Below are 72,089 nucleotides of genomic sequence, written 5' to 3'. Positions count from 1 at the left end.
ATCTTGGTGCTTGTCTTCATGTTCTTTGTCCTCTTGGTCTTATTATTTAGGGTCATATTTCTGGTCTTCTTTGGTGTGGTCTTCAGGGTCGTCGTCATGGAGATCAATAAGGATTACCAAAGACAATTTCAAAAAGCTTGATCTTGGAAATGTAGCAGAAGGTACAAGAAGGCTGAGAAACTGGAGAGAACCAGCTGACAGTACTGGAACCCGTAGTGGCAGCAGAAGGAACAATAGCCAATGGCACTACTGAGGAACAGCTGACTGTGCTGGACCCCGGTTACTATGCAAGGAGGTACCTGTGCTAGAAACCACTACCAAGGACCAGCTGACGTTGCTGGACCTCGGATACCGAGATGGAGGTACCTAGGCCAAAGGCTCTGGAGAGAACCAGCAGACAGTGCTGGAACCCGGATGGGTAGCAGAAGGAACAAGAGCCAATGGCACTACCGAGGACCAACTGACGGTGCTGGACCACGGTTACTAAGCAGAAGGTACATGTGCTAAAAAGCACTACCAAGGACCAGCTGACGGTGCTGGACTTCGGATACCGAGATGGAGGCACCTAGGCCAAAGGCTCTGGCGAGAACCAGCTGACAGTGCTGGCACCCGGATGGGTAGCAGAAGGAACAAGAGCCAATGGCACTACCGAGGACCAACTGACAGTGATGGACCACGGTTACTAAGCAGAAGGTACATGTGCTAAAAAGCACTACCAAGGACCAGCTGACGGTGCTGGACTTCGGATACCGAGATAGAGGCACCTAGGCCAAAGGCTCTGGCGAGAACCAGCTGACAGTGCTGGCACCCGGATGGGTAGCAGAAGGAACAAGAGCCAATGGCACTACCGAGGACCAACTGACAGTGATGGACCACGGTTACGAAGCAGAAGGTACCTGTGCTAAAAAGCACTACCAAGGACCAGCTGACGGTGCTGGACTTCGGATACCGAGATGGAGGCACCTAGGCCAAAGGCTCTGGCGAGAACCAGCAGACAGTGCTGGAACCCGGGTGGGTAGCAGAAGGAACAAGAGCCAATGGCACTACCAAGGACCAACTGACGGTGCTGGACCTCGGATACCGAGATGGAGGCAGCTAGGCCAAAGGCTCTGGCGAGAACCAGCAGACAGTGCTGGAACCCGGGTGGGTAGCAGAAGGTACCCATCCAAAGCAAAGTAGCCAGGCCGCAAGCCGGCCACAGTTACCGAAACCCACAGTCCTACAGGGGGTCCATGTCCCATTGGCACTACGGATCCAGCCTTCAGTGCCAGTTCCCGCAGCCCACATAGGAGTCACCTAAACTGCAGGCACTGTAGAGTCGGCTAACCCGGCCGCAAGACGACAGGACAACGGATTGGTGGCATAGTGACCTTGACACTACCCGGAAACAGCTGGCGTGCTGGAACCAGGCTGGGCAACAGGGAGTACCCGTGCCAAAGACACTGACGAGCACCAACTGGCGTTGTTGGAGCCCAGGGACAATCATTGTGCAGGCCGAGGCCTACTAGGAGCCAGGTGTAAATCTGAGGTATTTTGACTTTGGAGGGAGCAGGACACTTTGCCCTCCACACAGCAGGGGATCAGCTGACGTTACTGACCCCCACTTTCACATGAAGTGTTTTTTTTTTTCTGTGTGGACAGCAGTTCCAAACAACAACTGACGATGTTGGAGCCCAGGGACAATCATGGTGCAGGCCGAGGCCTACTTGGTGGCAGTTTTAGATTGTTTGTAGGCTACAACAGACTGTCAACGTGCTCCAATTAGGCATCTGTCTCCACTCTGTTTCCAGGATTTCACGTGACCACCAACACCGCCAGTTTATGCGTACAGCAGCCGTCTGCCCAAACCACACGTGTTACTGGGGTTCTGTAATGTCAGCAGATCCCCTGATATGTGTGTCTGCCACTGTCTCCTGCTCTGTCCACATTCCCACCACTTGCAGAGGGAAGGTGGACAGCGCAGGAGACAGTGGCGGACACACATTGGGGGATCTGCTGACATTGCAGAACCCCAGTAACACAGGAACACGTGTGGAATGCGCAGACGGCAACTGTGAGCAGGAACTGGCGGTGCTGGAGGTCAGGGGAAATACTAGAGACAGAGTGGAGACAGAGGCCAAATCAGAGAATGTTTAAATCTGAAGTAGTTACAATTTGGAGGCAGCAGCACTTTGCCCTCCACACAGCAGGTGATCAGCTGACGTTACCGAACCCCACTTTCACATGAACAAGTGTTTTTTGTTTTTTTTTTCTGTGTGGACAGCACTTCCGAACAACAACTGACGATGTTGGAGCCCAGGGATAGTCATTTTGTAGGCTGAGGCCTACTTGGAGGCAGTTTAAGATAAGACGTTGTTTGAATTTGGAGGCAGCAGGAGAGTTTGCCTTCCACACAGCAGGGGATCAGCTGACCTTACCGACCCCCACTTTCACATGAACGATTGTTTTTTTTCTGTGTGGACAGCACTTCTGAGCAACAACTGGCGGAGTCGGAGCCCAGGGAAAATCAGGTAGTAGGCCGAGGACTACTTGGTCGCAGTTTTCGATTGTTTGTTTCTAGACTACTACTGTCAACGTACTCCAATTAGGCCTCTGTCTTCACTCTGTTTCGAGTATTTCCTCTGGCTTCCAACCACGCCAGTTGCTGCTCTGAAATGCCGTCTGCACAACCCACACTTGTTCCTGTGTTACTGGGGTTCTGTAACAGCAGCTACTCCCTAGAGGTGAGTCAGGCAATGTCTCCTGCTCTGTCCACTTTTCCACTACAAGTAGTGGGAATGTAGACAAAGCAGGAGACATTGCCGTGCTCACCTCTGGAGATGAGCAGATGTTACAGGACCCAGGTAACACAGGAACAAGTGTGGATTGTGCAGACGGCACTTGAGAGCAGAAACAGGCGGTGTTGTAGGCCGGAGGAAATACTCAAAATAGAGTGGAGACAGAGGGCAAATCAGAGAACATATTAAATCAGAGGTAGTCAGAAGTTGTAGGCAGCAGGAGAGTTTGCCGTACACACAGCAGGGGATCAGCTGACGTTACCGAACCCCACTTACACATGAGCGAGTGTTTTGTCTGTGCGGACAGCACTTCTGAGCACCAACTGGCGGTGTCGGAGCCCAGGGAAAATCAGGTAGTAGGCCGAGGCCTACTTGGAGCCAGGTGTAAATCTGAGGTTGTTTGACTGTGGAGGGAGCAGGACACTTTGCCATACACACAGCAGGGGATCAGCTGACGTTACCAAACCCCACTTACACATGAGCGAGTGTTTTGTCTGTGTGGACAGCACTTCTGAGCAACAACGGGCGTTGCTGTAGCCCAGGAAATAAAGTTCAGGTCATAGAAACATGAACACAACAGGAGACCTGGATCCTGTTGCCAGCCAATTATTTATTCTGGAAGAGGACTGGCCAATTCAGGTGAGATCCAGGCCTTGTTCATTTTCAGAAAAGTAAGCCGGTCAACATTATCGGCGGATAGTCGCGTGCGGCGGTCTGTTACCACACCACCTGCAGCACTAAAGACACGTTCCGATAATACACTGGCAGCAGGGCAAGCCAGCACCTCCAATGCATACTGGCTAAGCTCTGGCCATGTATCCAGCTTAGAGACCCAATACTTGAATGGGGAAGAGCCGTCTGGGAGTACACTAACAGGGCAAGACAAGTAGTCTGTCACCATCTGACGGAAACGTTGCCTCCTGCTGACTGGAGCCGTCTGTGATGGTGTAGCCGTTTGTGGCTGTCCCACAAAACTTTTCCACATTTGGGCCATACTGGCCTTGCCTTGTCCTGCGGCACTGCCTCTGCTACCTCTTTGTGCAGAGCTTCCATCACTGCCTCTACCCACATGGCTGCTTTGAAAAGCACTACCAGCAACAATTGTGGGGGGAATGGAGAACATGATGGCCTGCACAAGTGTTTCTTGGTACTCCCGCATTTTTCACTCCCGGTTCAACTGTGGTATGAGGCTTTGTAAGTTGTCCCGGTAGCCAGGATCTAGGAGGGTGTACACCCAATAATCAGCCGTGTGGAGAATGTTGGCGATGCGGCGGTCATTTAACAAGCACTGCAGCATGAAATCAATCATGTGCTGCAGACTGCCAACAGGACCGGAAACGCTGTCCCCAGCTTGAGGCAGCATCTCAGCCTCCTCAGCATCACCCCACCCTCGCTGTACACACTGACTACTAGAGCCTTGTGTACCTCCCTCCTCTGGAGAGATGTGTTCATCCTCCTCCATTGACTCCTCGTCATCCTCCTCACTAAGTGTCCCCTGCCTGGGCCTTTGTGTGGAGGCACGTTGCGCAGACTTGCCAGAAGCCGATGGCATTTCTGACTCCTCATCCTCGACCTCTTCAAAAACCTCCTCACTTAGTGCTTGTAAGGTTTTTTGAAGCAAACAGATAAGGGGGACAGTCATGCTGACTAGTGCATCATCTGCACTGGCCATCCGCGTGGAGTCATCGAACGCACGCAAAACTTGGCAGATGTCCCTCATAGTGGCCCAATCAGTGGTGATGAAGTGTGTCCGGCGCACAGTGCGACTTGTTTGCGCCTGATGCAGCTGGTACTCCATTACTGCTGCCTGCTGCTCACACAACCGCTCCAACATATGTAACGTTGAATTCCACCTGGTGGGGAGGTCACATATGAGGCGATGTTCTGGCAGGCGGAATCGGCGTTGCAGAGATGCAATGCGTGATCTTGCCATGCTGGAACGCCGCAGGTGAGCACACTCTAGGCGAACCTTGTGCAGCAGTACATCAAGATCCGGATAGTCCCTCAGAAAGCTCTGCACGACCAAATTGAGCACGTGTGCCAGACATGGTATGTGAGTGAGGTTGCCTAGGCCCAGAGCTGCCACTAGATTTCGGCCATTGTCACTCACTACCAAACCTGGCTGGAGATTCGCTGGCACAAACCACACATCGCTCTCCTGCTTGATGGCATTCCAGAGCTCCTGTGCTGTGTGGCTCCGATTCCCCAAAGAAATTAATTTAAGGACGGCCTGTTGATGTTTGGCCACACCTGTGCTCATATCTGGCCTAACAGGCTCACGCAGTGCTGATTCCGAGGAACTAGAGTAGGAGGAGGACTCAATATGCACAGACTGCATTCCTGCAATCCTTGAAGTTGGCAGAATACGTACAGAGCCACTCTCCAGATCTGTACCCGGCTCCACAACATTGACCCAATGGGCAGTGAGGGAAAGGTATCGTCCCTGTCCATGGCTTCTGGTCCACGCATCGGTGGTCAGGTGGACCTTGCTACTGACGGCGTTTAGTAGCGCATTTTTTATTTTTACCTCCACATGCTTTTGCAGGGCAGGGACGGCTTGCCGGCTGAAATAAAAGCGGCTGGGCACATTGTATTGTGGAACTGCCAATGACAAAGTTCCGGAAGGTGTCATTCTCCACCAGCCTGAATGACAGCATCTCAAGGGCCAGTAGTTTGGCAATGCCAGCATTCAGAGCCAGTGCTCGGGGATGGTTTGCCGAGTATGGCCGCTTTTTCTCCCATGCCTGTGCTACCGATTGCTGGTGAGTGGCCTGATGACTGAGAACGTGGTTCAGTGGGTGGAATTTCACTGGGTCTCTGGACAACAGTGGCAGAGGTTCTTCCATGGCGTTCCAGTGAGGAAGCCGAACCAGCTGTGTGAGAGCTGGAGGTAGAGGCCCCAACACGAGCTGAAGAGGTGGTAGGTGCTGCTGAAGGTTGGCCTACATCTTCAGTGTGTCTGTGTAACTCCACCTCGTGCTTGGTACGCACATGTTTCCACATATTTGTGGTATTGAGGTTTCTGACACTTTTCCCTCGTTTAACTTTCTGATGACACAGCTTCCATTTGATAAAGCAAACGTCATCTGCAACTGTGTCAAAAAAAGACCACGCACTGCAAGTCCTGGGAGCGCCCGTTTTCTGTTTTGGAAGAGGATTGCTCCTCACGGGTGCCAAAGTGGAGGCTACAGGCAACCAAGTCTGCCCCCGCCCTCTCCCTCCTCTTTTGGCCGTTCGGGGAATCTTTTCCTCAGAGCTGCTCCCACCACCTTCCTGTGGCTGACGCCATGATGGGTCAAGGACCGCATCATCTCCACTCCCCTCTTCAAGCATCGGCTGGTCCTGGGTTGTCTCGCCAGCACCGTACGCACCAGAAATTGGCAGCTGAGTCTCATCATCAGATGAGCACTGAGGTGTGCTGACAATAGGCACTGGCCCAGCCGCCTCTTCAGATTCAGAGGGACAAAGCAGTTGCGCATCACTGCATACTCCCTCTTCTTCACGCTCTAGAATGCTGCTTGGCTGGCCACCTCTTTCCAAGCCAACAGAAGTAAAGATTGAGATGGCTCCTGTCCAGGGCTCTCAGACTGCCTGGGCAATTTGGCAGGTGGTGAAGAGACAGATGGTTGCTCTTCAGTGCTCTGGCCCTGGGAGGATGCGGAAGTCATTGAAGTGGATGCGTTAGCTGCCATCCATCTGACAATGGCTTCAATTTGTTCGTCACGCAGCAGTGGGGTACGGCGAGGTCCTACAAAGCTGCGCATGAAGGACACTTGCTTGGTAAAAGTGGGGGATGCCAGGTCACTGGTGGCCGCAGCAGACACCGAATCCCTATGTCCTCTCCCTGCTGAATCCCCCCGTCCTCTCCCTGCTGAAACTCCACGGCCACGACCACGTGCCTTACTCCCTGCCTTCTTCATCTTGGTAGACTGATAAAGATAGGCAGAAAAGTAAAAAAGGGGTGGCTTAGTGTTCCTATTCCTGAACACCTGCTAACCAGTATAAGAAACACTAGTTTGGCTAAGAGTATGTGTACTACACTTTAATATGATCTAATGTGACCTACACAACTGTAAAGTGGAGTATTTGGTGAACTTTATTTCCTTTTTTTTTAGGGGGGGGGAGAAAAGGATGTGACCAAAGTTTGAAAGCTATAGTATCACAAACTTTTTGGAGTGATTACAATGCAGGAAGCTAACCTACAATGCAATTGATGAGTCTCCAAAAAATAGGGTGATACTAGTCTTGCTGGCCCTGAAGGGCACAAGCCAGCAAAAAGGCTCATCTATCTAATCCTATATAGTGTTTGCAACCAACCAATGACAATGGAAGCGGATGGAAGCACACTAATATAGGAGCAAAAATCTGGCTAAATTTGCTGCAAAAAAAGGACTATGTATGAGGCAGTGACGCACACTGAGCGGACTACAACGAGCGATGGCTGTAGAACACACTGCAACGTGAGCTGCACTCACACACAGAGAGACCTATCAGACAGCCAAAAACAGTGCAGAGAAATGGGCTATAGCACTGAAAGGCTCCGCTGTCCACTCCTTTAGTGTTTGCAACCAACGTATATGGATACGTATGGAAGCACACTATACAGGAGAAAAAAAAAAGCAGCAATAAAAGAAAAATGTGTATGAGGCAGAGACACACGCTGGGCGGCCTACAAGCAGACGTGCCTGCAGGACACACTACACAGCATGGGTCTGCACTCACACAGCCCTTGCAGACAGCTATTAAAACAGCGCTGCTGGGCTACAAAAATACTACAGTGGTGGATTATGTAGCCTGGGTAGAGCAATAGATATGTTTGATGATCGCTATTTCTAACTGTCCCTCACAGTCTTCAACAGCAGCCTGTCCCTAACTGAATTCACAGCAGAGTGACCAGAAATTGCGGCTGCTGCTGTTTTTATAGTGCATCATGACATCATTTCAGCAGCCAATCACAGCCATGCCAGTAGTTAACATGCCTACATGCCTAACAGGATGTGCCCACACTTCTGAGGATCCCCATTGGCTGAATCAAATCGAGCAGGCTCCTAGCATTATGGGAACTTCCGATTCCGGTATTCGATATGAAAAAAGTATCGGAACTAAGTATCCGAATTCCGATACAGCTAATATCGGCCGATACCCGATACTTGCGGTATCTGAATGCTCAACACTAGTTATAGGACAATAGCACACGAAGGGTATATGATAATAAGACATGGAGTTTAGGATAATTACTTTGACGCTTAGGAGCAGGATAATAACATTTTATTGAATTATCTCTTAGTTTTCATGTATTTTCAGGCCTCTCCTGCTCTTTTTAGAACTTCGACTCTGCTCTAGATTCCACCATGGAGAGTTCATCTTTTTAACAACCCCGACCCGCATGATCGACCCTGGCTTTAGGCACTGCGAGATTCTAATTGCTACAAAATACAGCGACTGCAAATTGTCCTAATAAAATTATCATTGCAGTTTATTTTTTTGTAAAAAATGTGAATCTTTTGAGATAAACCCTCAACTCTGATTTATTGTGTGTGTGTCAAGCCACACATAGCCAATATAGGGTGACAGTGGGTTGGAAGGAGGCGGGACTGACAGAGGGGATTTCGGGTGACTGTTGACAGAGTAATGGAGGATTTAGTGCTTGGGCAGAGGAGCCAGGCACAGGTAATCGCCGCACAGTGGGGTGCGTCCTCGCCCTCTCACCAAGCGCACTCCCCTGTGTCCCAACATGGCTTCGCAGCCCTCAGCCTGTCACAGCCCTATCATGGCTGGCTCAGGATGACCGTGCAGGAGTCGGGAGCAGGTAATCACCCCACAGAGGGCTACGGAGGGGGCAGCGGGAGCTCTGAGAGAGGAGGCAGCAGCTTTGGACAGGATGGGAGGGGAGCGCAGACCACTCCTCCGCTTCCTACCCATCCTCACTGAGTGCACTCTCCCGTGTCCCGACATGACTCCGCTGCCCTCAGCCTGTCACAGCCCTGTCATGGCCGGCGGGCAATCTGGGCTCACAATACACGAGTGTGGAGTCTCAAAATAAATAAGTGGTCTCACATTGCAAGGGAAGAGGTGCTCACAATACCCAGGTGGTTTCACAGTGCAAGGAGAGCGGTGCTCACACTGTAAGGGGAGGGGGCCTCACAATTCACAGGGGGGGCTCTCACAATACAGGGGGGATCTCACACTGCAAGGTAAAGGGTGCTCATAATACACGGGGTCTCACAATTCACAAGGTTTCTCACACTGCATGCGGGTCACACTGCATCGGGGGTGTCACTGCACAGGGGGCTGACAATGCACAGGAGGGGATGATAATACAGGATATAATCTATAGTAATTAGTAAACACACTGAAGGAGCACACAGGGGTGTAGACCCCAATAAGTGTCCACAATCACAGCAGTCTCACTATCCGTTATTATGCAGGTGAGTGACGGTGGTAAAATGTAACTTATAATAAAACTGAGTAAACATGTATGATACAAGCATGTACAGCTAACATACAATCACACACTTACAGCTAACTCACACTCACTCATACAGCTACTCGTACGGCTTCTTTTACATTTGCAAGGGTTTTTTGCGGCTCGTTTTTGCAGGCCATATCGCCGCAATTTTCACAGTCTGCCGCAATAACGGACCGCAAAAAACTTGTGGATCGCTGTTTTTCAGGTTTCCAATACGATGGAAGAAGTATTGGAAAAAGAAAAACGTTCCACAAAACAGTTTGTTTTTGCGGCCCCATTGATTTTCAATGGGGGCCGTGTCCGTAAGCTGTGACAAAGATCGAGCAGGCTCAATCTTTTTTCACAGCCGCAAATAAGGCCCTCACGGCCATATGGCACATGGTTTTCCAACTAATTTTTGCCGGCCAATTTTGCAGCCCCATAGAAATCTTTTGGGGCAGCAAAACCTGGTAAATATAAAAGAAGCCCAACACACACACTCACACACACGTACAGCTAACACACACTCACACACGTACAGGCTAACATGCACACACGTTCAGCTAACACACTCATGTAATTGTCCAATTACGTTTGAAATGTTTTTATGTGCAATATAGTAACATAGTTATTAAGGTTGAAGGAAGACTTTAAGTCCATCTAGTTCAACCTATATCCTATCCTAACTTGCCCTAACATGTTGATCAAGAGGAAGGCAAAAAAAAAATCCATGTGGCAAACACTAAGCTTCACGTTGGGGAAAAAAAAATCCTTCCCGACTCCACATACGGCAATCAGACTAGCTCCCTGGATCAACGCAATATTAAGGGAATTAGTGTATATACCCTGTAATATTATACATTTCAAGAAAGGCATCCAGTCCCTTCTTAAATTTTAGTAGGGAATCACTCATTACAACATCATATGGCAGAGAGTTCCATAGTCTCACTGCTCTTACAGTAAAGAATCCGCGTCTGTGAGTATGCTTAAACCTTTTTTCCTCCAGACGTAGAGGATGCCCCCTTGTCCCCGTCACAGGTCTAAGAGTAAAAAGATCATTAGAAAGGTCTTTGTACTGTCGCCGCATATATTTATACATTGTAATAAGATCACCCCTAAGCCTTCGATTTTTCCAAACTAAATAACCTCAAATGTAATAACCTGTCTTGGTATTGCAGACCCCCTAGTTCCCTAATAACCTTGGTTGCTCTTCTCTGCACCCGCTACAGGTCAGCTATGTCTTTCTTATACACCGGAGACCAGAACTGTACACAGTATTCTAAGTGTGGTCGCACTAGTGACTTGTATAGAGGTAAAATTATGTTCTCCTCATGAGCATCTATGCCTCTTTTAATGCATCCCATTATTGTATTTGCCTTTGCAGCAGCTGCCTGACACAGGCCACTAAATGTGAGTTTGTCCTCCACCTATACACCCAGGTCTTTTTCAGTGACAGTTTTGCCCAGTGTTTTTACAATTAAGCACATAATTATTTGTTCTACCAAAGTGCATGACCTTACATTTATCCCCATTAAAGCTCATTTGCCATTTATCAGCCCAAGCTTCTAGTTTACATAAATCCTCCTGTAATATTGAATTGTCGTCTGTATTGATTACTCTGCAGAGTTTAGTGTCAAAAGCTTACCAGAATAGTCTGACAGGAACTGTCCCTTGTAAACCCATGGTGATATTGGGTTATTCTTTAGATACTCCAGTATAGTATCTCTTAGAAAACCCTCCAGGATTTTACCTACATTATAATTAGTTATAACTAACCACAGTAAGTTACTATGCCTGGGCAAGACCGGGCTCTTCAGCTAGTGGTTTATATGTAAGAGGTGGGAGGAGGGCAGTTAAACCAAATGTCACTGTGTCCTCTGAAGTGTATACTAAGCATACACAAGCTCCCGACAAATTGTGTCATGTACAGATGTCCAATACAGAGGCGCTTTTATTTTAAGGCTACATTCACACGTCGCGTTTTTTTCGCGGCGGTTTTAAACGTGCGATTTTGCCGTGAAAACGCAAAAAATAAGCATCCCATGCATTGCTATGGGATTCTGCAATACTGTGCTAATGCTGCGTTTTTTTCCGAGGCGGAATCGCTTCGCGGTAAAAAAAACACAGCATGCTCATTAATTTAGCTGAATCGCGGCAATCCCGCACCCATAGGAATGCATTGTTCTGCTTACTTTCCGCATGTGGCTCTGCACACCATGCGAAAAGTAAGCAGAACATTTGTGGATGGTACCCACGATCCGGAGGAGGGGACTCTCTCCTTGGGGCTGTGGGTACCATATCCCTGTAAAAAAATAGAATTAAAAAATGTTGTTGTTCTCACCTTCCAGCATCCCGCGCAGCCTTCCCGCCTTTATCCATGCTCCCGATCCCAGTAATCCTTTGAGAGAATGACCGCGATGACGTCGCGATCTCCCGGGAGCACAACGTCTCGCGGTGATTCGCGCAAAGGATTACTGGGACCGGGAGTGTGGAGAGAGGCGGAAAGGCTGTGCGGGATGCCGGAAGGTAAGAATAACTATTTTTTATTTATTTTTTACATCCTATCTTTTAGTACTGATGCTGCATAGGCAGCATCAGTAGTAAAAAGTTGGTCACACTCGTCAAACACTGTTCTCCAAGCGATGCTACAGATCGCTTGGAAAACGCTAGCTTTCTGCAAGCTAATTACGCTTGCAAAACGCTAGTTTTTCCGCGGGAAAATCGCAGGAATTTAAATGCGATTTTTTTATTTTTTTTTTTTTCCCGCGGAATGGAATCCGGAATTCTCGCGGTAATTTTTGCGAGAGTTCCACTACGTGTGCGCACAGCCTAAATGTTGCACAACAAGAGACCTTTTTAACAACTCTGCACCTCTTCTGGTCTCCTCAGGTGTCCGTGCTTCTATATGCAGGTTCCTCAAACCCACATTAAGGCTATGTGCACATGTAGATTTTGGTCCTGCGGATTTTTCCACGCGGATTTATAAAAATCTGCAGGTAAAATCTCATGTCAAAAGACCTGCGGTTTAGCACTGCGGTTTAACACCTCTACAATGGAGAAGGTGTGAAACCGCAGCGGAATCCACACAAAGAATTGACATGCTGCGGATTTGAACCCGCAGCAAACCTATGTGGAAAAATCCACAGCATGTGCACAGCGTTTTTCAGTTTACCATTGAAAACAATGGTACTGTACAACACACCTAAATCTGCTGCGGACCCGCAGCTCCTGAAACGCTGTGGATCCGTAGCAGAATCTGCACCGTGTGCACATAACCTTAAAGGACTTATCAATCATTCCTAGCATAGGATCTTGACTATAGAAGCCACTTCCTTGGTTTCTGTGATGATCATTCTCACATTATTATTTGACATCAACATTCTCTCTCCACTCACTTTCTTCAGACCATTGTCACCACCACACTCACAATATTTCAGAACTTCAGAAAAGCATAAAAACACATGAGCAACCATATCTTACTCCATAGTCTGTGATCATAATCAGAATAATTTTATTTCTATAAGGCCAACATATTACAGAACTTACAGCATTTTACATTTTAGAGGGGACTTGTACAGACCATAGACATTATAGCATAACAATAAACACACAGATCAAAACAGATACCAAGAGGAATTGGGGCTCTGCTCACAATCTTACAATCTATGAGGTAAATGGGGATACACGAAAGGTAGATGGTAACAATTGCTTTCATTGTTCGGACCAGCCAAAGTTTTAAGAATCGGGTGTTCAAGTAATGCTGCATGATCCGTTTATCAGCCTAAGTATGTAACAGTATGGACACCGAGGGCTATTAAATGCATAAAGCATGTGAGAATATGATGCGAGGAGCCTGGTTATGGTAAAAATTTTGAATGAGCAATGCAGGCATAGTTAGGTTAACGCGTTGAGATGGTAGGCCAGTCTGAACAAATCTGTTTTTAGGGCACGCTTAAAACTGTGGGGATTAATCATATTAAGCTGGGTAGTGCATTCCAAAGAATTAGCTCAGCATGTGAAATGTCTTGGAGACAGGAGTGGGAGGTTCTGATTATTGAGGATGTTAACCTCAGGTCATTAGCAGAACGGAGGGCACGGGTTGGGTGGTAGACTGAGACGAGGGATTAGATATAGGGTGGTGCTGAGCCTGGAGTGCTTTGTGGGTGAGGGTAATAAGATTGTATTTGATTCTGGAGTGGATGGGTAACCAGTAGAGTTGAGCGATACCAGCCGATACTTGAAAATATCGGATCGGAATGGATCGGCCGATCTTAAAAAAAAGTATCGGTATCGCCGATTCCGATACCGGGAACCAATGCAAGTCAATGGGGCCAAAATATCGGAATTAAAAAAAACCCTTTCTTTCCTTGTAGGTTAATTCTACATGAAGAAAAACAACTAAGAATAATGTAGAATGTATTGTGGGAGGTGGAGGAGACATTAAAGCCATAGAGGTTTAGCCCAATCAAATGGAATAGCAGGAATTAAACTTTTTTTTTTAAAGATGTTAGGAGTTACAAAGATATTGACTATGTTAGCCTCATTTATATTTTGCCAGACATGTATGTCTTCTTCTTCTACTTCCTTTTTTTACATTCTTCTTCTTCTTCTTCTTCTACTTCCTTTTTTTACCTTCTTCTTCTTCTTCTTCTACTTCCTTTTTTTACATTCTTCTTCTTATTCCTTTTTTTACATTCTTCTTCTTCTTCTTCTTCTTCTTCTACTTCCTTTTTTTACATTCTTCTTCTTCTTCTTCTTCTTCTTCTTCTTCTTCTTCTTCTTCTTCTTCTTCTTCTTCTTCTTCTTCTTCTTCTTCTTCTTCTTCTTCTTCTTCTTCTTCTTCTTCTTCTTCTTCTTCTTCTTCTTCTTCTTCTTCTTCTTCTTCTTCTTCTTCTTCTTCTTCTTCTTCTTCCTTTTCTTACATTCTTCATATTCTTCTTATTCAACAATTATTATTCTACATATTCAGCTTCTTCATCTTCTTCCTATTCTTCTTCATCATATTCTTGTTTGTGTCAGGCATTCCTGTAGTTGTTATCTAGAAAAGTTAGAAGTTTACACCTTCCGTTCTGCCTGTCACAAAAGATTTACAACAGGATTTGTCCGCGTTCAGTTTGGCCTGCAGAAGCAGGCCTTTTCCAGGGGCACCACGAGGAGGAACGGACTCACCCCCATACACTGCTTAGTCTTCTTCTGCTTATAAATAAGATAATATCATTTGCTCAGAGTATTAGTCTTATGCTTAATGTTCTTCTGCTTTGTTTTTTTTATGCTTCTTTGTCTTCTCTCTCTTGTTGTTCTGCATCTTGGTGGTTGTCTTCCTGTTCTTTGTCCTCTTGAACCAGCTGACGGTACTGGCACCCGGAGGGGCAGCAGAAGGAACAAGAGCCAATGGCACTACCGAGGACCAGCTGACGGTGCTGGAACCCGGTTACTAAGCAGGAGGTACCTGTGCTACAAAGCACTACCAAGGACCAGCAGACGTTGCCGGAACTCGGATACCGAGATGGAGGCACCTAGGCCAAAGGCTCTGACGAGAACCAGCTGACGGTGCTGGAACCCGGAGGGGTAGCATAAGCTGCAAGAGCAAATGGAAATAGCGAGGACCAGCTGACAGTGCTGGCACCCGGAGGGGCAGCAGAAGGAATAAGAGCCAATGGCACAACCGAGGACCAGCTGACGGTGCTGGAACCCGGTTACTAAGCAGGAGGTACCTGTGCTACAAAGCACTACCAAGGACCAGCAGACGTTGCTGGAACTCGGATACCGAGATGGAGGCACCTAGGCCAAAGGCTCTGATGAGAACCAGCTGACGGTGCTGGAACCCGGAGGGGTATCAGAAGTTACCCCTGAAAAGCAAAGTTGGCATGCCGCAAGCTGGCCGCAGTTACCGAATCACACAGTCCTACAGGGGGTGCTTGTCCTACTGGCACTATGGAACAAACCTTTCTTACCAGAACCCGCAGTCCACATAGGAAGCACCTAAACTGCTGGCACCCTAGCCTCGGCTAACCCAACCGCAACACGACATGGCAACTTGGGGTGGCAAACTGACATTGACACTTCCCGGAAACAGCAGGCAGGGCTGGAACCAAGCTGGGCAGGAGGGAGTACCCGTGCCAAAGTCAGTTATGAGCAGCAACTGGCGATGTTGGAGCCCAGGACAAGCACTTAGCAGGCTGAGGCCTGATGTGCTGTCAATTGGGAGGCAGCAGGACAGATTGCCATCGAAACAGCAGGGGAACAGCTGACGTTACTGAACCCCACAAACACAGGAGCTAGTGTTTTACTCTGTGAAGACGGCACTTCCGAGCAACAACTGGCTGTGTTGAAGCCCAGGGACAAGCACGGAGCAGGCTTAGGCTGCATTGAAGAAATTTTAAGATCGGTTGTAGACTACTAATTTGAACCAAGCTCCACTTAGGCCTGTGGATTCACTGATTTTCGTATTTCCCCTGTCCTCCAACCCCGCCAGTTACAGCTCCGAAGTGGCGTCTGCACAATCCACACTTGTTCCTGTGTTACAGGTGTTCAGTCCGGTCAGTTAATCCCCTGATGTGTGTCCGGCAATGTCGCCTGCTCTGTCCACATTCCGATAATGGGAATGTGGACAGAGCAGGCGACATTGCCGGACACACATCAGGGGATTAACTGATCGGACTGAACACCTGTAACACAGGAACAAGTGTGGATTGTGCAGACGCCACTTCGGAGCTGTAACTGGCAGGGTTGGAGGACAGGGGAAATACGAGAGACAGTGGAGCCACAGGCCTAATTGGAGCACGGTTAAAAATCAGTAGTGGTACGACTGTGTAGGCAGCAGGAGACTTTGCCATCCACACAGCAGGGGATCAGCTGACATTACTGAACCCCACTGAGACACGGGAGCAAGTATCTCTTTCCGTGTGGACGGCACTTCCGAACTACAACTGGCTGTGTTGAAGCCCAGGAAATAGGAGGGTGTAGGCAGAGGCCTACTGTATTTTGAATGAGTTTACAGCAGGAGAGACTGCCATCCACAAAGCAGGGGATCAGCTGACGTTACTGAACCCCACTGAGACACGGGAGCAAGTATCTCTTTCCGTGTGGACGGCACTTCCGAACTACAACTGGCTGTGTTGAAGCCCAGGAAATAGGAGGGTGTAGGCAGAGGCCTACTGTATTTTGAATGAGTTTACAGCAGGAGAGACTGCCATCCACACAGCAGGGGATCAGCTGACGTTACTGAACCCCACTGAGACACGGGAGCAAGTATCTCTTTCCGTGTGGACGGCACTTCCGAACTACAACTGGCTGTGTTGAAGCCCAGGAAATAGGAGGGTGTAGGCAGAGGCCTACTGAATTTTGAATGAGGTGACAGCAGGAGAGACTGCCATCCACACAGCAGGGGATCAGCTGACGTTACTGAACCCCACTGAGACACGGGAGCAAGTGTCTCTTTCCGTGTGGACGGCACTTCCGAACTACAACTGGCTGTGTTGAAGCCCAGGAAATAGGAGGGTGTAGGCAGAGGCCTACTGTATTTTGAATGAGTTTACAGCAGGAGAGACTGCCATCCACACAGCAGGGGATCAGCTGACGTTACTGAACCCCACTGAGACACGGGAGCAAGTGTCTCTTTCCGTGTGGACGGCACTTCCGAACTACAACTGGCTGTGTTGAAGCCCAGGAAATAGGAGGGTGTAGGCAGAGGCCTACTGTATTTTGAATGAGTTTACAGCAGGAGAGACTGCCATCCACACAGCAGGGGATCAGCTGACGTTACTGAACCCCACTGAGACACGGGAGCAAGTATCTCTTTCCGTGTGGACGGCACTTCCGAACTACAACTGGCTGTGTTGAAGCCCAGGAAATAGGAGGGTGTAGGCAGAGGCCTACTGAATTTTGAATGAGGTGACAGCAGGAGAGACTGCCATCCACACAGCAGGGGATCAGCTGACGTTACTGAACCCCACTGAGACACGGGAGCAAGTGTCTCTTTCCGTGTGGACGGCACTTCCGAACTACAACTGGCTGTGTTGAAGCCCAGGAAATAGGAGGGTGTAGGCAGAGGCCTACTGTATTTTGAATGAGTTTACAGCAGGAGAGACTGCCATCCACACAGCAGGGGATCAGCTGACGTTACTGAACCCCACTGAGACACGGGAGCAAGTGTCTCTTTCCGTGTGGACGGCACTTCCGAACTACAACTGGCTGTGTTGAAGCCCAGGAAATAGGAGGGTGTAGGCAGAGGCCTACTGTATTTTGAATGAGTTTACAGCAGGAGAGACTGCCATCCACACAGCAGGGGATCAGCTGACGTTACTGAACCCCACTGAGACACGGGAGCAAGTATCTCTTTCCGTGTGGACGGCACTTCCGAACTACAACTGGCTGTGTTGAAGCCCAGGAAATAGGAGGGTGTAGGCAGAGGCCTACTGAATTTTGAATGAGGTGACAGCAGGAGAGACTGCCATCCACACAGCAGGGGATCAGCTGACGTTACTGAACCCCACTGAGACACGGGAGCAAGTATCTCTTTCCGTGTGGACGGCACTTCCGAACTACAACTGGCTGTGTTGAAGCCCAGGAAATAGGAGGGTGTAGGCAGAGGCCTACTGAATTTTGAATGAGGTGACAGCAGGAGAGACTGCCATCCACACAGCAGGGGATCAGCTGACGTTACTGAACCCCACTGAGACACGGGAGCAAGTATCTCTTTCCGTGTGGACGGCACTTCCGAACTACAACTGGCTGTGTTGAAGCCCAGGAAATAGGAGGGTGTAGGCAGAGGCCTACTGTATTTTGAATGAGTTTACAGCAGGAGAGACTGCCATCCACACAGCAGGGGATCAGCTGACGTTACTGAACCCCACTGAGACACGGGAGCAAGTATCTCTTTCCGTGTGGACGGCACTTCCGAACTACAACTGGCTGTGTTGAAGCCCAGGAAATAGGAGGGTGTAGGCAGAGGCCTACTGAATTTTGAATGAGGTGACAGCAGGAGAGACTGCCATCCACACAGCAGGGGATCAGCTGACGTTACTGAACCCCACTGAGACACGGGAGCAAGTATCTCTTTCCGTGTGGACGGCACTTCCGAACTACAACTGGCTGTGTTGAAGCCCAGGAAATAGGAGGGTGTAGGCAGAGGCCTACTGTATTTTGAATGAGTTTACAGCAGGAGAGACTGCCATCCACACAGCAGGGGATCAGCTGACGTTACTGAACCCCACTGAGACACGGGAGCAAGTGTCTCTTTCCGTGTGGACGGCACTTCCGAACTACAACTGGCTGTGTTGAAGCCCAGGAAATAGGAGGGTGTAGGCAGAGGCCTACTGTATTTTGAATGAGTTTACAGCAGGAGAGACTGCCATCCACACAGCAGGGGATCAGCTGACGTTACTGAACCCCACTGAGACACGGGAGCAAGTGTCTCTTTCCGTGTGGACGGCACTTCCGAACTACAACTGGCTGTGTTGAAGCCCAGGAAATAGGAGGGTGTAGGCAGAGGCCTACTGTATTTTGAATGAGTTTACAGCAGGAGAGACTGCCATCCACACAGCAGGGGATCAGCTGACGTTACTGAACCCCACTGAGACACTGGAGCAAGTATCTCTTTCCGTGTGGACGGCACTTCCGAACTACAACTGGCTGTGTTGAAGCCCAGGAAATAGGAGGGTGTAGGCAGAGGCCTACTGTCTTTGTAATGCGGAGACAGCAGGAGAGACTGCCATCTCCACAGCAGGGGAACAGCTGGCAGTGCTGAACCCCACTAACACTTGAACGAATGTGTTTGGCTCTGTGGAGACGACACTTCTGAACACCAACTGACGCTGTTGGAGCCCAGGATTAGGCGAGGAGCAGGCTGGGGCCTACTGGATTTTGGCAGGTGAATGCAGCAGGAGACTTGCCATCTCCACAGCAGGGGAACAGCTGGCAGTGCTGAACCCCACTAACACTTGAACGAATGTGTTTGGCTCTGTGGAGTCGACACTTCTGAACACCAACTGACGCTGTTGGAGCCCAGGATTAGGCGAGGAGCAGGCTGGGGCCTGTTGTTTTTGGCAGGTGAAGGCAGCAGGAGACTTGCCATCTCCACAGCAGGGGAACAGCTGGCAGTGCTGAAACCCACTAACACTCGAACGAATGTGTTTGGCTCTGTGGAGACGACACTTCTGAACACCAACTGACGCTGTTGGAGCCCAGGATTAGGCGAGGAGCAGGCTGGGGCCTACTGGATTTTGGCAGGTGAAGGCAGCAGGAGACTTGCCATCTCCACAGCAGGGGAACAGCTGGCAGTGCTGAACCCCACTAACACTTGAACGAATGTGTTTGGTTCTGTGGAGACGACACTTCTGAACACCAACTGACGCTGTTGGAGCCCAGGATTAGGCGAGGAGCAGGCTGGGGCCTACTGGATTTTGGCAGGTGAAGGCAGCAGGAGACTTGCCATCTCCACAGCAGGGGAACAGCTGGCAGTGCTGAACCCCACTAACACTTGAACGAATGTGTTTGGCTCTGTGGAGACGACACTTCTGAACACCAACTGACGCTGTTGGAGCCCAGGATTAGGCGAGGAGCAGGCTGGGGCCTACTGGATTTTGGCAGGTGAAGGCAGCAGGAGACTTGCCATCTCCACAGCAGGGGAACAGCTGGCAGTGCTGAACCCCACTAACACTTGAACGAATGTGTTTGGTTCTGTGGAGACGACACTTCTGAACACCAACTGACGCTGTTGGAGCCCAGGATTAGGCGAGGAGCAGGCTGGGGCCTACTGGATTTTGGCAGGTGAATGCAGCAGGAGACTTGCCATCTCCACAGCAGGGGAACAGCTGGCAGTGCTGAACCCCACTAACACTTGAACGAATGTGTTTGGTTCTGTGGAGACGACACTTCTGAACACCAACTGATGCTGTTGGAGCCCAGGATTAGGCGAGGAGCAGGCTGGGGCCTACTGGATTTTGGCAGGTGAAGGCAGCAGGAGACTTGCCATCTCCACAGCAGGGGAACAGCTGGCAGTGCTGAACCCCACTAACACTTGAACGAATGTGTTTGGCTCTGTGGAGACGACACTTCTGAACACCAACTGACGCTGTTGGAGCCCAGGATTAGGCGAGGAGCAGGCTGGGGCCTACTGGATTTTGGCAGGTGAATGCAGCAGGAGACTTGCCATCTCCACAGCAGGGGAACAGCTGGCAGTGCTGAACCCCACTAACACTTGAACGAATGTGTTTGGTTCTGTGGAGACGACACTTCTGAACACCAACTGACGCTGTTGGAGCCCAGGATTAGGCGAGGAGCAGGCTGGGGCCTACTGGATTTTGGCAGGTGAAGGCAGCAGGAGACTTGCCATCTCCACAGCAGGGGAACAGCTGGCAGTGCTGAACCCCACTAACACTTGAACGAATGTGTTTGGCTCTGTGGAGACGACACTTCTGAACACCAACTGACGCTGTTGGAGCCCAGGATTAGGCGAGGAGCAGGCTGGGGCCTACTGGATTTTGGCAGGTGAAGGCAGCAGGAGACTTGCCATCTCCACAGCAGGGGAACAGCTGGCAGTGCTGAACCCCACTAACACTTGAACGAATGTGTTTGGCTCTGTGGAGACGACACTTCTGAACACCAACTGACGCTGTTGGTGCCCAGGATTACGCATGCCGCATGCAGAGGCCAATGGGCAGCGGTTTTTATGGAGGTTGTGGACTACTACTGATTCTAACCATGCTCCACTTAGGCCTCTGGCTCCACTGTCTCTACTATTTACCCTGGCCTCCAACCCCGCCAGCTACATCTCTGAAGTGGCGTCAGCACAATCTACACTTGTTCCTGTGTTACTGGTGCTCAGTCCCATCAGTTGATCCCCTGATGTTTGTCCGGCAAGTTCGCCAGCTCTGTCCTCATTCCCACTACTGGTTATGGGAATGTGGACAGAGCAGGAGACCTTGCCGGACACACATCAGGGGATAAACTGATGGGACTGAGCCACAGGAACACAGGAACAAGTGTAGATTGTGCTGACGCCACTTCAGAGATGTAGATGGCGGGGTTGGAGGTCAGGGGAAATAGTAGAGACAGTGGAGCCAGAGACCTAAGTTGGGCACGGTTAAAAATCAGTAGTGGTTTGAATGTTGATGGAGCTGGTGACTCTGCCGTCCACACAGCAGGGGATCAGCTGGCATTACTGAACCCCAGTAACACAGGAGCTAGTGTGTTTCTCTGTGCAGACGACACATCTGAGCGACAACTGGCTGTGTTGAAGCACAGGGATTATAGTTCAGGTGGTAGAAAAATGAACACACCAGCAGACCTGGATACAGTTGCCAACCACTAATTTAGTCTGTAAGAGGAATGGCAAAGTCTTTGGAGATCCAGGCCTTGTTCATTTTCAGAAAAGTCAGCCGGTCAACATTATCGGAAGATAGTCGCGTGCGACGGTCTGTTAGTACACCACCTGCGGCACTAAAGACACGTTCCGATAATACACTGGCAGCAGGGCAAGCCAGCACCTCCAATGCATACTGGCTAAGCTCTGGCCATGTATCCAGCTTAGAGACCCAAAACTTGAAGGGGGAAGAGCCATCTGGGAGTACAGCGACAGGGCAAGACATGTAGTCTGACACCATCTGACGGAAGCGTTGCCTCCTGCTGACTCGAGGCGTCGCTGATGGTGTAGACAATTGTGGTGGACACACAAAACTTTGCCACATTTGGGCCATAGTGGTCTTGCCTTGTGCTGCGGCACTGCCTCTGCTCCCTCTTTGTGCAGAGTTTCCTCCACTGCCTCGACGCACAGAGCTGCTTTGTAAAGCACTTGCAACAATGCTGTCGGGTGGAATGGAAAACATTATGGACTGCACCAGTGACTCTTCGTACTCCCGCATTTTACGCTCCCGGTTCAACGTTGGTATGAGCCTTTGTACGCTGTCCCGGTAGCGAGGATCTAGGAGGGTGTACACCCAATAATCAGCCGAGACGAGAATGTGGGCGATGCGGCGGTCGTTTCTCAGGCACTGCAGCATGAAATCAACCATGTGCTGCAGACTCCCAACTGCCAAAGAACCGCTGTCCCCTGTTTGAGGCGTGACCTCGACCTGCTCTGCATCACCCCACCCTCGCTGTACATACTGAGTAGAGGTTTGTGTACCTCCCTCCTCTGGAGAGATGTCTTCCTCCTCCATCGACTCCTCCTCATCCTCCTCACAAAGTGTCCCCTGCCTAGGCCTTTGTGAGGAAACACGTAGCGCAGACTGTCCAGAAGCAGATGGCATTTGGGACTCCTCATCCTCCACCTCTTCTGAAACCTCATCCCTTAGTGCTTGCAGTGTTTGTTGAAGCAGGCAGATAAGGGGGACAGTCATGCTGACTAGTGCATCATCTGCACTCGCCATCCGCGTGGATTCATCGAAGGCACGCAAAACGAGGCAGATGTCCTTCATAGAGGCCCACTCAATGGTGCTGAAGTGTGAACGGCGCACAGTGCGACTTGTTTGCGCCTGATGCAGCTGGTACTCCATGACTGCTGCCTGCTGCTCACACAACCGCTCCAACATATGTAACGTTGAATTCCACGGGGTGGTTAGGTCACATATGATGCGATGTTCTGGAAGGCCAAATCGTCGCTGCAGAGCAGCGAGGCGCGATCTTGCCGTGCTGGAACGTCGCAAGTGAGCGCACTCTATGCGGACCTTGTGCAACAGTGCATCAAGATCCGGATAGTCCCTCAGAAAGCTCTGCACGACCAAGTTAAGAACATGTGCCAGACATGGGATGTGTGTGAGGTTGCCTAGGCCAAGAGCTGCCACCAGATTTCGGCCATTGTCACACACTACCAAGCCCGGCTGGAGATTCGCTGGCCCAAACCACACATCGCTCTCCAGCTTGATAGCATTCCAGAGCTCCTGCGCTGTGTGGCTTCGATTCCCCAAAGAAATTAATTTGAGTACAGCCTGTTGACGTTTGGCCACGGCTGTGCTCATATCGGTCGTAACAGGCTCCTGCTCTGCTGTTTCTGAGGAACTTGAGTAGGAGGAGGAGTCTATGTGTACAGACTGGAGTCCTGCAATCCGTGGCGTTGGAAGAACACGTACAGCGCCACTCTCCAGATCCGTACCCGGCTCCACAACATTGACCCAGTGGGCAGTGAGGGAAAGGTATCGTCCCTGTCCATGGTTACTGGTCCACGCATCGGTGGTCAGGTGGACCTTGCTACTAACGGCGTTTAGTAGCGCATGTTTTATTTTGCCCTCAACATGTTTCTGCAGGGCAGGGACGGCTCGCCTGCTGAAATAAAAGCGGCTGGGCACGTTGTATTGGGGGACTGCCAATGCCATTAAGTCCCGGAAGGTGTCAGTGTCCACCAGCCTGAATGACAGCATTTCAACTGCCAGAAGTTTGGCAATGCCAGCATTCAGAGACTGTGCTCGGGGATGGTTTGCCGAGTAAGGGCGCCTTTTATCCCATGCCTGTGCTACCGATGGCTGTGATGGATGGGAACGTGCTGTTATGGGTGGAATCTGACAGGGTCTCCGGACAACAGTGGCAGAGGTTCTTCCTTGGCGATCCTGTGAGGAAGCCGAACCAGCAGTGTGTGAGCTGGAGGAAGAGGGCCCAACACGAACTGAAGAGGTGGTAGGTGGTGCTGTACGTTGGCCTACGTCTTGAGGGTGTCTATGCAACTCCAACTCGTGCTTGGTGCGCACATGTTTCCACATATTTGTGGTATTGAGGTTGCTGACATTTCTCCCTCTTTTGACTCTCTGATGACACAGCTTGCATTTGACAAAGCAAATGTCATCTGCAACTGTGTCAAAAAAGGACCACGCACTGCAACTCTTGTGAGCGCCCGGTTTGCCTTTGGAAGGAGGAATGCTCCTAACGGGTGCCGAAGTGGAGGGTACAGGCAACCAAGTCTTCCCCCTCCCTCTGCCTCCTGTTTTGGCCGGTAGGGGAATCTCTTCCTCCGAGCTGCTCCCACCACCTTCCTGTTGCTCACGCCATGATGGGTCAAGGACCTCATCATCTTCCCTCCCCTCTTCAAACAGCTGCTTCTCCGGGGTTGTCTCGCCAGCACCGTACGCACCAGAAAGTGGCAACTGAGTCTCGTCATCATCTGATGCGTACTGAGGTGTGCTGACCATAGGCACTGGCCCACTCGCCTCTTCAGATTCAGAGGGACAAAGAAGTTGCGCATCACTGCATACTCCCTCTTCTTCACATTCAGGAATGCTGCTTGGCTGGCCCCCTCTTTCCAAGCCAACAGATTCCGAGAACAGAAGTAGAGATTGTGATGGCTCCTGTCCATGTCTCTCTGACTGCCTGGGCACTTTGGCAGGTGGTGAAGAGACAGATGGTTGCTCTTCGGTGCTCTGACCCTGAGAGGATGCGGAAGTAATTGAAGTCGATGCGTTAGCTGCCATCCATCCGACAACGGCTTCAATTTGTTCCTCCCGCAGCAGTGGGGTACGTTGAGGTCCTACAAAGCTGCGCATAAAGGACTGTTGCCTGCTAAAACTGGGGGATGCTGATCCACTGGTGCCCGCAGCAGGCCCAGAATCCCCACGTCCTCTACCTGTAGAATCCCCACGTCCTCTCCCTGCAGAATCCCCACGTCCTCTCCCTGCTGAAACTCCACGCCCACGCCCCCGCGCCTTACTCCCTGCCTTCTTCATCTTGCAAGACTGCTTAAGATAGGCAAAAAAGGACAAAGGGGGGCCTTAGTGTGCTTATTCCTGAACAGCTGGTTACAGGTACAAGAAACACTAATTTTATGAAGTGTGTGTGTGTGGACTAGACTTTAATAGGAGCTGATGTGGCCTACACAAGTTCAAAATGTAGTGTTTGGTGAACTTTTTATGTGGTTTCTTTGTTTGAAACAAGCTCAAAGTATGAGAACAAAGAATTGAAACTGATAGTATCACCAACTTTTTGGAGCTATTACAATGCAGGCAGGTAACCTACAATGCAAAAGATGAGGCTCCAAAAAAATTGGGTAATACTAATCTGGCTGCGCCGGCAGGGCACAAGCCAGAAAAAAAGGCTCCTCTATCTACTCCTATATAGTGTTTGCAACCAACCAATGTTGATGGATACGGATGGATGCACACTAATAGGAGAAGAAAAAATGAGCTGCACTCAGAGACAAATATGTGTGAGGCAGTGACGCACGTTGAGCGTCCTACAACCAGACGTAGCTGCAGGACACTCTACTCAGCGTGAGCTGCACTCACACACAGTCAGAGACCTCTCAGACAGCCGTCAACAGTGCAGCTAAGTGGGCACTGGCACTGACAGGCTGCAGAAAGGCTCCGCTGTGTACTCCTATATAGTGTTTGCAACCACCGTAGATGGAGACGGATGGATGCACACTAATAGAAGAAAAAATGAGCTGCACTCAAATAAAAATGTGTGAGGCAGTGACGCACGCTGAGCGTCCTACAGCCAGACGTAGCTGCAGGACACACTACTCAGCGTGAGCTGCACTCACACACAGTCAGAGACCTCTCAGACAGCCGTGAACAGTGCAGCAAAGTGGACACTAGCACTGAAAGGCTGCAGAAAGGCTCCGCTGTCTACTACTAGTGTTTGCAACCAACGTATATGGATACGGATGGAAGCACACTAGATTGAAATTATTTAAAAAATGCAGCTCAAAAAATAAAAGATGTATGAGGCAGCAGTGATCACACTGGGTGGCCTACAGCCTGACGTGGCTGCAGGACCCACTCCACAGCGTGAGCTGCACTCGCACAGCCCTTGCAGACAGCTGTGAAAACAGCGCTGCTAGGGAAAAGCAAGCTACAGTGGTGGTTTATGTAGCCTGGATAAAGCACAATATTGTTTTTAGAATCGCTATTTCTAACTGTCCCTCACAGTCTTCTACAGCAGCCTGTCCCTAACTGAATTCACAGCAGAGTGACCAGAAATGGCGGCTGCGGTGGCTTTTATAGTGCATCATGACATCATTTCGGCAGCCAATCACAGCCATGCCAATAGTTAACATGCCTACATGCCTAACAGGATGTGCCCACACTTCGGAGGATTCCCATTGGCTTAATCAAAGCAAGCAGGCTCATAGCATGATGGGAACTTCCTATTCCGATTCCGATCCCGGAATCCGATATGAAAAAAGTATCGGAATTAAGTATCGGAATTCCGATACCGCTGATATCGGCCGATACCCGATACTTGCGGTATCGGAATGCTCAACACTAGTAACCAGTAGAGTTGAGCGATACCGTCCGATACTTCAAAGTATCGTATCGGATGGTATCGGCCGATCTTTAAAAAAAGTATCGGTATCGCCGATTCCGATACCGGAAGTCCCATTCAAGTCTATGGGACTTCCGGTATCGGAATAAGAAAAACCCTTTCCTGCCCTTGTACAGCCTCTCTGGGGTCTGTACGGGCCTTTCGGGGGGCTGTGCCGGCCTGCCAGGGGGTCTGTGCAGGCTCCGGTGGTCTGTGCCGGCCTGCCGGTGGTCTGTGCCGGCCTGCCGGGGGGCTGTGCCGGCCTGCCGGGGGGCTGTGCCGGCCTGCCGGGGGGCTGTGCAGGCTCCGGGGGGCTGTGCCGGCCTGCCGGGGGGCTGTGCCGGCCTGCCGGTGGGCTGTGCAGGCTCCGGGGGTCTGTGCAGGCATCGTCCGATGGGACTACAAGTCCCATCGGGCGATGCCTGCTACCATGACAGTGATTGACACATTAGCCAATGATGGGACAGTAGTAGTCCCATCATCCGGCTAATGTGTTAAATGTAAAAAAAAATAAAAAAAAAATAAAAAAATTACATGCTACATACATACAACATGCATACTACATACATGCTACATTCATACTACATACTACATACATGCTACATTCATACTACATGCAACATACATACTACATATATACTACATGCATGCTACATACATACTGCATGCTACATACATACCACATATATACTACATACATACTACATGCATGCTACATGCATGCTACATACATAACACATATATACTACATGCATGCTACATACATACTACATGCTACATACTACATATATACTACATGCATGCTACATACTACATACATACTACATATATACTGCATGCTACATACATACTGCATGCATGCTACATGCATGCTACATACATACTACATACATACTACATGCTACATACATACTACATATATACTACATACATACTACATACATACTACATGCATGCTACATGCATGCTACATACATACCACATACATAACACATATATACTACATGCATGCTACATACATACTACATGCTACATACATACCATATACATACTACATGCATGCTACATACATACTACATGCATGCTACATACATGCTACATACATACTACATATATACTACATGCATGCTACATACATACTACATGCTACATACATACTACATATATACTACATGCATGCTACATACATACTACATATATACTACATGCATGCTACATACATACTACATGCATGCTACATACATACTACATGCTACATGCATGCTACATACATACTACATACATACTACATGCTACATACATACCACATATATACTACATACATACAATACATTCATACAATACATACATAGACATACAGTACATATAACATAGAGTAACATACTTACCAATACTTGTCACATTGTTCCCCGAAGCCATTGTCTTTCCGGAATAAATATTAACATAACAAACCACAAAAATACTCACCCACGATCCGAAGCAGTCCACGAGTGTGTCCCACGACGATCTTGGGTAGAGAACTGCAGCATCAGATGATGCTGCCGTTCTCTACGGGCTGCAGGAATCCAATGACGGAAGGTAGGTATCCTTCCGCACTGTATTCCTCCGCCACTTAAAAAAAAAAAAAAGTCCCTAGTCTCACTTTATGCCATTGCTGTGTGGGAAATTCCCACGCAGCAATGGCATAAAGTGAGACTAGGGACTTTTTTTTTTTTTAAGTGGCGGAGGAATACAGTGCGGAAGGATACCTACCTTCCGTCATTGGATTCCTGCAGCCCGTAGAGAACGGCAGCATCATCTGATGCTGCAGTTCTCTACCCAAGATCGTCGTGGGACACACTCGTGGACTGCTTCGGATCGTGGGTGAGTATTTTTGTGGTTTGTTATGTTAATATTTATTCCGGAAAGACAATGGCTTCGGGGAACAATGTGACAAGTATTGGTAAGTATGTTACTCTATGTTATATGTACTGTATGTCTATGTATGTATTGTATGAATGTATTGTATGTATGTAGTATATATGTGGTATGTATGTAGCATGTAGTATGTATGTAGTATGTATGTAGCATGCAGTATGTATGTAGCATGCATGTAGTATATATGTAGTATGTATGTAGCATGTAGTATGTATGTAGCATGCATGTAGTATATATGTAGTATGTATGTAGCATGCATGTAGCATGCATGTAGTATGTATGTAGCATGCATGTAGCATGCATGTAGTATGTATGTAGTATGTATGTAGTATGTATGTAGCATGCAGTATGTATGTAGCATGTATGTAGTATGTATGTAGTATATATGTAGTATGTATGTAGCATGTAGTATGTATGTAGCATGCATGTAGTATATATGTAGTATGTATGTAGCATGCATGTAGTATGTATGTAGTATGTATGTAGCATGCAGTATGTATGTAGCATGTATGTAGTATGTATGTAGTATATATGTAGTATGTATGTAGCATGCATGTGGTATGTATGTAGCATGCATGTGGTATGTATGTAGCATGCATGTAGTATGTATGTAGCATGTATGTAGTATGTATGTAGCATGTAGTATGTATGTAGCATGCATGTAGTATGTATGTAGTATTTTTTTTTTTTTTTTTTTTTTTTTTAACATTTAACACATTAGCCGGATGATGGGACTACTACTGTCCCATCATTGGCTAATGTGTCAATAACTGTCATGGTAGCAGGCATCGCCCGATGGGACTTGTAGTCCCATCGGACGATGCTTGCACAGACCCCCGGACATCAGCACAGCCCCCCGGCAGGCCGGCACAGCCCCCCGGCAGGCCGGTACAGACCCCCACAGGGTGCACAGACCACCGGCAGGCCGGTACAGACCCCGGGCAGTCCACACAGCCCCCCGGCAGGCCGGCACAGCCCCCCGGCAGGCCGGCAGAGACCCCCGGAAGGCCCGAAATGACGGCGCATCATGATGCGCACACACCGCGCATCATGATGACGTCAGGCCGTCAATCAACTGAACTTCCGATTCCGATGCCGAATTCCGATATTGAAAAAATATCGGAAGTCGGTATCGGAATTCCGATACAGCAAGTATCGGCCGATACCCGATACTTGCGGTATCGGAATGCTCAACACTAGTAACCAGTTTAATGACTAGCACAAGGTAGAGGCATCAGTATAACAATGAGAAGAGAAGGGACCTAGGACTGATCCTTGAGGAACTTCAACAGTAAGGGGAAGATGAGGCGGAGGAGCCAGCAAAAGATACAGTGAAGGAGCTGTCAGAGAGGTAGGAGGAGAGCCAGGAGAGAGCCGTGTCCTTTAGGCCATTGGAGCGGAGCATAGTGAGGAGGAGCTGATGATCCACAGTGTCACTGTGATGCGCCTAGGCCTGTGCTACCACCAATCTTCTGCATTCAGGTCATATTTTAAGGAATTCACTTAACCCAGTAAATTAGAAGAATAGTATAAATGTGATTTTACTCTATTATATTATATTGCTGCATTGAAACCAGTTGGAAATCTATATGGGAAGCACTAATTTTCAAAATTATAGTATAATAGCTGAAGAGCCCAGCGCTGCCCGGGCATAGTAACTAACTGTGGTTAGTTATAACAAATTATAATTATTCTCCATCCCATAGTCCCATGCCCATATACCCATCATACATATCCACGATCCCATGGGCCCGTGCCCATATACCCATCATACATATCCTCCATCCCATAGTCGAGTGCCTATATACCCATCACACATCCTCCATCCCATAGTCCCATGCCCATATACCCATCATACATATTCTCCATCCCATAGTCCCATGCCCATATACCCATCATACATATTCACCTTCCGATAGTCGAGTGCCCATATACCCATCACACATCCTTCATCTCATAGTCCAATGCCCATATACCCATCACACATATCCTCCATCCCATAGTCCCGTGCCCATATACCCATCATACATATTTGCCATCCCATAGTCGAGTGCCCATATACCCATCACACATCCTTCATCTCATAGTCCCATGCCCATATACCCATCATATATATCCTCCATCCCATAGTCCCGTGCCCTTACACCCATCATACATATCCTCCATCCCATAGTCCAGTGCCCATATACCCATCACACATCCTCCATCCAATGGTCAACCATTATGACATCATAATGAGCGGCGGGGCTTGCAACCTTTGACATCAGCGTCGCCATGGCAACCATTGTGACATCATAATGAGGGGCGGGGCTTGATACGCACACACTGTTTCCCGTTATGTAGATAGGGGCATTATGACCTCATAATGAGGGGCGGGGCTTGACCCGCACACACTTTTTCCCCAGTATGTAGACAGGGGCAAAATTGTCTGGTGAATTGGAACGCGTGGGGTTAAAATTTCGCCTCACAACATAGCTTAGGACGCTCTCGGGGTCCAGACGTGCGACTGTGCCAAATTTTGAGGGCTGTAGCTGCAACAGTGCGGATGCCTATCCTGGACACATACATACATATACACTTTGAGTTTATGTATTAGATTTATGCAAAGTGCATCATATAGATTTATTTACTTCTGTATACCATGTTACAACAGCTCTCTTCCCATATCTTTGCAGTAATATTTTTATTATCATGTGAGATCTGCCTCTTTTTAGCTTGTTTTGCATACCCTTTGAAAATATAATTATTTCTATAATAAAAATTGTAATTTATTATACCCATTGACTACGATATTGTTTTCCAGGATGTCCCTCCTGACAGGACCACCAGGAGGTTGTCCTTCGTATCCTTGATGGGGACAGGAACACAGAAAAGGTAAAATAGCCCCTCCCCCGCTACCACCCTTCAGTGCTTTTCCTGTTCCTATCAGGGACAGACGCAGAGGAGCACAGGGCACAAAGATCAAAAGTACCTGCGGGCTGGAGTTTCCCAGGCATGGTCGGATCCTGGTTGAGCTGGGGCTCCTGGGAAATTCCCCTTCCATGGGGGTTCAGAGTGGAGATCCCTCAGCCTATGTGCCCACGTAGTTTTTAGGTGCTGAGGATTTCTCCCCACGGATTTTGTAAAATCCGCAGGTAAATTTCAGGTCAAAAGACCTGCGGTTTACCTGTGGATTAAGCTGCAGTTTATGATCTCTACAATGGAGGAGATGGGAAGCCGCAGCGGAATCCGCAGAAAAGAAGTGACATGTCATTTCGTTCTGCAGATTTGAAACCGCAGCAAAATCGCGTGGAAAATTCCACAGCATGTGCATAGCAGTTTCCATTTTACATAGAGTAAAAAGGTACTGTACAACGCAGCAGATTCTGCTGCAGACCCGCAGGGCCAGAAACGCTGCGGATCCACAGCAAAATCTGCAACGTGTGCATATAGCCTTAGCGTTCTGGTTGAGCTGATGCTCCCGACAATTACCATATCCCCTCAGTGGGCTCTAGGAAGGGGCTGCTGTTCTGGTGGTAGTCAGCCGGTGTCCTGGGCCCAAACTTTCTGCACGCCGCATCATCGAGGGGCGCGTTGGTGACGACTGCTGGCAGGGGGCAGGTCCTCAGGTGCCGGGGCTTGCGATCTTTTCCGGGGACTACAGGCAGCGGTGCAAGAGTACGGAAGCAACGAGCCCCACTGCGGACAAAGCTCCCATCGCTGGTGTCGAGGGGGCGTGGCTCCCATCAGGGCTCCATGGCGGCTGGCATGTGTTCCATGTGGAGCATGTGCAGTACAGCCGGAGACTGGGGACGCCGAAATCAACTGTAGCTGAGCTCTGAAGATGAATCGGATGTCTTGAAGCTAGGTAAGGCGGACTTCTTAAAGACAGTTAAGAGCACAGTGAAAGATGGAGAGTTTTATCCGTCCTGACGTCCAAACCTTGGAATCACACCTGGACCCCGTAAGTAAACTGTAGTAGGGGTCTTCTAAATGTCGCTAGATACATAGCTACAGGCCCTTCTTTAGATTTATTTCAGGAGGCGCATAAACACTCAGCTGCAGCGACTAAACGGAAGGGTAAAAAGTGCCCTCTCTGCTCACCCACACTCCCAGAAGTGCATACCAAGAAACTATGTGAAAGTGCATATCTAAACTACTGAAGGAGGAACAGACCCCCCCCCCCCCCCCTTCTGGACAATATTCGATCCATGATTAGGGAAGAGGTACAAGCAACCGTTTCAACACTGATTCCAGCACAGTCCCCCCATCCCAAAAGATGGTATCGGCCTGCTCTATTTCTGACTCGGATGAGAGAGAATGTTCCTCAGCAGCAATCTCGGAAGGGAGGAAGGATCATGTCTGTTGAGAATATGGACATGATCGTGCAGGCTGTCCAGGAGTATCATGAAAGTAGAGGACTCCACGGAAACGTTAACAATCCAGGATCAGATGTTCGGATGCCTGAGAGCTCACAGAAATAGTCTTTCCAGTGAACCGACACATAATGGCAATGTTTCTGGAAGAATGGGATGATGTCGGAAAAAAAGCTCATACTCCCAAGGGACTTTAAGTACCGCCTTCCCTTCGACCCAGAGGAGACTAAAGTATGGGAATCGATGCCACAAATTGACATCCAAATGGCTACAGTTTTGAAAAAGAAGGAAATCCCTTTCGAAGATTCGTCTGGTGTTAAAACCCTATGGACAAGAGATCTGAGCACCTCCTCAAGAAAGCCTTGGAATCATCAGTGGCTATCATGAAGGCGAACATAGTAGCTACCTCAGTGGCCACGTCAATGAGCCTATGGGTGGAGGAATTGGAAAACCAAATTAAAAACAAAACACACAGATGAGATCCTCAGATTACTACCACTATTAAAGACAGCGACCGATTTTATGGCAGACGCCTCAGCGGAATCAGTCCTCTTCGATGCAAGAAATAGCGCACTATCCAATGCAGCAAGGTGAGCTCTGTGGCCTAGGTCATAGACGGGAGACACCCAGTCTAAGAACAAGCTCTGTTCAATACCCTTCTTGGGCCTACACGTGTTTGGTCCAGTGCTGGATGAGCTACTTGAGAAAGCATCAGGCAAAAGCCAAAAAGAATGCCGTCCTTTCTGAGGACTCGCTCCCACCCCAGGCAGGAATATAAAGGGAAACGAAAGTCCGGAAGGTGGAGTTACCCCAAAGGTGGGAAAGGAAGAAGTTCCTTCCAGGATCGGGGGGCCAAAATCCAGCAGGCAATGACTCCAGAGGACTTGGGGGAGACTCCAAGGGTTGGCAAGAGATCACCCAGAATCCATAGATCCTGAGTACAGTGGCACAGGGATACAAGATACAATTCAACCAGTTGCCCCCCAAAAGATTTTGCCTCACCTGGGCCCAGTCCTCAGCAATATATCAGACTCCTGGAAGACATCCAGGACCTTTTAGGAATGAAGGCCATTAGGGACGTTCCTATCTTCCAGAGATTTCAGGGGCATAATTCAACGCTCTTCTCCATAAAAAGAAAAAACAGGAGAATTTCAGACAATAATCAACCTCAAACCATTGAACCGTTGGGTATCATGCAAACAGTTCAAGATGGAGTCGCTCAAATATGCAAAACATATGAGTTACTCTGCATTGTGCAAAACAAGGCATAAGTGAATGCAATATAATGTGACAATAAAATGCAGCTAAATACTGCTGTGCAAAACAATGCTGTCAAGCAAAAAGCTAGTTAATACAGCCCAATCAATAGCATGTGCTAGAGGTTCACACGCTGGAGCTACTCATATATGCAAAGCTGCTATGACAGCATGCCCAATTAACATAACCATGAACTCACAGCATGTGACAACCTGTCACACCCATCATTACGTAACCGGTTAAGCACACTATACATGGATGACATGAACTATCGGGTAATTATACCTGGTACTGGCATGTGGAGTCCCCCGGGCGTCCCTCTACCCCGACGCGCGTTTCACTACTGCTTCTTCGGGAGGTGCGGTCGGGCAGGGGGCATGCTGGTTTAGATAGTAAACATCCCCACCATGATTGGATGAGATTATATGCCACAGCGCATGCTCACATTATGCGGCCACAATGAAGGTTGTCTGTCCCGCACTATAACTGCGCATGGTCCGTGTGTAGTGACGTGACTGCAAGAAGATAGCTATCAATGAAGATTACTATGGCGCATGCGTGAGCTCATCAGATCTGCTCAGGAAAAAGGGGAAAGTATCGAGGCGGTCATGTGTCCAGGGATGCCGTGTCATCCATTAGGATGACATATACACCCAAAAGAACACTGAAGAACGCCTTCCACTTCTCCAGCTAGGTCTCGAACTGCTCATGCGCACCACTTCAATTGATAATACTAATGAAAAGGAATAACTATAAATTACCAGTGAGACTTAACATGTGCGAATATTAATGTAACTACTAAAATTGCCAAAGTGCAAATTACATGTGATATAGATAAGAATATAGTTTACAATATATAAATATATTAATGTATACATTATAGCCCTATCAAGATATAACAGTGGTTAATAAAATATATATGACAGAACCTACATACAATATGTGCAACATATATATTAGCAAAATAATCTTTCTTATTACATACAATATAAAATATAAAGTTCCTAGTGACAAACGAGCACAAACTATTCAATGCATTATTATAAGTACATAAACGGTATATGCATGTGGCTAAAACAATGACATTATTGGCATTATCCGGCAAAAAACAAGATTTTTTTTTTTTTCTTTTTTTCTTCTAGTTCAATGAATAATCATGAATTCTTGTCTTTGGAAAAATTGCATTTGAAATGAAGATATCTATTTCAAGAAGGGTATGTCACACCACCAAAAAACTATTTCCACTAAAACTTGCATATAAAATAAAAGAAAAGTTTAAATCAACATAATTAACAAAAGAAAGCAAAGTAAGAAAAAACCCTACCCACCAAAAATTCCAATGGTAAGTCATGTCCAAAAGTTACAAGAAAGCACCAAACCCAAAACTCTCATTGAGCCCCTGTGGGGCCAACATGCCCAACCTGTATATCCACTGACATTCTTTTTTGGCAAGTCTTTTACAGACATCAACATCCCTACGGCCCAAATCAATAGATTAACCCCTTTCCTACATTAGACGTACTATTCCGTCCATGTGACCAGGGACCTAAGTCCCAAGGATGGAATAGTATGTCTAGCGCGATCAGGTGCGCTCACGGGAGGAGCGCAGCAGATCGCGGCCGGGTGTCATCTGATTATCACAGCTGACACCCGACACTGTGTCCCGACACGTTAACCCCTGGCCCACTGTGATCAAACACGATCGCAGTGTACCGAGAGTTAAGGGAAGCATCGGCAGGGAGGGGGCTCCCTCCGTGCTTCCCTGAACCCCCCCCGCAGCAGCGCGATGTGCAGCGCTGCTGTGGGGGTCTCCTTCCCTCCAGGTCCCTGGATCCAAAATGGCAGCGGGGGCCTGCAGGGAGCCGGCTTCCTCATGCCTGGGACAATGTAATAAAGTTAAAAAAAAAAGTGTAAAACATTTTTTAAAAAAATCGCTAAATAAATTGAAAAAAAAATATTCCCTAATTCATTTTTTGAAAATAAAAACAAAAACAAGTACACATAATTGGTATCACCGCGTCTGTAACAACCCACCCTATAAAACTGTCCCACTAGTTAATCCCTTCATTGAACCCCGTAAAAAATAAAAAAACAAAGCAAAAAATAATGCTTTATTATCATACCACCGAGCAAAAAGTGCAATAACGCGCGATCAAAAAGACCTATACATAACCATGGTACCGCTGAAAACATCATCTTGTCCCGCAAAAAACAAGCTGCAACACAGCATCATCAGCAAAAAAATAAAGTTATAGCTCGCAGAATAAAGTGATGCAAAAATAATTATTTTTTATATAAAACTGTTTTCATTGCATAAAAGCGCCAAAACATAAAAAGACATAAATGAGGTATTGCAGTAACCATACTGACCTGAAGAATAAAACCGCTTTATCAATTTTACCACACGCGGAATGGTGTAAACACACCCCCCAAAAGAAAATCATGAAACGCTGGTTTTTGTTCATTCTGCGTCCCAAAAATCAGAATAAAAAGCGATCAAAAAATGTCACAAGCCCGAAAATAGTACCAATAATAACGTCAACTCGTCCCGCAAAAAATAAAACCTCACATGACTCGGTGGGTCAAAATATGGAAAAATTTTAGCTCTCAATATGTGGTGATGCATAAACTATTTTTACAATAAAAAGCGTCTTTTAGCGTGTGACAGCTGCCAAACCTAAAAACCCGCCATAAATAGTAAATCAAACCCCCCTTTATCACCCCCTTAGTTAGGGAAAAATAATAAAATAAAACATTTATTTCCATTTTCCCGTTAGGGTTGGAGTTAGAATTAGGGGGTTTCCACTGTTTTGGCACATCAGGGGCTTTCCAAACGCGACATGGCGTCCGATCTCAATTCCAGCCATAAGTCAAATGGTGCTGCTTCCCTTCCGAGCTCTGCCATGCGCCCAAATAGTGGTTTACACCCATATATGGGGTATTGGCGTACTCAGGACAAATTGCACAATAACTTTTGGGTCCTGTTACTCTTGGGAAAATAAAAATTGGGGGTGAAAAGATAATTTTTGTGGAAAAAATATGATTTTTTTTAATTGCATGGCTGTACGTTATAAACTTCTGTGAAGCCCTTGGGGGTTCAAAGTGCTCACCACATATCTAGATAAGTTCCTTGGGGGGTCTAGTTTCCAAAATGAGGTTACCGGTGGGGGTTTCCACTGTTTAGGCACATCAGGAGCTCTCCAAACTTGATATGGCATCCGATCTGAATTCCAGACAATTTTGCAGTGAAAAAGTCAAATGGCGCTCCTTCCCTTCCAAGCTCTGCCATGCACCCAAACAGTAGTTCCCCCCCCCCCACATATCAGGTATCGGCGTACTCAGGACAAATTGCACAATAACTTTTCCAGTCCAATTTCTCCTGTTACCCTTGGTAAAATAAAAAAATTGAACCTGAAGTAATTTTTTTTGTGAAAAAAAGTTAAATGTTCATTTTTTTTTAAACATTCAAAAAATTCCTGTGACGCACCTGAAGGTTTAATAAATTTCTTGAATGTGGTTTTGAGCAGCTTGAGGGGTGCAGTTTTTAGAATGTTGTCACTTTTTGGTATTTTCTATCACACAGACCCCTCAAAGTGACTTCAAATGTGATGTGGTCCCTAAAAATAAAATGGTGTTGTAAAAATGAGAAATTGCTGGTCAACTTTTAACCCTTATAACTTCCTAACAAAAAAAAATGTGGTTCCCAAATTGTGGTGATGTAAAGTAAACATGTGGGAATTGTTACTTTTTAAGTTTTTTGAGTGCCATATCTCTGATTGAAGAGCATAAAAATTCAAAGTTGGAAAATTGCGAAATTTTCAAAATTTTCACCAAATTTTCGCTTTTTTCACAAATAAATGCAAGTTATATGAATGCATTTTTACCACAAACATGAAGTACAATATGTCTCGAGAAAACTGTGTCACAATCTCCAGGATCCATGGAAGCGTTTCAGAGTTATTACCTCATAAAGGGATAAAGGGACAGTGGTCAGAATTGTAAAAATTGGCCCAGGAATTAACATGCAAACCACCCTTGGGAGTAAAGGGGTTAAATACGCTTAAAAAGGAGTAGTCTCGGGTTACTCTGATGAAATCTTTTAAAGTATTTTGGGAGGGTCTTTAAGGAAGCAATGTCATCAATATTTCTGGCTTTCTACAGTTAGTTCCATATATATTTGGACAGAGACAACATTTTTCTAATTTTGGTTCTAGACATTACCACAATGAATTTTAAACAAAACAATTCAGATGGAGTTGAAGTTCAGACTTTCATCTTTCATTTGAGGGTATCCACATTAAAATTGGATGAAGGGTTTAGGAGTTTCAGCTCCTTAACATGTGCCACCCTGTTTTTAAAGGAACCAAAAGTAATTGGACAGATTAAATAATTGTAAATAAAATGTTCATTTCTAGAACTTGGTTGAAAACCCTTTGTTGGCAATGACTGCCTGAAGTCTTGAACTCATGGACATCACCAGATGCTGTGCTTCCTCTTTTTTTGATGCTTTGCCAGGCCTTCACTGCGGTGGTTTTCAGTTGCTATTTGTTTGTGGGCCTTTCTGTCTGAAGTTTAGTCTTTAACAAGTGAAATGCATGTTGGCCATTCAAGAATATTTCACTTCTTTGCTTTAATAAACTCCTGGGTTGCTTTGGCTTTATGTTTTGGGTCAATGCCCATCTGTAGTATGAAACAACGACCAATCAGTTTGGCTGCATTTGGCTGGATCTGAGCACACAGTATGGCTTTGAATACATCAGAATTCTTTCGGCTGCTTCTGTCCTGTGTCACATCATCAATAAACACTAGTGACCCAGTGCCACTGGCAGCCATGCATGCCCAAGCCATCACACTGCCTCCGCTGTTGTGAGTTCATTTTCCCCTTCACTACTGAGGCCCGAGGAACTCCCTCTTCTGGTGAAGAAAGGTAGTGAGCCTGATTGTCAAACACCTGGGGCTGATGATGATGACTGGCTGAGTGGAGTTAATGACTGGATATAAGGCTGCCGACGCCCTTTTGGCCTGCGGGTGATTTCTCTGTGGACTTCTAGGAAACCAGTCTGATCCCTGCTCATCTAAAGCTAAGATTTCTGCTTTGCCTTTTTGCATTAGTGTTTTGTTTTCCTTGCTTTTCTGGATTCTGCCATTCCCTGCTGGGGTGAGCTGAATCTCCTTTTGCCTGTTGCTCTGTCTTCAGAATATTCCTGAGTACTGACATGGCTTTTTTGAAGCCTTGCGTCTTCAGGGCCTTTTTTTACTGTCAGTTGGTTGGCTCTTATTTTCATAGGGTTTTTCACGGATTGCAGACAGCAGCCTTCCTGTCCTTTCCTATCTAAGCTAGCGTGGGCCCCATCTTTGCTCAGTCTATCTTTCTGTCTGTGTTTTGTTCTTTCTTCTTGCTTCACCGTCATTATATGAGGGGGGCTGCCTTTTGCTTTGGGGTCTGCTCTGGGGCAGTTTAGATTTCCCTTTCTGCCTTTAGGCTATGTAGTCCTCCGGCTGTGATCGAGGGGCCTAGGGCATCGTAGGAGCCCCCCACGGCTACTGCTAGTTGTGTTGATAGGTTCAGGGGTCTGCAATCCGATAGCTGCCAACTTCTCTGGTTTTCTGGACTTAGCTAGCATTTCTATTTTTGCCTCCTACGGTGACTCAATCATAACACTCCGCCGTGTTTTGCAGATGATGTGGTATGCTTTGGATCATGAGCTGTACCACACCTTCGTCATACTTTTCTCTTTCCATCATTCTGGTAGAGGTTGATCTTGGTTTCATCTGTCCAAAGAATGTTCTTCCAGAACTGTGCTAGCTTTTTTTTAGGTGTTTTTAGCAAAGTCCAGTGTAGCCTTTTTATTCTTGATGCTTATGAGTGGCTTGCACCGTGCAGTGAGCCCTCTGTATTTACTTTCATGCAGTCTTCTCTTTATTGTCGATTTGGATATTGATGCACCTACCTCCTGGAGAGTGGTGTTCACTTAGTTGGCTGATGTAAAGGGGTATCTCTTCACCATGGAGACTATTCTGCGATCATCCACCACTGTTGTCTTCCATGGGCGCCGAGGTCTTTTTGCATTGATGAGTTCACCAGCGCTTTCTTTCTCAGGATGTATCAAACTGTAGATTTCGCCACTCCTAATGTTGTAGCAATTTCTCAGATGGGTTTTTTCTGTTTTTTTTTTTTTTGTAGCTTAACCCCTTCACAACCCAAGACGCCTATGTAGGCATCATGAAAAGTCGTGCCCAAACGACCCATGACGCCCCCGTAGGCGTCATGCTATAAATAGCGTCCTGCAGGTCGGGTGACCGGGGTCACTGAAAGGTCACCCAACCCGCACACAGAGGACACACTATGGTTAATCCCAGGGGGCGTGGCTTAGCCACCACGTGCCTACGATCGCTCTGATTGGCTGTTTCACTTTTAACAGCCAATTAGAGCGATTTGTAATATTTCACCAATGAAATTTGGTGAAATATTACAATCCAGCCATGGCCAATGCTGCAATAGCATCGGACATGGCTGGACACCGACACCCGACCCCCCCCACACACACACACACACACACCGACTGGCAGGGCCGATCGGCCCCCACCACCGATGGACGGGGCGATCGGTCGCCGCCGTCATCATCTGCTCCCCCTCCCCTTCCTATCACTCCCCCCACCTTCCGATTTCCCCCGGTACCTCTGATGTCCTCCTGTGGCTCCCGGTGTCCCGCCATCCGGATCATGGGCACCGCCATCTTGCAAAATGGCGGGCGCATTGTCCAAGATGGCGGCGACCATGAATTTGCCGGCTGCCCATTCATTTTTCATTTTGATCACTGTGATAAACTCTCACAGTGATCAAAATGAAAAAAAAAAAAAAAAGTAAATACACCCTCCGTTTATCACCCCCATAGCCAGGCACAAATAATAAAATAAAAATTTTTCCATTTAGGGTTAGAATTAGGGTTAGGGTTGGAATTGGGGTTATAGATAGGGTTAGGGTTGGAATTAGGGTTAGGGTTGGAATTAGGGTTAGGGTTGGAATAGGGGTTAGGGGTGGAATTAGGGTTAAGATTAGGGTTAGGGGTGGGGTTGGGATTAGGGTTAGAGTTGGGATTAGGTTTAGGGTGTGTTTGGGTTGTGGTTATGATTAGAGTTGGGTTAGTGGTGTGTTGGGGGTAGAGTTGGAGTTAGAATTGAGGGGTTTTGACTGTTTAGGCACATCACAGGGTCTCCGAACGCGACATGTGCCACGATTAGTGTTGAGCATTCCGATACCGCAAGTATCGGTATCGGCCGATATTAGCTGTATCGGAATCCCGATACTTAGTTCCGATACTTTTTTCATATCGAATACCGGAATCGGAAGTTCCCATAATGCTAGGAGCCCGCTCGATTTGATTCAGCCAATGGGGATCCTCAGAAGTGTGGGCACATCCTGTTAGGCATGTAGGCATGTTAACTACTGGCATGGCTGTGATTGGCTGCTGAAATGATGTCATGATGCACTATAAAAAGCGCTGCAGCCGCCATTTCTGGTCACTCTGCTGTGAATTCAGTTAGGGACAGGCTGCTGTTGAAGACTGTGAGGGACAGTTAGAAATAGCGATTCCACAAAACATATAGTGCTTAACCCAGGCTACATAAACCACCACTGTAGCTTGCTTTTCCCTAGCAGCGCTGTTTTCACAGCTGTCTGCAAGGGCTGTGTGAGTGCAGACCCACGCTGTGTAGTGTGTCCTGCAGGCACGTCTGCTTTTAGGCCGCCCAGCATGTGTCTCTGCCTCATACACATTTTTCTTTTATTGCTGCTTTTTTTTTCTCCTGTATAGTGTGCTTCTATACGTATCCATATACATTGGTTGCAAACACTAAAGGAGTGGACAGCGGAGCCTTTCAGCAGCCTTTCAGTGCTATAGCCCATTTCTCTGCACTGTTTTTGGCTGTCTGATAGGTCTCTCTGTGTGTGAGTGCAGCTCACGTTGCAGTGTGTTCTACAGCCACCGCTAGCTGTAGTCCGCTCAGCGTGCGTCACTGCCTCATACCTGGTCCTTTTTTTGCAGCTAATTTAGCCTGATTTTTGCTCTTATATTAGTGTGCTTCCAACCGCATCCATTGTCATTGGTTGGTTGCAAACACTATATAGGATTAGATAGAGGAGCCTTTTTGCTGGCTTGTGCTCTTCAGGGCCAGCCAGGCTAGTATCACCCTATTTTTTGGAGCCTCATCAATTGCATTGTAGGTTAGCTTCCTGCATTGTAATCGCTCCAAAAAGTTTGTGATACTATAGCTTTCAAACTTTGGTCACATCCTTTCCTATCCCCCCCCCCCAAAAAAAAGGAAATAAAGTTAACCAAACACTCCACTTTACAGTTGTCTAGGCCACATTAGATCATATTAAAGTGTAGTACACACACTCTTAGCCAAATTAGTGTTTCTTATACTGGTTAGCAGGTGTTCAGGAATAGGAATACTAAGCCACCCCTTTTTTACTTTTCTGCCTATCTTTATCAGTCTACCAAGATGAAGAAGGCAGGGAGTAAGGCATGTGGTCGTGGCCGTGGAGTTTCAGCAGGGAGAGGACGGGGGGATTCAGCAGGGAGAGGACGTGGGGATTCGGTGTCTGCTGCGGCCACCAGTGACCCGGCATCCCCCACTTTTACCAGGCAACAGTCCTTCATGCGCAGCTTTGTAGGACCTCGCCGTACCCCACTGCTGCGTGACGAACAAATTGAAGCCGTTGTCGGATGGATGGCAGCTAACGCATCCACTTCAATGACTTCCGCATCCTCCCAAGGCCAGAGCACTGAAGAGCAACCATCTGTCTCTTCACCACCTGCCAAATTGCCCAGGCAGTCTGAGAGCCCTGGACAAGAGCCATCTCAATCTTTACTTCTGTTCTCAGAATCTGTTGGCTTGGAAAGAGGTGGCCAGCCAAGCAGCATTTTAGAGCGTGAAGAAGAAGGGAGTATGCAGTGATGCGCAACTGCTTTGTCCCTCTGAATCTGAAGAGGCGGGTGGGCCAGTGCCTATTGTCAGCACACCTCAGTGCTCATCTGATGATGATGAGACTCAGTTGCCAATTTCTGGTGCGTACGGTGCTGGCGAGACAACCCAGGACCAGCCGGTGCTTGAAGAGGGGAGTGGAGATGATGAGGTCCTTGACCCATCATGGCGTCAGCCACAGGAAGGTGGTGGGAGCAGCTCTGAGGAAGAGATTCCCCGAACGGCCAAAAGAGGAGGGAGAGGGCAGGGGCAGACTTGGTTGCCTGTAGCCTCCACTTTGGCACCCGTGAGGAGCAATCCTCTTCCAAAACACAAAACGGGCGCTCCCAGGACTTGCTGTGCGTGGTCTTTTTTTGACACAGTTGCAGATGACATTTGCATTGTCAAATGCAAGCTGTGTCATCAGAAAGTGAAATGAGGGAAAAATGTGACCAACCTCAATACCACAAATATGTGGAAACATGTGCGTACCAAGCACGAGGTGGAGTTACACAGACACACTGAAGATGTAGGCCAACCTTCAGCAGCACCTACCACCTCTTCAGCTCGTGTTGGGGCCTCTTCCTCCAGCTCACACACAGCTGGTTCGGCTTCCTCACTGGATCGCCATGGAAGAACCACTGCCACTGTTGTCCAGAGACCCAGTGAAATTCCACCCACTGAACCACGTTCGCAGTCATCAGTACACTCCCAGACCACTCACCAGCAATCGGTAGCACAGGCATGGGAGAAAAAGCGGCCATACTCGGCAAACCATCCCTGAGCACTGGCTCTGAATGCCGGCATTGCCAAACTACTGGCCCTTGAGATGCTGTCATTCAGGCTGGTGGAGAATGACACCTTCCGGAACTTTGTCATTGGCAGTTCCACAATACAATGTGCCCAGCTGCTTTTATTTCAGCAGGCAAGCTGTCCCTGCCCTGCAAAAGCATGTGGAGGTAAAAATAAAAAATGCGCTACTAAACGCCGTCAGTAGCAAGGTCCACCTGACCACCGATGCGTGGACCAGAAGCCATGGACAGGGACGATACCTTTCCCTCACTGCCCATTGGGTCAATGTTGTGGAGCCGGGTACAGATCTGGAGAGTGGCTCTGTACGTATTCTGCCAACTTCAAGGATTGCAGGAATGCAGTCTGTGCATATTGAGTCCTCCTCCTACTCTAGTTCCTCGGAATCAGCACTGCGTGAGCCTGTTAGGCCAGATATGAGCACAGGTGTGGCCAAACGTCAACAGGCCGTCCTTAAATTAATTTCTTTGGGGAATCGGAGCCACACAGCACAGGAGCTCTGGAAGGCCATCAAGCAGGAGAGCGATGTGTGGTTTGTGCCAGCGAATCTCCAGCCAGGTTTGGTAGTGAGTGACAATGGCCGAAATCTAGTGGCAGCTCTGGGCCTAGGCAACCTCACTCACATACCATGTCTGGCACACGTGCTCAATTTGGTCATGCAGAGCTTTCTGAGGGACTATCCGGATCTTGATGCACTGCTGCACAAGGTTCGCCTAGAGTGTGCTCACTTGCGGCGTTCCAGCATGGCAAGATCGCGCATTGCATCTCTGCAACGCCGATTCCGCCTGCCAGAACATCGCATCATATGTGACCTCCCCACCAGGTGGAATTCAACGTTACATATGTTGGAGCGGTTGTGTGAGCATCAGGCAGCAGTAATGGAGTACCAGCTGCATCAGGCGCAAACAAGTCGCACTGTGCGCCGGACACACTTCACCACCACTGAGTGGGCCACTATGAGGGACATCTGCCAAGTTTTGCATGCCTTCGATGACTCCACGCGGATGGCCAGTGCAGATGATGCACTAATCAGCATGACTGTCCCCCTTATCTGTTTGCTTCAAAAAACCTTACAAGCACTAAGTGAGGAGGTTTTTGAAGAGGTCGAGGATGAGGAGTCAGAAATGCCATCTGCTTCTGGCAAGTCTGCGCAACGTGCTTCCACACAAAGGCCCAGGCAGGGGACACTTAGTGAGGAGGATGACGAGGAGTCAATGGAGGAGGAGGAACACATCTCTCCAGAGGAGGGAGGTACACAAGGCTCTAGTAGTCAGTGTGTACAGCGAGGGTGGGGTGATGCTGAGCAGGCAGAGATGCTGCCTCAAGCTGGGGACAGCGTTTCCTGTCCAGTTGGCAGTCTGCAGCACATGATTGATTTCATGCTGCAGGGCTTGTTAAATGACCGCCGCATCGCCAACATTCTCCACACAGCTGATTATTGGGTGTACACCCTACTAGATCCTCGCTACCGGGACAACTTACAAAGCCTCATACCACAGTTGAACCGGGAGCGAAAAATGCGGGAGTACCAAGAAACACTTGTGCAGGCCATCATGTTCTCCATTCCCCCCACAAGTGTTGCTGGTAGTGCTTTTCAAAGCAGCCATGTGGGTAGAGGCAGTGGAGGAAGCTCTGCACAAAGAGGTAGCAGAGGCAGTGCCGCAGGACAAGGCAAGGCCAGTATGGCCCAAATGTGGAAAAGTTTTGTGGGACCGCCACAAACGGCTACACCATCACAGACGGCTCCAGTCAGCAGGAGGCAACGTTTCCGTCAGATGGTGACAGACTACTTGTCGTGCCCTGTTAGTGTTCTCCCAGACGGCTCTTCCCCGTTCAAGTATTGGGTCTCTAAGCTGGATACATGGCCAGAGCTTAGCCAGTATGCATTGGAGGTGCTGGCTTGCCCTGCTGCCAGTGTATTATCGGAACGTGTCTTTAGTGCTGCAGGTGGTGTGGTTACAGACCGTCGCACGCGACTATCCACCGATAATGTTGACCGGCTTACTTTTGTGAAAATGAACAAGGCCTGGATCTCACCTGAATTTGCCAGTCCTCTTCCAGAATAAATAATTGGCTGGCAACAGGATCCAGGTCTCCTGTTGTGTTCATGTTTCTATGACCTGAACTTTATTTCCTGGGCTACAGCAACGCCCGTTGTTGCTCAGAAGTGCTGTCCGCACAGACAAAACACTCGCTCATGTGTAAGTGGGGTTCGGTAACGTCAGCTGATCCCCTGCTGTGTGTATGGCAAAGTGTCCTGCTCCCTCCACAGTCAAACAAGCTCAGATTTACACCTGGCTCCAAGTAGGCCTCGGCCTACTCCCTGATTTTCCCTGGGCTCCGACACCGCCAGTTGGTGCTCAGAAGTGCTGTCCACACAGAAAAACACACTCGTTCATGTGAAAGTGGGGTTCGGTAACGTCAGCTGATCCCCTGCTGTGTGGAGGTCAAACTGCTGCTGCCTCCAAATTCAAACAACGTCTTATCTTAAACTGCTTCCAAGTAGGCCTCAGCCTACAAAATGACTATCCCTGGGCTCCAACATCGTCAGTTGTTGCTCGGAAGTGCTGTCCACACAGAAAAACACTCTCGTTCATGTGAAAGTGGGGTTCGGTAACGTCAGCTGATCCCCTGCTGTGTGGAGGGCAAAGTGTCCTGCTCCCTCCAAAGTCAAAATACCTCAGCTTTATACCTGGCTCCTAGTAGGCCTCGGCCTGCACCATGATTGTCCCTGGGCTCCAACACCGCCAGTTGGTGCTCGGAAGTGCTGTCCACACAGAAAACTAGCCTTTGGCCTAGGTGCCTCCATCTCGGTATCTGAGGTCCAGCACCGTCAGCTGGTCCTTGGTAGTGCTTTCTAGCACAGGCACCTCCTGCCTAGTAACCGTGGTCCAGCATCGTCAGCTGTTCCTCGGTAGTGCCATTGGCTCTTGTAGCTTTTGCTACCCATCTGGGTTCCAGCACCGTCAGCTGGTTCTCGGCAGTGTCTTTTGCACGGGTACTCCCTGTTGCCCAGCCTGGTTCCAGCACTCCTGCTGTTTCCCGGGTAGTGTCAAGGTCACTATGCCACCAATCCGTTGTCCTGTCGTCTTGCGGCCGGGTTAGCCGACTCTACGGTGCCTGCAGTTTAGGTGACTCCTATGTGGTCTGCGGGAACTGGCACTGAAGGCTGGATCCGTAGTGCCAATGGGACATGGACCCCCTGTAGGACTGTGGGTTTCGGTAACTGCGGCCGGCTTGCGGCCTGGCTACTTTGCTTTGAATGGGTACCTTCTGTTACCCACCCGGCTTCCAGCACTGTCTGCTGGTTCTCGCCAGAGCCTTTGGCCTAGGTGCCTCCATCTCGGTATCCGAGGTCCAGCACCGTCAGCTGGTCCTTGGTAGTGCTTTTTAGCACAGGTACCTTCTGCTTAGTAACCGTGGTCCAGCACCGTCAGTTGGTCCTCGGTAGTGCCATTGGCTCTTGTTCCTTCTGCTACCCATCCGGGTGCCAGCACTGTCTGCTGGTTCTCGCCACAGCCTTTGGCCTAGGTGCCTCCATCTCGGTATCCGGGGTCCAGCACAGTCAGCTGGTCCTTGGTAGTGCTTTTTAGCACAGGTACCTTCTGCTTAGTAACCGTGGTCCAGCACCGTCAGTTGGTCCTCGGTAGTGCCATTGGCTCTTGTTCCTTCTGCTACCCATCCGGGTGCCAGCACTGTCTGCTGGTTCTCGCCACAGCCTTTGGCCTAGGTGCCTCCATCTCGGTATCTGGGGTCCAGCACCGTCAGCTGGTCCTTGGTAGTGCTTTTTAGCACAGGTACCTTCTGCTTAATAACCGTGGTCCAGCACCGTCAGTTGGTCCTCGGTAGTGCCATTGGCTCTTGTTCCTTCTGCTACCCATCCGGGTGCCAGCACTGTCTGCTGGTTCTCGCCAGTTTCTCAACCGCCTTGTACCTTCTGCTACATTTCCAAGATCAAGCTTTTTGAAATTGTCTTTGGTAATCCTTATTGATCTCCATGACGACGACCCTGAAGACGACACCAAAGAAGACGAGAAATATGACCCTAAATAATAAGACCAAGAGGACAAAGAACATGAAGACAACCACCAAGATACAGAACAAAAGACAGAAGAACAAGAAGCAGAAGAACAGAAAGCAGAAGAACATTAAGCATAAGACACAAAATCAGCATAGAAGAAATCAAAATTATAAGCAGAAGAAGACTAAGCAGTAAATGGGGGTGAGTCCGTTCCTCCTCGTGGTGCCCCTGGAAAATGCCTGCTGCTGCAGGCCAAACTGAACGCGGACAAATCCTGTTGTAAATCTTTTGTGACAGGCAGAACGTAAGGTGTAATCTTATAACTTTTATAGATAAGTACTACAGGAATGCCTGTCACCATAAGAAAATGAAGACAAAGAAGAATAGGAAGAAGATGAAGAAATAGCATATTAAAATTGATAGCTGAATAAGAAGAATATGAAGAATGGAAAAAAAAATTAATGGGAAGAAGATGAAGAAGAAGATGAATAAGGTGAAGAAAAAGTTGATGAAAAAAATGCTAATGCTGCGGATCATGAAGGAGAAAGTGTGGGAGAAGTACAAAAGAACGTGAAGAGCATGGAAGTTGTGAAACATACATATCTGACAAAATATAAAAAAGTTAACATAGTCAATATCTTTTTAACTCCGAACGTACTGAAAAAAAAAATTGGAATTAATGCTATGCCATGTGATTTGAATAAACCACTATGCTTCTAATGTCTCCTCCACCTCCCACAATACATTCTACATGATTCTTATTTGTTTTCAATTATGTAGAATTAGCCAACAAGGGCTTTTTTTTAATTCCGATACCGGAAGTCCCATTTACTTGAATGGGACTTCCGGTATCTGAATCGGCGATACCCGATATTTTTTTCGTATCGGGCGATACCATCCGATACGATATTTTTTGGTATCGAAAGGTATCGCTCAACACTAGCCACGATTTATTCCAGGCAATTTTGCGTTCAAAATGTCAAACAGCACTCCCTCCATTCTGAGCCCCGACGCGTGCCCAAACAGTGGTTTACCCCCACATATGGGGTATCAGTGTACTCAGGAAAAATTGCACAACAACTTTGGGGGTCTAATTTCTCCTGTTACCCTTGGGAACATAAAAAATTGGAGGCTAAAAAAATGATTTTTGTGAAAAAAAAAATGTTTTTTTTTCATGGCTCTGCGTTTATAAACTTCTGTGAAGCACTTGGGGGTTCAAAGTGCTCACTACACATCTAGATAAGCTCCTTGGGGGGTCTAGTTTCCAAAATGGGGTCACTTATGGGGAGTTTCTACTGTTTAGGCACATCAGAGGCTCTGCAAACGTAACATGACGCCCGCAGACCATTCCATCAAGTCGGTATTTCAAAACGTCACTACTTCCCTTCCGAGCCCCGATGTGTGCCCAAACAGTGGTCCCCCCCCCCCACATATGGGGTACCAGCATTCTCAGGACAAACTGGACAACAGCTTTTGGGGTCGGATTTATCTTGTTACCCTTCTGAAAATAAAAAATTGCGAGCTAAAAAATCATTTTTTGAGTAAATTTTTTTTTTTTTTTTCACGGCTATGCGTTATACACTTCTGTAAAGCACCTGGGGGTTCAAAGTGCTCACTACACATCTAGATAAGTTCCTTAGGGGGTCTAGTTTCCAAAATGGGGTCAATTGTGGGGGAGATCCAAAGTGTAGGCAGACACGGCCTCTCCAAGCACGACATGGTGTCCGCTAACGATTGGAGCTAATTTTCCATTCAAAAAGTCAAATGGCGCTCCTTCTCTTCTGAGCCCGGCCGTGCACCCAAACAGTGGTTCCCCCCCCACATATGGGGTGCCAGCGTACTCAGGACAAACTGAACAACAACTTTAGGGGTCCAATTTATCCTGTTACCCTTGTGAAAATAAAAAATAGCGGGCTAAAAAATCATTTTTGAGGAAAGAAAATGATTTTTATTTTCATAGCTCTGCATTTATAAACTTCTGTGAAGCACTTGAGGGGTTCAAAGTGCTCACTACACATCTAGATAAGCTCCTTGGGGGGTTTAGTTTCCAAAATGGGGTCACTTGTGGGGTTTCTATTGTTTAGGCACACCAGGGGCTCTGCAAACGCAACATGATGCCCTCAGAACGTTCCATCAGTCTGCATTCCAAAATCACGCTCCTTCCCTTCTGAGCTCTCCCATGCACCCAAACAGTGGTTTCCCCCCCCACATAAGGGGTACCAGTGTACTCAGGACAAGTTCCACAACAAATTTTGTTGCCCAGTTTTTCTTGTTACACTTGTGAAAATAAAAAATAGTGGGCTAAAATATCATTTTTGAGGAAAAAATGATTTTTTATTTTCACTGCTCTGCGTTATAAACTTCTGTGAAGCACTTGGGGATTCAAAGTGCTCACCACACATCTAAATAAGTTCCTTGTGGGATCTAGTTTCCAAAATGGGGTCACTTGTGGGGGAGCTCCAATGTTTATGTACACAGGGGCTCTCCAAACACGACATGGTGTCCGCTAACGATTGAAGCTAATTTTCCATTCAAAAAGTCAAATGGTGCTCCTTCCCTTCCAGGCCCTGCCATGCGCCCAAACAGTAGTTTATAACCACATATGAGGTATCGGTGTACTCAGGAGAAATTGCCCAACAAATTTGGTAAAGGATGGCTTGTTTCACCTGCATGGAGAGCTCCTTTGACCGCATGTTTACTTCACAGCAAAACCTTCCAAATGCAAGCACCATACCTTATATCAACTCCAGGCCTTTTATCTGCTTAATTGAGAATGACATAACGCGGGGATTGCCCACACCTGTCCATGAAATAGCCTTGGAGTCAATTGTCCAATTACTTTTGGTCCCTTTAAAAACAGGGTGGCACATGTTAAGGAGCTGAAACTCCTAAACCCTTCATCCAATTTTAATGTGGATACCTTCAAATGAAAGCTGAAAGTCTGAAATTCAACTGCATCTGAATTGTTTTGTTTAAAATTCTTTGTGGTAATGTCTAAAACCAAAATTAAGATTGCTGTAAAAGAGAAATGGTGCATTATCCGGTGTGCAGATAAAAATTGCAAGTAATACTCACCAAATGGAGTTTTGTAACAGGCAATGGTTTTTTCCTGAGGAAGGAGTTCTGTTAGACTCTGAAACGCGTAGAATAAAGACCACTGTATTAATAATCCGAGTTTAGTGATTCGCAGCGCGGATTGTCTGACCACATTTTTCCTGTTTAGAACCAAAATTAGAAAAATGTTGTCTCTGGCCAAATATATGGATCTAACTGTATATGTCGAGACAATGTTCCCGCACTCTCACTTTGAGTTCCCGACTGGTCATGCCAATGTAAATTTTCTTGCACGGGCACTCCGCAAAATATATGACCCCTTTTGTGGAACACATAATATTGGCTCTAATTTCAAAACTCCTAGTGTCGTCAAAATTATGAAATCGCTGACTCTTCTTCATGTTGGCACACCCCTTGCAAATCCCACATGAAAAAAAATCCTTTCCGTTTAATCTTTCTTTTGGCCATATCCTTCCTCTTAGGATCTTATGAACTATGGGACAACATGTCTCTTAAATTAGGGGATCTTTTAGTGATTAAAGAAGGGCTTGGAGGTAGAATGTTTTTAAGAACCGGATCAGTCAGCAATATCTGCCAGTGTTTCTGAACAATGTTTTTAACATTGAACCATTTGTTGTCGTAATTGGTAATAAATCTTACCTGTTGTTCATTACTTATTTTAGTATTTGATGGAATATTTTTGTGTAGAAGTTGTTGTTCCCTGGGGATATCTTTAGCTATCAAGTATCCCTTCTGAATGGCTCCTAACCTCTGTCCTGAAATTGTTTTTTCAAAATCGTGGACTGTTTCTCAAATAGACCCTCTTCCGAGCATATTCTTTTGATGCGCAAAAATTGCCCAATTGGTATCCCATTGATAGTTGATTTGGGATGTGCCGAAGATGCATGCAATAATGAATTTGTTGTGGTGGGTTTTCGAAAACCGTTGTAGACAAATGACCATCTGGCAAAACTGAAATGGATAAATCCAAAAAATCAATGCTGCGTCCATACTTGTATGTCAATGTACTATTTTGATCATTGTTGTTTAATCTGCTCATCAAGGACATTAAATCATCAGCCGACCCATTGTAACTTTTGGCCATGATTTACCATTGAAATTTTTGGTGGGTAGAGTTTTTTTTTTGTTTTGTTTTCTTTTGTTAATTATGTTGATTTTAACATGTCTTTTTATTTTATATGCAGGTTTTAGTTGAAATCGTTTTTGGTGGTGTGACATACCCTTCTTGAAATGGAAGTCTTCATTTCAAATGCTTTTTTGTGAAGACAAGATTTTGTGATTATTCATTGTACTGCAAGAAAAAAATAAAAAAAATCTTGTTTTGTGCCGAATAGATATATATGCCAATAATGTCATTGTTTTAGCCACATGCATATACCGTTTATGTACTTATAATAATGCATTGTATAGTTTGTGCTCGTTTGTCACTAGGCACTTAATATTTTATATTGTATGTAATAAGAAAGATTATTTTGCTTATATATGTTGCACATATTGTATGTATGTTCTGTCATATATCATATATTTTATTAACCACTGATATATCTTGATAGGGCTATAATGTTTACATTAATATATTTATATATGGTAAAATATATTCTTAACTATATCACGTGTAATTTGCAATTTTAGTAATGTAGTTACATTAATATTCGCACATGTTGAGTCTCACTGGTAATTTATAGTTATTCCTTTTCATTAGTATTATCAATTGAAGTGGTGTGCATGCGCAGTTCGAGACCTAGCTGGAGAAGTGGAAGGCGTTCTTCAGTGATCTTTGGGGTGTATATGTCATCCTAATGGATGACATGGCATCCCTGGACACATGACCACCTCGATACTTCCCCCTTTTCTCTCTCACACATGATAGCACCACGGAGAGAGGGGGTCCGCTCATCAAGGACAGGAACCTACAGATAAAAAGGCGGCACCTCTCCTCTGCCCCCAGTTGGGTTCCTGTCCTTGACGGGTGACCCGTGGATCCTGCAGAAGCAGCAGCAGCACAGGCAACACCACAATCGCCGGCAAAAAGAAAAGGACGGGCGCGAGAATCGGTCCAGTAGCCACTCCACGCAGCGGAGCAAGTCGACTGCGAGGAGCAAGTCGCCTTCCGTGGTTCAGCCCGTGTGGGATCTGAATCCATCTCCCGAACCGGTACCTGCATCCGCACACAACGGGGTAAGTGATCTATGCGAATGTCCCCCATTATAATAGACTTCTTTCTCTTAGGGAAAGAAGAAAGAAAAAGCAAAGAACAGGGAATGCCCCACCTGTAGCAGACCGCTACCACCAGCTTGGGATAAAAAGCTCTGCTATTCCGGCATACAGGAAGTTCTTTGTGATGAAACCCCGGATTACGCCTCGGATCTTAGAGCGGTAATCCGTTCGTTGTTTCAAAGTGCCCTTTCATCCCTAAAACACAAAGGAAGGGGAAGGAAAAGGGACACAATAGTAGCCTCCCAGTCAGAGGCCTCGGCGTCAGGGGAAGTTACATCACATACCTCAGACACCGATGCGTCATCCTCAGATGAGGAAACATAAGGGCGTCATTGCTTTCCCCTGGACGAGGTAGACATGCTAGTAAAGGCGGTAAGGTCTACCATGGGGGTAGCAGACCCTCGGCCAGATAGATCAGTCCAGGACATAATGTTCAGGGGACTAGGCCAAAAGAGACAGAGTGTTTCTGCTGAACGAGAATGTACAGGGCCTGATAAAAAAAAGAATGGAAGAGACCAGACAGGAATAACGCCACGATTCCCTCTCTTAAAAGAAAATACCCATTCTATGAGGAGGCGTCCACGTCTTGGGACAAAGCCCCGAAGTTAGACGTGGCGGTCGCCAAAGCCTCCAAAAAATTTGCACTCCCCTTCGAGGATATGGGTACTTTAAGGGAACCCATTAGACAAAAAAGCTGATACTTTCCTCAAGGGCACTTGGGAATCAGCAGGAGGAAATCTTAGGCCAGCAATAGCGGCAACTTGTACCTCCAGAGCCCTCATGGTGTGGGTGGACCGATTAGAGTAACAGCTAAGGGAAGGTACACCCAGGGAGAAGATCCTGGAATCCATTCCAGTGATAAGGGGAGCGGCGGCCTTCTTAGCCGACTCATCGGCTGATTCAGTAAGGCTGTCATCTAAAGCAGCAGCCCTGTCAAATGCAGCCCGGAGAACACTGTGGCGTAAATGTTGGCCTGGGGACCTACAAACTAAGATGAAACTATGTGCCATCCCTTGTGAAGGAAAATTCCTATTCGGAGAGACATTGGATGATATACTCCAAAAGGCGGGGATAAAAAGAAGGGATTCCCAAATTTAGGTCCTACAGGTTTTAAAAGGTCCTTTCGGAACAAAAAATTTTTTCAAAGGAGACCCCCGAGAAAACAGAAATGGGTCGACAGAAGGAGAGACAGGGGGTTCTTCTTTGGTAACTCGTCCTGGGACAAAAAGCCCTCCAAGTGACTGTTTGCCCAGGGTGGGAGGGAGGCTAAGCTTTTTTCTCCCAGCCTGGAGGAAAATATCAAACAACCTGTGGTTACTAAATCTGAGTCCTCCAGAAGGTTCCCCCATGTGAGAAAGGCAGAGGGTTTCATTCGCCTCTCTTTCTAGTAACCAAACCGGACGGTACCTTCTGGACAATTATAAATCTAAAGAGGCTAAACGATTGTCAAAAATGAGAAATTCAAAATGGAGTCGATCAAGTCGACCATCAAAATTCTCTTTCCACATTGCTTCATGGTAGTATTAGATCTCAGCGACGTGTACTATGACGTCCCCATCCACAAAGACTCCCGAGAATACCTCAGACTGGCGGTCTCCATAGGAGGCAAATTAAGGGAGTTCCAGTACAGGGCCTTGCCATTTGGGATTTCGATAGCCCCGTGAATCTTCACGAAATTGGTGGCAGAGATGATGGCTCACCTAAGAGAACAAGATGTTCTAATAGTTCCATATCTGGACGAGTTTTTAATAGCGAGCAACTCGGCGCAAACATGCAGGGAACAGAGGGACAGAGTGATGGCCACTCTACAAAACCTCGGCTGGCTCCTGAACCTGAAAAAATCAAGACTGGAGCCCAGAAAAGTCAAGGAGTTCCTAGGCCTGACTCTGGACTCAAACACCCAGGAGTGTTACCTACCAGACCACAAAAAAGAGAGGATCGCTCAGATGGTAGCAAGAGTCACACAGAACCCTTCCATGACGCTAAGAAAAGCAATGTCACTGCTAGGGTCCCTCTCCGCCTGCCTGCCAGCGGTCCAGTGGGCACAGCTACATACAAGAGATCTCCTCCAATGGGATGTTTTAGCCAACCAGTCAGCATTAGGAGGTCACTTGGAAGGTTACGTTACACTAGACTCCAAAACTATTCATTCCCTAGCTTGGTGGGGGAACAGAGACAACCTATCCAAAGGGATTCCCTGGGTGATAAATATCACACACATAATCACCACGGATGCCAGTCCCAAGGGATGGGGTGCACACATGAGCAACAGTGTGGCTCAGGGGGAATGGGGAGGTCAGGAACTAAAAGCCTCTTCGAACCAAAAGGAACTGTTGGCAGTAGGCTACGCCCTAACACACTTTCTACCGATATTAAAGGGCCATCATGTCTGCATATTTTCAGACAATCGAGTGACAGTGGCCTACATAAATCATCAGGGGGGAACCAGGTCCCGAACACTAATGAACACATCCTCCGAAATATTCACGCTAGCCGAGAAAAACCTACTATCCCTATCGGCACTACACATACGGGGAGCAGAAAACAAGACAGCAGACTTTCTAAGTCGCACCCAGCTACATCAAGGGGAGTGGGTTCTAAGACAGTCCATTTTTCGGAAGATTGTAAAAATGTGTGGGACCCCGGACATAGATTTGTTTGCCGACCACAAAAACAAAAAAGTGGAAGCATTTTGTTCCCTAGACCCCAGGGGGAATCCCCGGACCCTGGATGCGTTTATGCTTCCGTGGACACAGGGCCTAATGTACGCCTTCCCGCCGCCCATTCTCCTCCCGGAAGTAATAAGGAAAGTCAGAGAAAACAGGACACGAATGATATTGATAACCCCGTTTTGGCCTAAAAGAACTTGGTTTTCCTGGCTGAGAATACTGTCAATGACCAACCCCTGGGTTCTACCAGATCTCCCCGACCTTCTGTCCCAAGGTCCTGTGTTACACCCTCAGGCAGTGAACCTCCATTTAACAGCATGGAATTTGAAAGGACACTGCTGAGGGGGATGGGGTTCTCAGAAAACCTGGTTTCCATGCTACAAAAGAGTAGGAAACCGATCACAACCAGGGCCTATGGTAGAACTTGGAGGAAATTTCTATCCAGCTCTGGGGTAAGGGTTAAGGATGGAGTACAAATTGACAAAATTCTCAAATTCTTGCAAAAAGGGTTAGAACAGGGGCTGGCGACTAATACGTTGAAAGTACAGGTAGCGGCTCTAGGCGCCCCTTTATAACCAGGATGTAGCGGGCAACCCTTGGGTAGCATGGTTTATGAGGGCCGCAGCCAGATCTAGACCAATAACCACCCAGAAGATACCATCATGGGATCTAAACCTAGTGTTGTCTGCCCTAACAGGGCCCCCATTCGAGCCCATCCAGTCAGCACCCCTGAAAACCTTATTAAAGATTAGTCAGTCAAAGAAAAAAGAAACATCCGGCACTGTCCCTGAGAAAGAAATACCCGCAAAGTCACTTATAACCGCTATCAGTGTGACACCTGTAGCCCTTGCTGAACGGGTGCTCTATCCATGTGAAGAAAAAACATGAAATATTGTAGGAAAAGACAGCAGGATGGCACTCACTGTTCTCTTGAAGTGATTCACTTTATTTCATATTAATAATGCATAGGCAATGGCACGGGAGAAATGCAAAAAGACGGACGACAGCCGTTTCGTGCACCATGGGACCTGTTGAAGTGCATTGTGCACGAAACGGCTGTCGTCCGTCTTTTTGCGTTTCTCCCGTGCCATTGCCTATGCTTTATTAATATGAAATAAAGTGAATCATTTCAAGAGAACGGTGAGTGCCATCCTGCTGTCTTTTTCTACTATGACTTATCATTAAAGACTATCCTCTTAGTGGCCCTAACATCCTCTCGCAGAGTGAGCGATATTCAAGCCTTGTCAGCGATACCCCCGTTCACTAAAATCCTGGACGATAGTCATATTAAAACCTGACCCAGCATACCTACCTAAGGTGTCAACACACTTCCATAGGTCATAAGAAGTAGTCCTTCCTTCTGCCCAAACCCTAGGAATAGGGGAGAGGAAAAATGTCACACCCTAGATGTGAAGAGGTGCCTAGGTCAGTACTTAGAGGCCACCAAGGGATGTAGGAAGGAAGGGTCTCTCTTTGTGTGTTTCCAGGGACCTCGGAAGGGGCTCAAGGCATCCAAGAGTACCTTAGCAAGGTGGATAAGTGATGCGATTGCCCTGGCATACTCATCCAGTGGGAATACCATCCCGGAGGGTTTAAAAGCCCACTCTACAAGAGCAATGGCAACCTCATGGGCAGAAAGATCAGAGGTATCAATAGAGCAGATCTGTAAAGCGGCCACCTCGTCAACACCTTCTACCTTTTTCAGGTACTATCGCTTAGATCTAGCCTCTACGTCTGACCTGACCTTCAGGAGAAGGGTCCATCAGGCGGTCGTCCCTCCCTAAGCTGCCAATCTCTGAAATTCTCTCCGTGCTGCTGTCATGGGTGAGAGAGAATAGCTTAGTTACTCACCGATAACGGTGTTTCTCAGAACCCATGACAGCACCCGCTTATTCCCCCCCTTCACGTGTGCGGTGAGCACGAGTTAATATGTATAGAGTAGTTTGTTAGACACGGTGCTTCTCTATAATATGCGATATTATGTATATACTTTTGTTGTTAACTAACCTGGAGACCCTCTGATGCTCTGTAACCAACTGGGGGCGGAGGAGAGGTGCCGCCTTTTTTATCTGTAGGTTCCTGTCCTTGAAGGCTGAACCCCCTCTCTCCGTAGTGCTGTCATGGGTTCCGAGAAACACTGTTATCGGTAAGTAACTAAGCTATTTTCTTGAGCAGTTCTGACAAGCTCACGCATGCACCATAGTAATCTTCATCGATAACTATCTTATTGCTGTCACGTCACTACACACGGACCATGCGCAGTTATAGTGTGGGACAGACAACCATTCATTGTGGCCGCATAATGTGAGCATGCGTTGTGGCATATAATCTCATCCAATCACGGTTGGGATGTTTACTATTTAAACCAGCATGCCCCCTGCCCGACTGTGCCTCCCAGAGAAGCGGCAGCGAAACACGTGTCGGGGTAGAGGGATACCCGGGGGATTCCACATACCAGTGCCAGGTATAATTACCCCATAGTTTTATTGTCACATTATATTGCATTCACTTATGTCTTGTTTTGTACAATGCAGAGTAACTCTCATATGTTTTGCATATTGGGTTGTACCTCTTATGATGGCATTTTTTAGGATACCCCATGGCCTAGTTAGTCCATCTTGTCTTATGGACACACACCTCTCTTTAACATGTTTTAATATTATTGTTCAATAAAAATTTTTTATTCTGTACCATTTTTTGGAGCCTAATTTCACTCATGGTGTCTCAAATAACAGTCCTTCTGAGGACTAATAAAGCTGCATAGATATCAGTGCTAGGCAGGCAGTGTATGTTGTAGACTGCAGTACATATAGCTAGAGGATCCATTCCAATTCTGTCTGCTTCTGCTGCATTTAATTTTTGGTGCAGTGTGTTAACGAAATTATTGACACCAGTTTGCTGCTAAAAATAGTTACCTATTGGCCAGATATTTCAAACTATCATTTTTCGTCACGCGGATCAAATAAAGTGGGTACAGAAAGTATTGAGACCCCTTTAAATTTTTCACTCTTTGTTTCATTGCAGCCATTTGGTAAATACAAAAAGTTCATTTTTTCTCATTACCGTACACTCTGCACCCCATCTTGACTAAAAAAAAAACAGAAATGTAGGAATTTTTGCTAATTTATTATAAAAAAGAAAAACTGAAATATCATGTTGTCATAAGTATTTAGACCCTTTACTCAGTATTGAGTAGAAGCACCCTTTTGAGCTAGTACAGCCATGAGTCATTTTGGGAATGATGCAAGTTTTTCACACCTGGATTTGGGGATCCTCTGCTATTCTTCCTTGCAGACCCTCTCCAGTTCCATCAGGATGGATGATGGACAGCCATTTTCAGGTCTCTCAAGAGATGCTAAATTGGGTTGAGGACAGGGATCTGTCTGGACCAGTCAAAAACAGTCACAGAGTTGTTCGGAAGCCACTCCTTTGTTGTTTTAGCTGTGTGCTTTGGGTCATTGTCTTAGCTGAAGGTGAACCTTCGGCCAAGTCTGAGATCCAAAGCACTCAGGAAGAGGTTTTCATCCAGGATATCTCTGTACATGGCCGCATTCGTGTTTCCTTCAATTGCAAACAGTCATCCTGTCCCTGCAGCTGAAAAACGCCATAGTTTGTTGCTGCCACCAAAATATTTCACTGTTGGGATTGTATTGGGCAGGTGATGAGCAGTGCCTGGGTTTCTCCATCCATACCACTTAGAATTATCACCAAAAAGTTCTATCTTCGTCTCATCAGACCAGAGAATTTTATTTCTCATAGTCTGGGAGTCCATCATGCATTTTTTTAGCAAACTCTATGTGAGCTTTCATATGTTTTGCACTGAGGACAGGCTTCCGTCAGGTCACTCTGCCACAGAGGCCTGACTGGTGGAGGGCTGCAGTGATATTGGACTTTGTGGAACTTTCTTCCATCTCGCTACTGCATCTGTGGAGCTCAGCAACAGTGATCTTGGGGTTCTTCTTTACCTCTCTCACCAAGGCTCTTCTGCCATGATTGCTCAGTTTGGCTGGATGGACAGGTCTTGGAAACATCTGGTGGTCTCAAATTTCTTCCATTTAAGGATTACGGAGGCCACTGGGCTCTTACGAACATTGAGTACTGTAGAAATTCTTTGGTAACCTTGGCCAGATCTGTGCCTTGCCACAATTCTGTCTCTGTGCTCCTTGGCCAGTTCCTTTGACCTCATGATTCTCATTTGGCTTGACAAGCACTGTGAGCTGTGAGGTCTTATATAGACAGGTGTGTGCCTTTACAAATCAAATCCTTTCAGTTTAATTAAGCAAAGATGGACTCCAATTAAGGAGTTGATCCATCTCAAGGAAGATCACAAGGAAATGGACAGCATGTGACTTAAATATGATTGTATGAGCGAAGGGTCTGATTGTGGGCCCACAATCCTTGGCATTGGGAGGATGTGTCCCATCCCAATGTCCCTCTGGGTCCCTGCTTCCACTGTGTTAACCCAGTGAGCCGTCAGCGAGATGTAGCGTCCCTGCCCACAAGTACTTATCCACGTGCCCATGGTTTGGTGGACTTTCCCAGTAACATTGCTCAGGGCACGGGTAATGTGGTGGGACACGTCCTTGTGTAATGCTGTGACTGGACACCAGGATAAATAGTGGCGGCTGTGGACTGAGTACCTTGGGATGGCTGCCACCATCAAGTTGTGGAAAGTTTCTGTATCTACGAGCCTAAAAGGCAACATTTTGAGTGCAAGCCAGGTTATTGGCTTGCATGCACAACAATGTAAGAAGCCGTGTTTTCACCCAAAGACACTGTTTTTGGAGTCTGTTGTGGGCCAAACAAAGTCGGGTGCTTTGCTGCCATGTACCTGATCATGCTGGTGATTTCAGGCTGGTAGTGGTTGTCTCATCGGTATTCTTGCACCTGTGTTGCAGCCATCTTAATTAAATGGGTTCACGGCATCCTGTGCATTTGTTTGGAGGCCTGGGCAGGTAAGCATCTCTGTCTTGTTGCTGTGTTTTTGAATTTTTTTGAGAATTTTTAAGTTCTCTATTTGTGCTATTGCTGTGTGATGGTCAGGCTGTTAGTTTTGCTACCCCTGCTGATGCGGGCATGGCAAGTGGTGCAAATGGCATGTTTGGGGTTATCGGCAGAGTCTTTAAAAAACAACCAGACTCGGGAAGACCTAACAGTTGAACTGCCAACTTCCGTTGTACTGGTGTTACGAGGAACGGTTGCCCGCCTTCTGTCTGTGAACACGACACTGCTTCTTCCTGCCTGTTGGGGTGCTACTCCTCCCTCCCCCTGTGTACTACTTTCCTTGCTCTGCATGTCCTTCTGCCAGGTTTGGTCAGTTGGGTCTTTTCATCGTCCACCTGTTGTGACACGTTCCCACCATTTCCTTCGTGTGAACATGGCTGCTCAAATATTTCAGCATCGCTACATGCGATCTCCTCTTGCCCCGCTTAAAGTGGACTGAGCGAGAGGCCTGAATCTATAAATGGAAAAGTGAACAGCTCTTTGGAGTGTCCAAGTGTGGGATAAGTTGTCTCCAGGCACTCGAAATGGTGGGAAGAAGGAGGATCAGGGTCTGGACTATTCGGTCCAGACTCACGGCTTCTCAGACTTGACCGTGTGGAAGACAGGGTGCTGGTGGTGGTGGAAATGTGAATGGAGGCATTATCTGCTGGAAGTATTATCCATCAACCTTTTGACACTGCTCTGATTTCAGTAGTGCTATTCTGCGGTCCCATGTGAATTCGGACAGGAAGGCCATGCTTGAAGATGTTGGTGTTTGTTGTGGCACAATTTCAGGTTGCCCACGGCCTCGGCCTCTACATGCACCATCACAATCACGTCTACTTACCCATCCCTTGCCACGCGCCTTGCCCATTTTAAATGGACTACAATATTTTCCACCTACACTACAGAATTGAGAGTGAACTTTTATGTGATCTGTATGCGAGAAAACCACACTTTAAAATATCTGGACTGTAGGTAAAAATTATTTTTTATTTTAAAACTGGTGTCAATAATACAGCAAAGACTCAGCAAATACAGTGGAATGGAGGCCTGAGATGCCACAATTTGTAGCCCACAGATAGATCAGGCATCTGACGGAGATACCACACTGTTCAATATGTGGCCTGTAATTTTATTATTTTACAGGAAATAGTTTCAAGAACTTGGGTAATGGACAGCCAAAATAGTTGAATGGAGGTTTCAAATGCCACAATTTGTAGCCCACAGATAGATGAGGAGTCAGATGGAAATACTACACTGTTCAATATGTGGCCTGTAATTTTATTATTTCACAGTAAAATAGTTTCAAGAACTTGGGTAACAGACAGCCAAAACAGTTGAACAGAGGTCTCAAATGCCACAATTTGTAGCCCTCAACTAGAGGAGGTGCCTGACGAAGATACCACACTGTTCAATATGTGGCCTGTATTTTTTTTAGTTTTTTTTCCCAAAAATAGTCTATAGAACTAGGGTAAAACAAAGCAGAAAAAGGTGAATGGATGCCTGAAATGCCACAATTTGTAGCCCACAGATAAATGAAGCATCTGACGGAGATAGCCCACTTTCAAATATCTGTATTTTTTTTTTGGGGGGGGGGGCAGCACAATTGTGTCAATAAGTAGGCTATGACACAACAAAAAAAATATATGGAAGCCTAAAATGACAAAATGGCAGACAAAACCCAGTGTAAAATATCTGCCCTGTAGCTAAATATTTTTTTGGCAGCAAAATGGTGTCAAAAATTTGTATAAGACACTCTAAAAAAAAAAATTCTACAGTACCATAAAATATGGCAGATTTTTCTGCGCACGCAGATGTGATGCTTGGGACGGGCAAACCCATCTAAAATTGCTGGATTTTCACGCTGTACTATAAAAAGGATCTGGCTGTAATCAGCATTGTCAACGAGCGAATGTAGAAAAAAAAGGGATTCTGGATTGCTTTGAAATAAAATAATCAGGATTAAGATGCAAAGAGAAAAAATAATCCTAGCCGTTGATACCTGGGGCTAGGTATATATGGTCAATATACACTCACTGGCCACTTTATTAGGTACACCATGCTAGTAACGGGTTGGACCCCCTTTTGCCTTCAGAACTGCCTCAATTCTTCGTGGCAGAGATTCAACAAGGTGCTGGAAGCATTCCTCAGAGATTTTGGACCATATTGACATGATGGCATCACACAGTTGGCGCAGATTTGTCGGCTGCACATCCCTGATGCGAATCTCCCGTTCCACCACATCCCAAAGATGCTCTATTGGATTGAGATCTGGTGACTGAGGAGGCCATTTGAGTACAGTGAACTCATTGTCATGTTCAAGAAACCAATCTGAGATGATTCAAGCTTTATGACATGGCGCATTATCCTGCTGAAAGTAGCCATCAGATGCCTGTTCTTAGCTGAGAGGAGTGGTACCCAGTGTGGTCTTCTGCTGCTGTACCCCATCTGCCTCAAAGTTCGATGCACTGTGCGTTCAGAGATGCTCTTCTGCCTACCTTGGTTGTAACGGGTGGCAATTTGAGTCACTGTTGCCTTTCTATCAGCTCGAACCAGTATGCCCATTCTCCTCTGACCTCTGGCATCAACAAGGCATTTCCGGCCACAGAACTGCCGCTCACTGGATTTTTTTTCTTTTTCGGACCATTCTCTGTAAACCCTAGAGATGGTTGTGCGTGAAAATCCCAGTAGATCAGCAGTTTCTGAAATACTCAGACCAGCCCTTCTGGCACCAACAATCATGCCACGTTCAAAGGCACTCAAATCACCTTTCTTCCCCATACTGATGCTCGGTTTGAACTGCAGGAGATTGTCTTGACCATGTCTACATGCCTAAATGCACTGAGTTGCCGCCATGTGATTGGCTGATTAGAAATTAAGTCTTAACACACAGTTGGACAGGTGTACCTAATAAAGTGGCCAGTGAGTGTATGTAATAGGCAGCAGCAGACAGTAATGGAATGGACCCTCTTGATGTATGCAATGATATCTATATATTAGGGCAGCACGGTGGCTCAGTGGCTAGCATCCCACCAAGGACAACATCTGGAGTTTGTATGTTCTCCCTGTGTTTGCGTGGGTTTCCTCCCACATTCCAAAGACATACTAATAGGGAATTTAGATTGTGAGCCTCATTGGGGCAGTGATGATAATGTGTGCAAATTGTAAAGCGCTGTGGAATATGTTAGCACTATGTAAAAATAAAGATTATTATAGTATATACCCACATACAGTGCCTGCATGCCTTGCACTGATATGTATATAGCCACATACACTCCCCTGCCTACCTAGCACTGCAATCTATATATCCCACAATTAGTTCTTAGAAGGACTGCTGGTTTAGCTGGATTTGAGGTTTCAATGATGGTATACCTACACTAACTTATAAACCCCCAAATCTGTCCCTATCTCAGCAGCAGCTCTCCCTACAATGTCTGATTCCAGAAGTGACTCTGATGAGCAGGGTGGTGGCAGGTTTCTTATAGACCTGATGATGCTGTGTCCAGACAATCACTCTAAAGAGTGCCAAACTTGCAGGGAGGAGACCCAAGCTCCCGTTGAATAATCACAGAAATGCTTGGCGCTCGCCAAGTACCGAGACTACAGCGATACTCAATAAATGATGCTCACTCATCACTAATCCCAACACTTTGGAACTTTACACTGCAGATGTTGGGAAGGATTTGCGAGCAGAAGAGGGCATTTGTTGACTACCAGCATCAACAAGGTCGTCTGTGTTCAGTTCAGACTCCACACATAAGACCTTAGGAGTGGACATGGATGTCAGACATATGTACCATCCTCCAAAACTTTGCTGTGCCAGTTGCATGCTCAAAGTTTGGCCAGTTTAGGCAAGCTTTCCTTTTTATGTCATGGGTGTCACAGTACTTATATACAGCACTAGTTAGCCCAAAAATTAAAAAAAAAAAAAACAGGCCACACATTTTTCATTGTGATATCTCCCTAAAAGGCCTCATTTATCAGTGCCAAAAATTTGGCCATTTTAGGCCTACACATTGTATTTTTTTGCAGTCTGTTAAAGTACTGATTAAATCTGATAAGGCAAAACACTTTTTACCTAAAGTCCAGATAGTTAAAAATGTGGTTTTCCAGCACACGTATCACATACAAGTTTCCTCCCAAATCACCCTTTTGTAGTGAAAGTGTATAATATTCTAGTCCATTTACAATGGGCAAGGCGCATGGCAAGGGACAGGGAAGTGGACGTGATGGTGCAGGCCGAGGCCATGGGCAAGCTGAAATAGGCCGACCAAAAACACTCACATCTTCTTTCTGGACCTTAGTGTCTGAAGTCCTAGAGAACTGCGGCAAGACAGCACTATTGAAGCCAGAGCAGTGTGAAAAGGTTGTTGGTTGGATAACGGATAATATTTCCAGTTACTTATCCACCACCACCAGTACTCTGTCTTCAACATGGTCAAGTCACAGTATCCATGAATCTGGACCGCATATTCCATACCCTGATCCTCCTTCCTCCCACCATGCTGAGTGCACTGAGACAACTGATCCCACACATGAACACTCAAAAGAGCTGTTCAGTTTTCCATTTGGAGATTCGTACCTCTTGCCTGGTCCACTATAAGCGGGGCAAGATGATATTCCATGTAGCGATGCACAAATCTTTGAGCAGCCACGGTCACAAGAGGTGGATGATAATGAGACACAATTGCTGGAAAGTCAGGAAGAGGACCAAGTTGCGGAAGTGGAATATGAGGTGGTGGATGATCTAGTAACAGACCCAACCTGGCAGGAGGACATGCAGAGCGAGGACAACAGCACACAGGGGGAGGTAGACATCGCACCACTTCAGGCAGGAAGAAGCAGTGTGGTGGCTGCAGGCAGAAGGCATGCAATCGTTCCCCATAACACCAACCTGACTGAAGTTGCCAGTCCAACTGTTAGGCCTTCTCGAGTCTGGTAATTTTTTAAAGACTCTGCCGATAACCCCAAACAAGCCATTTGCAACACCTGTCATGCCAGCATCAGCAGGGGTAGCAAAACTACCAGCCTTACCACCACCAGCATGATCATGCACAACCCCATGCTGCAGGAACAGTGTCTGCTGGTGACACCACAGCTTCTTTCAGTGTTGTGCGTGCAAGCCAATTCCTTGTCCATGGTGCATGCGAAGATGCCTTCTGGCCTGCACCTGCTGCTGCCCAAAGTCAAATAGCACCATCATCAAGCATGTCCACATCCTTTACCAGCGCAGCCTTCAGTTGTACATAACCCAGTCATTGGAACGTAAGCGTAAATATGCAGCCAATGCCCTACAAGCCACAGTACTCAATTATCATATTTCTCATCTGCTTGTGGTCGAAATGGTGCCTTTTAGGCTTGTGGATACGGAAGCTTTCTGCAACCTGATGGTGGCAGCAGTCTGAAAGTACTCGGTCCCCAGTCGCAACTATTTCTCCCATTGTGCCGTACCAGCATTAAATCAGCATGTGCCCCACAACATTACCCGTGCCCTCAACAATGCTGTTACTGGGGAAAGTCCACCAAACCACGGACACGTGGACAAGTGCTTGTGGCCAGGGATGGTACATCTCACTGATGGCACACTGGGTTAACATAGTGGAAGCCGGGACCCAGTCAGACCTTGGGATGGAACACGTCCTCCCGAAGCCAGGGATTGCGAGCCCTACGTCAATCAGGGTTGATACCACTGTGTACAGTTCCTGCACTTCCTCCTCCATGTCAGAAATGAGCACATCAGTTACAAGCTGGAAGCACTGCAGCACTGTCAAAACAAAGTGGCAACAGGCTGTGCTGAAGCTAATTTGCTTAGGTGACAAATGGCACAATGCTGAAGAATTGTTGACAGCTCTGAAAGAGCAAGCAGATGTGTGGCTGACACTGCTGAATCTCCAGCCAGGCATGGTTGTGTGTGACAATGGCAGGAACCTGGTGGCAGCTCTGAGGCGAGGCAAACTGACACACGTACCATGCCTAGCCCATGTGCTGAACCTCATTGTTCAATGTTCTCTAAAAAGCTTTCCGGATCTGCTGGTTAAAGTACGTCACCTGTATGCAAATTTTAGACAGTAAGCTACAGCTTCAGCCGCCCTTGCTGTGCTTCAGCAGCGATTGCAGATTCTGGCTCACCGGCTGGTGTGTGATGTCCCCACGCCCAAATGGTGTAAAACAAGGCTGTGTTTGCTCCAACCCTGTTCAGTATGCTGTTCTCTGCAATGTTAAGTGATGTTTTTAACAACTGTGAAGATGGAATCCAGATTAGGTACAGGACTGATGGCAAGCTATTCAACCGAAAATGCCTGAAGGCGGTTACGAAGGTGCATGAGACTGTTATACGTGAATTATTATTTGCTAATGACTGTGCACTTAATGCTAGCACGGAACAGCAGATGCAGCATGAAATGGACTGTTTTTCTCAAGCTTGCGACAATTTTGGTCTCGAGATCAACTTTAGAAAAACCGATGTTATGTATCAATCTGTTCCAGGAAAACTATACAAGAACCCACGTATCACGATGAAGGAGCAAAACCTCAAAGCAGTAGATAACTTCATCTACTTTCCCATGAAATAGCCATAGAATAGATGCTGAGGTTAATAACAGAATTGTCAATGCCAGTGCCGCCTTCGGGAGACTGCATAAAAATGTATGGGAACTAAGGAGACTCCGCTTTGCCACCAAGCTGAAGATCTAATGCGCGGTGGTCCTCACCACACTTATCTATGCTAGCGAGACCTGGACAGTCTACAGCTGACATGCTATACAGCTTAATCATTTTCACATGAGTTGCCTCCGCAGACTCCTTCACATCTGGTGGCAAGACAATGTCCCGGACACGGCAATTCTGGAACAAACTGGGCTCTGCAGCGTTTACACTCTCCTGTTGAAAGTCCAAGCCAGGTGGGTTGGACATGTCATCTGAATGCCTGACAGCCGACTACCGAAACAACTGCTGTATGGAGAACTGTGCCAAGGAAAGCGAGCAGTTGGGGGGGCAGAAGAAGCGCTATAAAGACTGCCTTAAAGCGTCTCTTAAAAACCTTGAAGTCAACATCAATGAATGGGAAAAGCTTGCCCTGAATCGTCCAGGTTGGTGGGGCAGGATCACCTCAGGAACATGTGAAACTGAAGATAGGAAAATCTTGGACGCAAAAAGAAAGCGTGCGGTTCGCAAGGCACAAGCAGAATCTAGTGCACTGACCACATCTACTTCCTTATGCCAAGTATGTGGGCGAACCTTCAGGGCCCGGATTGGCCTCATCGGCCACCTCCGGACCAATAACTATTAATTCTTTTCTAACCCTCAAGCCATGGTCATCTTCGACTACGAAGGATGAGCATCATCCAAACTGGACACGTGGCATGAGCTGGCTCTCTACGCCTTGGAGGTCCTGGCCTGCCCTGCCGCTAGCATTTTGTCTGCGCAGGTTTTTAGTGCTGCTGGACGCATTATCACAGATAAGCGCATTCATCTTTCTATGGAGAATGCAGACAGGCTGACTCTTATAAAAATGAACAAGGGATGGATTAGGCCTGACTTCTCAACACCACCAAATGATGACAGTGAAGCATAAACTCCAATGTAGTGTTTTTTTGGGAGGTGTATTCCCATGCTTCCTGATTTTGGCTATTTGATCTCCTCCTCCTTCTCCACATCCTCACCGTCCACCACCACTTGAACACCATGGTGAACGTATTCAGTCATGCTCCGACCACTCTATGTTTTGGCAAGGGTGTTATGATGCCGGTCACCGAAATACAAAAAATATGTACATTCCCAAGGGGAAATGTTTGCTAGCCCAAACACTGAGTGTATGGGCATTCCAAGTCTGAGACCCGCTCCTAGAAATTGGGCCTATTTTTTAATTATCCACACTCTCTCTAGAGCAACAGGGTTAACTTGTTCTGTGCTGCTATAGCCAGTGTTGAATTCTGAACAAGGGTGGGTGGTTATGCTGTGGATAAAATACTTGTTCTGAAAAAGGTTGAGGTGTACCCCACAGGGGAAATGTTTTACAGCCCATACACTAAGTGTATGGGCATTCCAAGTATATGAGACCCTTTCCTAGAAATTGGGCCTATTTTTAATCAGGCCTCCAAGTCTCATCATCCACCGCCACTAGATCAAAATGGTTTATGTGTTCCATACAGCTACAGCCAGTGTCGAATTATTTACAAGGGTTTGTGGTTTTGCTGGTTGTAAAATACTTGTTATGGAAAAGGTTGAGGTGTACCCCACAGGAGAAATGTTTGCCAGTCCAATACATTTAGTGTATGGGCATTACAAGTCTAGGAGACCCGCTCCTTTTTAATGGGACATTTTTGTTAAGAGGCCCTCCTCCATGTTTCTTCCAAGAGGGGATTGGGGTTATTGCATTGCATATGACTTGGTAGCAGGGCCGGCCTTGCAAACAATGCATAAGAAAACAGAATGGGAGTACAAAATCAATAACTTGAAGTGGATTTTCCTGGACCCATCCAGTATGTGTGTTCAAAGACTTATTGGTGTGAATATGACTTGTCAGCAGGACAGATCTTGCAGTCCATGTATAAGAAAAGAGACTGGGATTACGAAACGAATAACGTGAAATGGATTTTCCGGTGGCCATCCAGTACGTGGCTTGAAAAGCTTATTGGGTGCATGTAATTTTGGGTAAGCCAGGCGTTGCATTCAATGCAACATTTTTTCGGGAAGCCCTCCTGGACCTCTCGTGAAAGGGGTATTGGGGTGCGTCATTCTTGGCAGCCCATCCACTCACTGCATAGGCAACAATAGTTAAGGAGACACACTGATTAATAATTGCCCTTTAACCCCTTTCCTACAATGGACGTACTATTCCGTCCATGTGACCTGGGACCTAAGTCCCAAGGACGGAAATAGTACGTTTATTGCGATCAGCGGCGCTCACGTGATTATCACAGCTGACACCTGGCACAATGTGTCAGGGGCGGTCATGGACCACCCCTGACACGTTAACCCCTTGCACACCGTGATCAAACACGATCGCGGTGTACCGGGGGTTAAAGGGAAGCATCGGCAGGGAGGGGGCTCCCTCCGTGCTTCCCTGATCCCCCCCCACAGCAGCGCAATGTGCAGCGCTGCTGCGGGGGGCTCCATCCCTGCAGGTCCCCGAATCCAAGATGGCGACGGGGGCCTGCAGGGAGCTGACTTCCTCAGTGCCTGCAAAGCGCAAGCATGAGGAAGTCTGCGTCTATGCCTGTGACAGATCGCTGATCTGTCACAGTGATCTGTGATGTGACAGATCAGCGATCTGTCACAGGACAGTGATGTCCCCCCTGGGACAACCTAATAAAGTTTAAAAAAAAAAAAAAAAAAAAAGTGTAAAAATAATTTTAAAAAAATCGCTAAATTCAAGAAAAATATTCCCCAATTCATTTTTTGGAAATAAAAAAAAAAATAATAAAAGTGCACATATTTGGTATCGCTGCATCCGTAACGACCCACCCTATAAAACTGTCCCATTAGTTAACCCCTTTAGCAAACCACTTAAAAAATAAAAATAAGAAACGAAGCAAAAAATAATGATTTATTATCATACTGCCGAACAAAAAGTGCAACAATGCACGATCAATAAGACGCATATAAATATCCATGGTACCGCTGAAAACGTCATCTTGTCCCGCAAAAAACGAGCCACCACACAGCGTCATCAGCGAAAAAATAAAAAAAGTTATAGCTCGCAGAATAAAGTGATGCAATATAATTATTATATAAAATTGTTTTCATTGCATAAAAGCACTAAGACATAAATGTGGTATCGCTGTAACCGTACTGACCCGAAGAATAAAACCGCTTTATCAATTTTACCGCACACAGAACAGTGTAAACGCACCCCCCAAAAGAAATTCATGAAACGCTGGTTTTTGTTCATTTTGCGTCCCAAAAAATCTGAATAAAAAGCGATCAAAAGATGTCACGTGCCCGAAAATGATACCAATAAAAACATCAACTCGTCCCGCAAAAAATAAGACCTCACATGACTCGGTGGGTCAAAATATGGAAAAATTATAGCTCTCAATATGTGGTGATGCTAAAACTATTTTTACAATAAAAAGCGTCTTTTAGCGTGTGACAGCTGCCAAATATAAAAACCGCCATAAATAGTAAATCAAACCCCCCGTTATCACCCCCTTAGTTAGGGAAAAATAATAAAATTAAAAAATGTATTTCCATTTTACCGCTAGGGTTAGGGTTGTGTTGGGGTTAGGGTTGGAGTTAGAATTGGGGGTTTCCACTGTTTGGGCACATCATGTGCTCTCCAAACACAACATGGCATCTGATCTCAATTCCAGCCAATTCTGTGTTGAAAAAGTCAAATGGTGCTCCTTCCCTTCCAAGTTCTGCCATGCGCCCAAACCGTGTTTTACCCCCACATATGGGTTATCAGCCAACTCAGGACAAATTGAAAAACAAATTTTGGGGTCCAATTTCTCCTGTTGCCCTTAGGAAAATAAAAAATTGGGGGCAAAAATATCATTTTTGTGGAAAAAAAATGATTTTTTTATTTTCACGCCCGGGCGTTATAAACTTCTGTGAAGCACTTGGGGGTTCAAAGTGCTCACCACAGATCTAGATAAGTTCCGTGGGGGGTCTAGTTTCCAAAATCTGGTCACTTGTGGGGAGTTTGAATAGTTTAGGCACATTAGAGGCTCTCCAAATGCACAAGACACCTGCAGACCATTCCATCAAAGTCTGCATTCCAAAACGTCACTCCTTCCCTTCCGAGCCCCAACGTGTGCCCACACAGTAGTTTTCTCCCACATATGAGGTATCAGCGTACTCAGGACAAATTGTCCAACACCTTTTGTGGTCCAATTTCTCCTGGTACCCTTGGGAAAATAAAAAAAATTGGGGACTAAATGATTATGTTTGCGGAAAAAATACAATTTTTTTATTTTCACGCCCGGGCATTATAAACTTCTGTGAAGCACTGGGGGGTTCAAAGTGCTCATCACACATCTAGATAAGTTCCTTTGGGGGTCTAGTTTCCAAAATGGTGTCATTTGTGGGGGGTTTCCACTGTTTTGGTACATCAGGGGCTTTCCAAACTCAACATGGTGTCCGATCTCAATTCCAGCCAAAAACGTCAAATGGCGCTGCTTCCCTTCCGAGCTCTGCCATGCGCCCAAATAGCCGTTTACACCCACATATGAGGTATCAGCGTACTCAGGACAAATTGCACAATAACTTTGAGGGTCCTGTTACCCTTGGAAAAATAATAATTGAGGTGAAAAGATAATTTTTGTGGAAAAAATGATTTTTTTTAATTGTCCGGCTGTACGTTATAAACTTCTGTGAAGCCCTTGGGGGTTCAAAGTTCTCACCACACATCTAAATAAG

The sequence above is a fragment of the Dendrobates tinctorius genome, unplaced genomic scaffold (genome assembly GCF_039654945.1).
Source record: "Dendrobates tinctorius isolate UK_male_01 unplaced genomic scaffold, ASM3965494v1 ptg000028l, whole genome shotgun sequence".
NCBI lineage: Eukaryota > Metazoa > Chordata > Amphibia > Anura > Dendrobatidae > Dendrobates > Dendrobates tinctorius.
This window is presented reverse-complemented; position numbering follows the sequence as displayed.